The sequence below is a fragment of the Mustela putorius genome, unplaced genomic scaffold (assembly GCF_011764305.1).
Source record: "Mustela putorius furo isolate JIRA1106 unplaced genomic scaffold, ASM1176430v1.1 tig00003909_pilon_pilon_pilon, whole genome shotgun sequence".
In the NCBI taxonomy this organism is placed as follows: domain Eukaryota; kingdom Metazoa; phylum Chordata; class Mammalia; order Carnivora; family Mustelidae; genus Mustela; species Mustela putorius.
The window spans coordinates 39,952,225-40,023,711 of record NW_025422057.1 but is presented as its reverse complement, the minus strand read 5'-3'; the positions used below and the strand labels follow the sequence as shown (position 1 = coordinate 40,023,711).

Genomic DNA, 71,487 nt, shown 5'->3' with positions numbered 1-71,487 from the left:
CGTCTCCCTTTGGAAAAAAACAAAAATGATGCTACCTCATTCACGGGTACGAGCTGCCTGATGGGACCCTGAGATGCTGAGGAACCCCCTTGTCGTCCCTTACCTGGATCCCAGGCTACACTACCATCTCATCTCTGCCAAGATTGCCCCAAAGGCCATCCTCTTTATTCTGACTCCCTCAGGGTCTGCAGGAGAGCTGCTGCCCTTCCACAAGCGTACCGGGGCTCAGCATGCACATGCCCGTGCATGGGCTGAAGTTCAACCCCAAGTTCTGAGCTGGCCCATCCCACTGTGCTTTGAAGAGCAGGCGTTTATGACCAGGGAACTGGCCCAATGATCCATGCAAAGATAGAGTGGGGAGATATTTCAGTGTTAGAGAAAGGACAGGGGTCTGGGCCTTCTGCACCTCCCTCCTCCCCCCGCAGCCTGTGGTGCTAACCAGCGTGGCCATGGCCAACTTGCAGCTGCCATCAGCAGCTCCTCTGGATGGCTAGTGACTGGGGTGGCCTGGGTGCATCTGCATGGAGCCACCCAAATGAGAGCCCTGCTGTGGCGCAGAAACTTCCAGACAGTCTCAGAGATCAGACTCCCTGGGGTCAGGGAGCTCAGACCTTTCTGTGGGCCCCTTCAGCAGGGTGGCCCAGCCCCGTGAAAGGTCCAAGGCAGCCCTTCCCCCTCCACCCTCTCCAGGGTAAGGCTCATCTGCTGTTGAAGGGACAGAGAGTGGGGACTGTTCAGTTAGTCCTCAACAAACTTTTAAGAGAAATTACAAACCTCTGTTTGGAGAAGGCAAATGTCAGCTTCTCAAGTGCAGATCCCTTGGCCATGGCTATGAACGAAGCTCCCTCTGATTACCAGAACCGATGGCTCAAGGAGCTTCTGATAGCTACTGCTGAGACCAGTTTTCTAGAGGAGCCAAGATGCCTGGGCAACTGCCAGGGGACCAGAGCTAGTTATTCGCATAACTATAGTACCTCTCTCCTAGGATCGCTGTGATTAATAAAATGAGTCAATACGTGGCTATCGCTCAGTCACAGAGACGTGGTCACCACCTGTTAGCCGTGGATAGTGGCCCGTGGCACGGTGGTTTCCCCAAACACCCACAAACCATAAGTGGTAGACAGAGAATAAGTGCTCAGTACTTGGCTCTCTTCACCCTCATCCCCCACACCCAAGACCCCACTTCCAAATTCTATCCCAAATGACCTCCTCCTTGCTCTCCTTGAGTCTCTGGGCCACCATCTCTCTCAACAGGATCCCTACCCATCTCTCTGACTTGAGCCCTGCCCCCATCTTGTCCTACAACATTCTGTATTCCATTTAGTACCCAGAGAAGTCTTTTGGAAATGCACCTTGAAGTCCACTGGCCCTCTGATTAAACCTACCTTTGGCTTCCTGTAACACACAGTAAAATGCAAACCCTGTACCCTTGACCTCAAGCTTCCACACTCTCATCCCGAATCCCCCATCCCAAGCCCCAAACTTGGGCTTCATGAAATCAGGGACCCTGTCCATCTTCTTCACTGCTGTATCCCCATTGCCTGGCCCACAGTGGTTACAAAACAAATGCTTTTAGAATAAAGGAAGCTTCCAAATCCAGGCAAACTCCCTACACCACATTGTACCACTAAACAGGGGAATAGACACTCATAAAAACAAATCACTTCAACTAAGCTAAGTTCAATCCCTCCTTCTAACCTGGGAGTCTGTGGGGCTCAAGGGGAGGAGGGAAGAGTGGACACAGCCAACTAGATCTCTAAGGGGCCAAGGCAGCCTGGAAGGGAAATGGCCCTTGAGGGGCCACCATGTTCAACTGCACAGGCTGTGGACTACACAAATCCAGAGATACAGCTGATATAGAATGATGCTCCTAGAGTTTTCAGATGGGACATACAGCAGCCCTGGCCACCACAACCTGCTCCATTGAGAGTGAGTCCCCTCTGAGCCCTCTCCCTCAGCCCTGTCCAGACCCTTGCGTATACCTCTCCCCTCAGTTGGTTTCCTCCTTAAGAATTCTCAGAGAAAAGTGCAATGATCATCACCTGGGGAGGAGGGAAGAGGGAGGGAAGAGGGAGGAAAGAGCACTGGACAGGGATCGTGGACACTGGAACCATCGAACCCAGCTTTCTGTCCTGTCTCTGTGGCTCACTGTCTGTGTGCTCTTGAGCCCAGCGTTTTTCCAAGCCCTGGGCTGCCAGTGCATGAAAATGCTCAGAACATGTTAGCTGGGCTGAACTGGGTATCTGGATGGCAGGACTGGTGGAGAGATGGCAAAGCCCGAGCCTCATGGCAGACTCCATACATAGCAATTCCACCAGCGTGAGGAGCTTGGCTTCCCAAGAGAGTCAGCACACCCTTATTCACTGTAATGGCAAGCATGAAGTTCATCATCCCTTCTCGTACATGAAGCCATTGTGGCTCAGAGGGTCAATGGCTGCCCACATTCCATACTGCTGGTGGTAAGACAGTAACTTACTCTGGCCCTACCGGTGAGCCTTACAACTCCTGTGAGGCAGCAGTGTTCCCACGGTCATGGGGCATAGGACTCAAAGACCTCAATCTTGAAGACTCAGTCCGCTGGGTCTTCAGGGCCAGGCTCCCTCCAGCCCCACCCCACTCCACACCCGGGGTCCACCCCAGTTCCTAAAATCGGAGTGGGGAAGAGGGTGGGCCTCCTGAAAACAAAATCCCTAGCCCATAACTGAGCTTGGCTGTCAAGTCACAGCCTGATGCTAAGTCTGAAACCTGGGACATCACTGACAGTGCTGATGACAGCCCAGCAGGGAGGGAGGCTATATTTAGCCACATGCTTGACCTAAGATGTTATCGGGAGCAGAACCTCAAGGTTGGGGGGAGTAGGAGGGAGGTGGTAGAGAGAGCCCCGCTCCAGCTGGGCAGCCTTGATTAACTGTTCTGGTAAGTTTCCACTTCTGAACAATATTTGTTTCCAATGTGAGGGAGGCTTTGTGATTCCCAAGTGCTTTTGGCCTGGAAGGAGAAGCTGAAACCAATCGGCTCCATTTACAGCAGGCAGAATTCAGCACAAGGGAGTTAAGAAGGGTGTTGGCCATGGGTCACAAAACCGAGTTTTGCTTCTGTGGCCCTGGGTGTGGGCACCAGGGGGAGAGTCTCTGGGCAGGGCATCGGTGCCGGGAGGGGCCTTGCACTGTGCGGCAGGATGGATCCAAACCCCAGATAGTGATGCTCTCAGCCTCATACAGTTTTTGAAAATATCAAATGAAATAGAACAAGAAGTATGCAGCACAGTCAACGCTGTGACTCTCTCCCTGCTTCTCTCTCCTACCGGTCCATTGTACAGATGAAAAAAAAACAAAATACAACACTCAGAGACAGCGATTTCCTAAGATCTCAACCAGGATCTCAGCAATATCTGTGTTGCAGACGTGTCGATATTGCCCATCTCTGGGTTTGACCTGTGTTAAATGGTCCAAGAATATCGAGGTTGGGGGCAGAGGTGGTGGTGCTAATTTCCCAGAAGCAATCTTACCTCTGCCCTTTGAAGTGTCACAAAATTGGCTGGAGACTGCTCCCGTCAGCAGCACGGCACAAGGCTGCTGAAAACACTTTTAGCACCTGATTAAAAAGGAGCCTTTTTTCCTGAGCAATTACCAGCCTGCACCTCATGATCTCATCCCAAAGACAAGGAAGAAGAATGATGGAAGGCTGGCCTCCAGATGCCTACCCTGCAAAATGCTGAATGACCCTGGCCATGCCCACTGTGGGGGTATGCCAGGCACAGCTCAGGTGGAAGAGGTCGGAGCTGCTGGACAGCAAGCAGGGTTTGCCATGGGGGTCACTGGTGTCCTTTCGAGCTCTGACAGGGTCCCCTCACCTGGACTGTAGCAGCCATGGTCACAGTCATACCCAGGGATACTTCTGTGCAGGGGAGGCCCTGTTTCCTACAGCTCATAGTAGCAAACACCTGTAAAAAGAAAATACTCAAAGCTGCCAGAGATGTGGTCAAATAGGCAGGCTTTCCCATTGCTGGAGGCCGTCAAAAACAATCTGGCAAGACATGGGCATACAGGTCTTAATAACGTGAATCCTTGGTCCAATAATTACACATGTGCAAATACATCTTAAGACAATACATCTAAATAAGATTAAGTCTTACCTGTGAACATCTTTACTGTGGCATTCTCTAAAGAGCCAAGTACATTGAAATCTCAGAGTATAGAATATGAAGCCATTAGAAATAATGCTTCAGAAGAAATCAAAGTAGCATGGAGATCCTTTTATTATAATGCCGGATGACAAAAAAATATTACAAAATCGTCCAGATGAACTCATTCACCATTGTATTAAAAAGTTAGGGGAGCGCCTGGGTGGCTCAGTCAGTTAAGCATCTGACTCTTGGATTCGGCTCAGGTCGTGATCTCATGGGTCATGGGATCGAGCCTCCACGTAGCACTCTGGGCTCAGCAGGGAGTCTGCTTGAAAGATTCTTTTCCTCTTCCCCTCCCCCCATTCTCCCTCACGCTCTCTCAAAATAAATAAATAAATCTTTAAAAAGAAATTAGAGCACTTAGGGGTAGAGGTTTTTTTTAATTAGCAGACATTATTTGGGCTTCACAGCAAAATTGAGCCGAAGTATAGGGAGTTCCCAGGCACCCTGTACTCCATCCAAGCATAGACTCCCCTACTGTTTACATCTTGGGTGGGGTTTCTCTTCCTATTTTTTCCTGCATCCCCCAAAATTGTCAAATTGTCTATCATGAGAAAATACATTTTGTTAAGAAGGAAGTAGAGAAGGAGGAAAAAAAAAAACAAGAAAAGGAAAGCCTCATCCCAAATGGAGAACACAGATAAGTTCATCGCATTTCATTTTCCAATACACCTTTTTATTGCACCAGTCGTTGGAATTCCTCAACATTTTGATCGGTGACCTCATTTCCCCTGTTCACATACTTTCTACCAGGGAGGGGAGACTGTGTTCGGTAATGCTTTCTTACCACTGCAACCCTCCTAAAAACTCCAAGTTCCATCAGGTCTCCAAGGGAAGCCTCCTTAGCTCACCCTCCCACTTTACACCGTGGGCCCCACTCCGATATGCAACCTTGCAACCCTGTAGCTTTGCACCTGGACAGAGATTCTCTAACTTGTACCTACATACATACACACGCGCACGCACACACACACACGCACGCACGCACGCACACGCCAACGTTCCATAGCCTTGGGAGATCACGACCTGCAATGTCCACGGCCCGCCAGTACGGGGCCGAGCCCTCTGGCTGGGTTGGGGGCCGGGACTGCTTCTCTATCTCAGAGTCCCCAGTCCCCAGAACCAGGGACACAGGAACATTAAATGAATGAGTGGATGCATGAGTAGGCCCATTTTTGTCCCTCTTTGCAGCATTAGATTGGGAACTGGGATTTTCTGGTCAGTGATAATGGAGTTTGTGCATTAGATCCTGACCGAGGAAGGACGGCAAATAATTAGCCTGCTTTGGTCTCTGGTAGGACATTCTAAGGGCCAGTTCCATCCAACTGTGCCACAGAAGAGAGAAGCCAGGACTGGGGTTTACCACCCACACACTACATAACCTTGGAGCAGGCTCCTTCTCTCTCAGTGTCTGGCTTTCCCAGATGTTGGATAAGGAGGTAGGACAATCTCTTTCCAGGATACTACAATCCCATTAGGATCACCTGAATATATAATGATTTCTCAGCATGGAAGCACTTCCAAAATAAGAGACATTTTATTTCTTACATGGAACATAATAATATGTACAAAGAATTCCAGGTAAGATCCCTAGAAAATTTGCTAATTAGAAAATAAGATCCTTAGGGGCACCTGGGTGTCTCAGTGATTTAAGCATCTGCCTTCAACCCAGGTCATGATCTCAGGGTCCTGGAATCGAGGCCCACATCAGGCTCCCTGCTCAGTGGGGAGCCTGCTTCCCCCCTCTCTCTCTCTCTGCCTGCCTCTCTGCCTACTTGTGATCTCTCTCTGTCAAAGAAATAAATAAAACCTTCAAAAAAAAAAAAAAGAAAGAAAAGAAGAAAAGAAGATCCCTAGAAAGCCCTTAGAGCTAAAGAGTGAGCTAACAGTAGAAATTGGCTTTCTGTCATCTTTTTGATAAGATAATAATGCAAAGCCTTACCCCCAGGCCTGCCTGTGCCCACCCTAACACACACTTCATATATGCGCGGGCACACACACACACACAGGCTCATATGCATTTCCATCACCACCTTCACTCCCCTCCCAAATAACTGTAAAGTAAGTGCACATGGAAAATGTTTAGGAAAGAGACCACCCAGCGGAAATTAAAAAGAAAAAGATAAAACATGGGTCTGAATGACGAGGACCGATACCTGGGAAATGGAGGCAACCAATTCCCTGTGAGATTTTAAAATAGATCAAAGACTGGGCTATTTTCATCTTTCTGGGGAAGGACGCATTGGTTGGGGGGTGGGGTGACTGTCCTGACTTTTTGCCCAGAACACTTACTAAAGGCAAAGAGGAGTCCTGGCACTGCTTCCTGTTGCCTGAGCTGGTGGTCCCAACCTGGCAGGGTCTGTCCAGAGAGACTTCTCTCAAGGACCACAAGTAACACACCACTCTTCTAATCGGAGCTGCTTTGCACGGAGTGCCAACCTCAGGTGAAACATGGAACCAAAAATTGAATACAGATTGTTTATTTAATCTGTACAAAAACAGCCAAGTCAATATTATTATACCCACTTCATGGATAAGACCACTGAGGCAGAAAGTGGATTAACAATGCGCTCATACTCATATGGCTAGTAAGAGACCAAGCTGGGCTGTACAGTGAGGTGCCAGCCCCTTTCTCTTGTCTGACTGCCTCACAATCCCCTTTCATGCAGAAGGGTTGGGAGGGGTGTTGGAAGGGTGGCCAACATTCCTCAGAGGAGGTGGAAAACGTTCCCTGAGTTGAGGTCACGGCTCTGCCTTTAAGTCTTACTCCTCTTTCAAGTCCAGCCGGCCTGGAGGTTTCCTCTCCACTCTGGGATGACCTGGCATTTTGACAGCAATCTCTTCTAATAGTTCCTGAAGGGTGTGGCCTGGGTCCGGTGGTTTGATCTTGCTCCAAATTAGAACTATGGTCAATGGCAGTCCCATTTTCTGGTGGCCACAGTTCTCACTGATGCCACGGGTGGTGACATCATATTTGTGTCTGATGTGTCTAGTTACGCAATCCTTTGTTTTAAAAAGTTCTTCTCCTTTAGTGTAATCTGGAATCCTAGACGCTAAGAGTAGAGCTTTGTTTGGGGTTGGGGTGTAGGGGAAGGGTTGTCTTAGATGGGGGTTGTTTATGTGTTTACTGATGAAATACACTCTAATGTTCGTAAAAGGCATCTATTTCATCCCTTCCATCCCTGGATCTCCACGTCCCTGCCAGTGAAGTTGGATTCGGGGTTAAGGGGCCCCGAACATCTGGGCTCCATGCCCATAATTACAGACCCTCATGTTCTCCGGAGAAGGAGTTCACGGGAGTTCTTGGATCCAGAGTCAGGAACCACGGCTTTGAGTTCCAGCTCTGTGCCCCCCCTCTCCATTGTCAGAGTTGGGACAAGTCATGCTGCTCTCTGGGCTTCAGTTTCCCACCTATGAAACATAAAGGATAAAGGAGGTAATGTGTGAAAATGCTTTGTTAAGACCAGTGGTTACAGGAGAATCTTCCAGAGGGTTTGAAAAACAGACATGTCTGGGGCCACTCACAGAGTCCTGTCCAGTGGAGCCTGAGAATCTGCGTTTCTAATAAGCCCCAAGACACAGATGCTGCTGGTCCTGGGTCCATGCATGGTGAACGTCTGGTTGAGAGTGAAGGGACACACACAAACGGTGCGTTATTGTGACAGACGGCAGGATCCACACCAAAGGGAAGCTGCTTGCCCCACCATCACCCCCTTACCACCACCCCCCCCCATGCATCTGTGGTGCTCTGCCAAAACAAAACCGATTCTTCGGCCCTGACCCAGCCGTAACAAATCCAAGGCTCCAAGGGGGGGGGCTGGTAATCTGTGTTGGAACAAGCCTCCTGGCCAATCTTACCACCAAGATGGAAGGGAAATACTATAGCTTAACCATTTGTTCCAGATGGCAAAGATTTCCTGTGAAAGCAAAGAGTCCATGTCCCCTCTGAGTGGGGACATGGTAATAAGCGACAGCCTCTTTTCCACAAGGAAGAGGCATCCCCTAGCCTCTCAGCAAATACCTCGTAAGGCCTGCAAGGCAGACTTCAGCCTCGGGACAAGTGTCAGAGATGGAAGGAGACCTGAGTGGATTTCAGTGTGGTCCTCAGCCCTGGCCCCAGCACCAGGAGACACCTGCCCAAAGAAATGCACTCAGTCACTTTTACACAGGCACCTGTGTCCCATCTCTGGCCCCAAAAGATCCCCACACCACGGAACCTTAGCACCGCTTGAAGAGATAGTTCCCATCCTGGCTGCGCATCAGATTTGCCCTCCCGGGTATGTGTGGCTGAACGTGGCTCCAGATCGATTAAATCAGGCACGTTAGAGGAGATGCAGCATCACAACATAGAAAGCCCCGCAGGTGATCACATCTGCAGCTGGCCTTGCGCTCAAGGGAAGAGGAAACACAGCTGACACCGCGGCAGCTTCACACTTGCACAGTCTCTTGCCCTTGGTCACCCAGCATGCCCATCAAATGCCACGGTTACAAACCATATGGCATGGTCCACATGAAGACTCTTGTTTCAAATAAAACCTCATTAAGGGACGTTTGCTTCTTTAAAAACTGACTTTTTTGTTTGGTTGTTTTTTTTAAGATTTTATTTATTTATTTGATGCAGAGAGAGAGAGAGAACAAGCAGGGGGAGTAGAAGAGGGAGAAGCAGTCTCCCCGCCGAGCAGGGAGCCCGATGCAGGGCTCCATTCCAGGACCCTGGGATCATGACCTGAGCCGAAGGCAGATGCTTAACCAACTGAGCCAACCAGGCACCCAAAACTGGTATTCCTGAAAAAATGCTCACCATCACTAATCATTAGGGAAATGCAAATCTAAACCACAATGAGATACCACCTCACAGCCATGAGGAGGGCTGCTCTGAACATTTTTTTAAAAGAAAGAAAATAACACCTGTTGGTGAGAATGTGGGGAAGCCGGGGCTCCTGTCTGCTGTTGCTGGGAACGTCAAGTGATGCGGCCACTATGAAAAACCACATGGCAGCCCCTCAAAAAGCTATCGATACAACTACCCTCAGGAGCAGACCACCCCACTTCTGAGTATACACCCAAAAGAAATGGAAACAAGATCTTGAACAGGTGTCTGCACACCCACGTTCATAGCAGCACTATTCGTTAATAGCCAAAAGGCAGAAACAACCCAAATGTCCGTGAATGGGTGGATGGACCCACACAATATGATATATACACACAGTGGAATATCAGTCAGCTTTAAAAAGGAAGGAAATCCTGACACATTGTTGCAACATGGGAGAAACGTGAGGACGTTATGTTAAGTGCAATGAGCCAATCATTGAAGAAAAATACTGCATGGTTCCGCTTATCTGAGGTACCTAGAGTAGTCATATTCGTAGAGACAGAAAGTGGAATGGTGGGTGCCAGGGGAGGGAGGATGGGGAGTTACTGTTTCACGGGGACAGAATTCCAGTTTGGGATGCTGTAAAAGCTCTGGAGATGGATGGCAGGGAAGTTTGTCCAACAGGATGAACATACTTAAATCCACAGAATTGTACACATAAAAAATGCTCTATGACAAATTTTATGTTCAATGTGTTTATCCACAGTTTGGGGGGGGCTATTTATTTAAAAATAAAACCCTGAGGGAGCACATGGATGGCTCAGTTGGTTAAGTGACTGCCTTCAGCTCAGGTCATGATCCCGGAGTCCTGGGATTAAGTCCTGCATCAGGCTCCCTGCTCAGCAGGGGGTCGGCTTCTCCCTCTGACCCTCCCCCTTCTCATGCTCTCTCTCTCTCATGGTCTCTCTCTCTCTCCCTCTCAAATAAATAAAATCTAAAATAAACAAGTAAATAAATAAAAATTAAAATTAAAAAACCCTGAGATTTTGTCAAGTGACTAGGGTCTCCTCCACGGTGAGGTGGCTTTTATTTGAACCTAGTAAAAGAAGTCCAGACTAATACTAAGGGAACCCTGGCAGGGGTGTGTCAATCTCAATCATACCTCCTACCAAAGGCACCAGAGAGCCTGGAAGACATCCCACCATCTTCCCAAACAGAAAAACAATCTGCTAGGGAAAAAACTAACTCTAAGTGACGAAAGCTGGTCGCAGAAGATCAGGTATCAATGAACAGCACACACTTACAATCGTGTTTTGCTCACTGACCCCTTTGCGCTTTCATTCATTCATTTCCTCTGTCACTGGACCAAGAATTGTCAGGCACTGGGGCAGGAAAAAGCAAGAGGAGCCCAGAGCATAGGCTCTACCTTGATGAGCTCATGGCCCAGCAGGTTCTTTTGAGGAAAAGTGGCCCGATGGGGAGGAAGAAGGAAAAGGACGACTGAGGGACAACCAGAAAAAGAGAGGCCGCAGAAGCTCTCACGGGCTGCTTCGAAGCACCTGGAGGGAAACAGAGGAGGAACCTCCCTGCGGGACCTTGTCCAGGGACAAGGTTTCCAGGTGGTCTGAGGCTTTGTCTCGTGCCCTCTATAGCCCCCGCCCCACAGGAGGGACCCAGGGAATGTTGACTTGTGACCATGTCATGAGAAGTACCAAGGTGCCACCAAATCTGGGCCTGGGAATGAATTTAAAAAGCAGATCAAGCTGCTCATGCCTCTTGGCCTGGGTTTGGGGGTTGTGGAGAGAGACAAGGGAGGCCCCAGTCCCGCCCACTCCTGCGTGCTGGGCGGCCTCGCTGCTCATCCGAGACCTTTCAGAGGGCAGCCCCTCTGTGCGCCTCTCTCATTCCTAAGCCAGCGATAGATTGTTCTCATTTCATTCAGAATGAACAGCAAGACTGAACTGGATCCAATTTCTGATCAGTGTCATTTCTCAGGCTTGCTCAGAAAAGACAAAATCCATTAAACCACCCCCCTGCTCCCCGATGAGAAGCACTGAGCTCCCCGTGGCAGCGCGATGGGAGCTCTTGAGGGTAAAGACTCATTTTCTGTGGATCAGTGGCTGGCTTATTGTAGGTGCTTAATAAATATTCAATCATAACAATCTTAATTACTGGATTACATCATGTCTGTCTCAGGGTGGGATATAAATAAATAATGCCATAATAATAATGAGGTTCTAACAGAGGGCTGCTCGGTTTGAGCTCCCACTACTTCGCAGGCGGTTTTAATAAATTTGGGTGGATTTCATATTTCATGAAGACATATCTGCTCACAGCAGGTAAATGCTTTTGAAGATAAGCCTTATTTAGTATTAATGCCAGTAGAACACGTCCTGGTTTATGTCCTGTTCAAGATGTAATTCAACTCAGTGTGTCGCCTAGTTCTCCAAGGGTTTGACTGTGTCCAGTGGCGAGGTGGGTAGCAGGGCTGGGTGTTCAGGGTCTGACCCCCAACGCTGGCTTGAGGGAAGATGCTGAGACAGGATGTCATGATCAGCTATCGCTCTCCAACACCGTCTAGACCATCCTGTGCTTAGAAAGCAATTGCACACACCAAAGTCTTCATCCTGACAACTTATGTGAATGAGTGAAGTTCTCAGACGTCTAGCAGAGGAGTGCAGGCCCTACTGGAAGGGGAATCCCCTCCCCCTGGGGGCATGAGCGCCCCCCAGTGGTTCCCAATCTTCCATTAAATAGAGCCAGACATGCTACTAAAGCCACAAATCTCCTGGTCTTCAAATGCTGCTAACCAATCCAAATTCTTTGAAAATAAAACCATCCTGCAGCCTTCTGGGTCACATCTGGCCATCAGCTGCTTTAGGCGAATCTGGGGCTTGGAGCTGTACGCCAGGGATGTGTGAGCAAAGGTATGGGCTGGTCCCTCCACAAAGACCAGGAAAGAGCCCATAAGCCCCTACCCTAATTGTCGGCTACCTGAGCTCTGCACTCGCTCTATTATCTGCTGGACTCACCATGTGACTTCCATAAATCCCCAAGACCCTGCCCCTTCTGCTGCAAAGTGAAGGCTGACAAGGTTGCTGAGCCTCCCTCGGAAGCCTGCACTAAGAACCAATGTCCCGTAATGTGATGGGGAGCCCTCTGCACACCAGACAGCACTATCTGCGCCAGCAGAAAGGTGACTAGTGGATGCCCAGGAAGTTGTGCAACAGCTCCCTGAAGTCTGGCCTCTGGAAGCCTCTGGAAGCTTCTGGAAGCTTCTGGAAGCAGGGCTCATCTTGGGGAGTTGGAATCTGAATCAGATAGGGAACCTGGAGGGGAAACGGTGACCTGCCAAGCTGCTCATCTGAGAGTGCAGACTGGCTCTGTCCTCACCTCGCAGGTTGCTTGAGCTAGTTCCAGTCCTACTATAGCTGTCCACTTCCTGCTCTGTGCCCTAAACCTGGACAGGGGATTGCAAATGATACCCCCCCCCCGACCCTTGCTGGAGCTGTGGTGTCCTGAGGGCCATCTCGGCATCTTCTCTTCGACAACAGGAAACTGGACTAAAGGTACATGAGCTGGGCAGCCCATCTGTGGTTGTGAGAACCTTCCACCTGCTTCCCGGACTACTCTGAAGCAAAGGCAACGCCTTAGGGACTTTGCGATCTACAGGGGTCCAAGAAGCAGTATTTGCCTTCAACAGGGTCATCACGTCCCAGCACTGGCCAAAGACGACTGACGTCCCCAGCCCTTGGGAGAAAGTAGACAGCTACGGGCTTTCTAGAGAAACTCCTCTTGCACTGGGTTATTTTTAGCCCCACCATCCCATATAGCCATTCCAGGGGTGTTAACGTCATGGGTGAAATTAGCCACACACCTTTACCAGGCGAAGGTGCCTCCAGTGGGGCTAGCGGAGCTGGGGAACTGACAGGGCCCCACCAGAAGTCTGCACTCAGGTTTCCTGCAAGCTGGTCCAACTATAAGCTTTTGTCAAAAGTAGGAACAGGTTTTCTTCACCCTGCTATAAATCATCTCAGTGGAAAGTCATAGTTATTTTTAAAAAGGAAAAATCAACACGCACATATTCTGCTTATAAAACAGTATCTGTTGGTTTTAGGTGTCTTTTTACCTTGTTACTGGAGAACTTTTCTTTACATAATCCTATTGTTACAGGGTTTTATTCTTTCCACGAATAGGCACATTTTTACTTGGTTACTTAATAATCTATCATAAATATTTTCTTATATTTTAAGTCTTTTAATTGTTAAGCATAGCCTTAGCCAACCAGACTCTAAAATTGGACATTTAATTGTTTCTGATGTTTTGTGTACCTGCCAACATTTGTAGAGACGCTGGCCTCCTTGAAGCCACTTAATATCAAATAACCCTAAGTGAGGTTACCAGACAGGCTGGAGTCTACGGGATGGGCCAGGCAGACCCAGGTGCCACCTCCTCTGCCATGTGGCCCGAGGAACAGTCTCAGATCTCACCCTGGCTCTCGCAGAGCCGCCTGACTGCAGAGTTCTCAGACTCCCTGCTGTGTCTCTCTCCTTCCCCAGAGCTCCCACCTCCCCCTCAGCTCACCCTGACCCTCTCTTTCTCTCCTCTCTGCCCCAGGGAATTTTCTAGTTTGTTGGGTTTGTTTGTTTGTTTTTAATTACTAAACTTTTCAAATGTATACAAAAGTTGAGAAGATTATATAGCAAATGCCCAAGGCCAAAAATCCTGTTTCATGCACCTCAACCCATGTCCCCATATACTGTATGACTTAGAAGGAAACCCCAGATATCATCTCATTTTATTCATAAGTATGAGTGTAGGTCTTGCTAAATAATAAAGATTCTTTCTTGAACATACCATTACCATACCTAAAAACAGGAGCCATGATCCCTGAGTATCGTCAAATACCCAGGCTGTGCTCAAGTTTTTCAAGTTGTCTCACAAGTGTTTGCTACGTTTGTTGAAATCAGGATCCAAACAGAATCTATCGGTGGTGTTTGGTGGTGTTTAATTGGTGTCTTTTTTTTTTTTTTAAGATTTTATTTATTTATTTGTCAGAGAGAGAGCACAGGCAGAGTGGCAGGCAGAGGCAGAGGGAGAAGCAGGCTCCCTGCGGGGCAAGGAGCCCGATGTGGGACTCGATCCCAGGACTCTGGGATCATGACCTGAGCCGAAGGCAGCTGCTTAACCAACTGAGCCACCCAGGCGTCCCTTAATTGGTGTCTTTAATCATGTGATCCCACTTGCCTCAACCTCAATGGTTTATGTGAAAAGACATCAGTCACTTGTCCCATAAGTTGTCCATACCCCAGTTTTGCTCCTTCCTTCCTCAAGGTGTCATTCCATTGATTTTTTTTTTTATCCCTGTTATTCTTTTAATCTGGTAGTGAAATCCAGGGTCAGGAATTTGTTCTGATTTAGGCTTGGTTTTTTGACAAGAATACTTCATGGGTAATGTGTATTTTCATCGGGGGCCCGTTGGTGATTGTCATCTGGACCCACTGTTTCGCCAGGGGTTTGGAATTGATAATATTCTTGTTCTACCCTTCCATCTGTATCAGAGAAACTTTCCTTCATCTATCACTTGACTCCTCTAAACTTGACTCCTTTGTACGGTTCACACAGGAAAGTCAGGTGAGGTACTCAACCCTGTTCCCCTTTTCAAAAGAAAGAGGCTGCTTTTTACATCATGCCACAGAGAGAGGCTTGAGCTGTTATTTATTTATTTATTTTTTTTCAGTATCATTGTGTACTCATGGGCTCAAGCAGATTCAATGTGTCTCAGCCCACGTGGTGTTTTCACACACTGTATCATCCCACTTTTAGCTGTGGGGAAGTTCTTCAAGTTGACCCCTGTTCTTTTGATATCGTCCCCAGGGGTTTCCACTGCCTGCTTACCCTTCAGTGTGACAATGGGTTCCAGACTCTTTCTTATATGTTTTCTCCTCCAGCTCAGGGAATGCTTGCTTTTTTTAATGAGAAATCCTGTTTAAAGACAAAATCTTGGTCTAAAGAAGATTCATTGCTATTGTATTAGTTATTACGCTAGTTATTGCCTTTTTATTAGGAAATGTTTTCCTTTTTTAGAGAAAGTATATTTGGTTATGCTTTCTCTTTATATTAATTGTACTGATTGCATGTTTGATTTTATATAATCTTTATATTGATACTCAATATAAATATGCAAGTACTGATTTTTACTTACCATTTGATTTTATATTTGCATCTGTTGTCCCTAACACTAAAAAAAAAAAAAAGAACACCCTTTTTTAAAAGATTTTATTTATTTATTTGTTTGACAGAAAGAGAGAGAGTACAAACAGGAGAATGGTAGAGGGAGAGGGAGAAGCAGGCTCCCCGCTGAGCAGAGAGCCCCTCTCGGGGCTCGATCCCAAGACCCTGGAATCATGACCCGAGCGGAGGGCAGCTGCTTAACCCACTGAGCCACCCAGGTGCCCCTGCTTTCTAATGACATTAACATCCTTACTCATTTGCTTTATGTCTATCTAGCTATATTTCTGAGAACAGTGTCCCATTTCACTTGAGAGTTAAATTTGTGTGAGGCTACATCCTGACCGCACATATTAAGCCAAATTAATGTATTTTCAAATCATTTGAAATAATTCCCCTCTGTAAAATTAGGCCCTCTACACATTAAGTTCATTTGTTTCATTTTGCTCTAATTTTCAGGGGCGGGTTTTTTTAAAGTTTTAGTTTAATCTAGTTTTATAAGCTGGCAGGTATGTACATGGTCCCACACCCAATCTGCTAACCGAAGTAGACTCCGAGGAGCCTGGCTCTTTTTCCTTTACTTCCTATACCTTTTCCGTTTCCTTTTCCTTTACCTCCTTTAGCTCCACACACCTGTGCCCTCCCTTCCCCGTAGAGAACCATTTCTGGGTTTTTATTTGTCCTATTGGCTTCCTATAATATGAGCAAATATATATATAAATACCCACATATTTGCACGCTCTTCTTTTGAAGTGAATGGTAGCACAAGATCCCGCGGGTCTCCCCCTTGCCCTGGGAACAGCGGAGAGATGCTGTCTACAGCTGTGCGGTGCTGCACCGTGAGGTGGAGCCCAGCTCGTGGACCTCTGCTCCCCACCTGCTCGCCGAGCCCCTGGGTTTCCCAATCACTGTGAACTGCTGTGTCTCTCCTGCCCAGCCCCAATCCAGCCCAAGGGATCAGAATCCTACCACGAGCGCTTCCTCAGCCTGTCAAACCTTCTGTGAGCCTCGACCTGTGCCAAGCGCTTGTGTCCTCTCGTTCACTGTTTGCAACGGTCATGTGAGGGAATGACCACACTGATGTTTGGAGAAGTCAGATCATGTGCCGGAGGTCACACAGCCAGTCTTGGTAATCTGGGAACGGAACCTATACCTCTCTGAGGCCAAAATCTACAGTCTTAGACGCTCAGCTACACGGACTCTCCTGGCCGTGCCTCCCAAAGTTCCGTCGAGATCTGCCAAGCATCACCAAGGTTACAAGTGGAAAGAGGTGGCTGGGTCCGCCTGGCACCTGTGACCTACATCCAAAGGTTTCTGGGAGGTTAGGCCGCAGCAAGGCAGCGAGCAGGTGGGAGTCTAACAAGGCTGAGGGCCAGAACCCCTGAATTCAAGCTCCGGCCTCATCTTCTGGTTATTTAGCTCGTGCCTCAGCTCTTATCTGTAAATCTACCTCAGAGGACAGGGAGGACAAAGCTTCACCTTGAGTGAGAAGCTTCTCTGAAGCAGCAGCTCCCAGTGAGCCACCTGTCCCAGCTTGGCATTGGCCTCTTCTCCAGGGGGTGGTCTTTGGGCCAGCAGGGTAAGTACCACCTGGGAACTTGCTAGACATATACACTTTGAGGGAGGGCCAAGGCAATCTGTGTTTTCACCAGCCCCTCAGCTGACTTGAGAACTATGGTCCTGAGATAAGGCCAACGCTCTGAATTCATAATGGCGGGAGGGAAATGCAAAGCAGTAAGGAGCCCCCTCACCACAGTGCTTTGCCACTCACCCACTAGCACACATTCGGGGCAGGGGACAAGAAGGCAGACAAAGTGAAAGTCCTCTTGGAGCTTGCATTCTGGAGAGGGCATCGACAGAGGATAAGCCCATGACCGAAGAAGGAGTTGGTATGAAGGATAAAAACAGAATGGAGGATGACTGGGGCTGAGAGCGAGAGTCTTTAGATGGGATGGTCCCTGAGGAAGTGACCCTCAAGCTGATGCTTGAATGGGAAGAAAGAAGCAGCCTTATAAAGATCAAGAGCAGAAAGCTCCAAGCAGAGGATCAGCAGGGGCAAAGGCCCTGAGGCATGTTGGAGCTACATATATGAAGAGGAGCAAGAAGGCAGTATGGCTGGAGCCAGGGCGAGAGAAGTGATTCTTATATCGGTCCATCTCTGAGGTCAAAGCAGTCGTACTACTCCTGGGTCAGAGGGGCATATAGAACAGTTAAATAGTGACCTTCCTCTGCAGCCGCTGCTGGGGGACAGAGCAGGCAATGCCTGGGGGTGCAGAGAAACAAGAGAACACATTTTGGCTTTGCACCCCAGCCCTGCCTTGGGATGCTCTTCCTCCACAGCCAGGTGGCTCTCTGTCTTCCCTCTGCCACCTCTCTGCACTGTAAGGAGAAACAATTCCTCTGGGAGGCCCTGTTTCTACCGGCCCTTTAGTGATGATGGCACCAGGATAAATACTCAGTCTGGAGACACAGGGCAACCTGACTTTAAGACCAGCTCTGCTGTCAATTACACAATTTAGGGCAAAGGATTTTACCTCTCTGACTTCGTTCTCCATTTAGGAATTGGAGATGGGAATGGTCCCCTCACTCCCCTGGGAGGTTGTGAAAATTAAAACATACACTGGGCATGAGACTGTTAACCCGGGATCCAGTAGGTATTCGGAAAATGGTAACTATCCCCGTCTTTCTTCATCGGCATAAAGTTTAACTACTTAAGGTTCACTATTTTGCAGATAATGGAAGAACCAAATAGAAATAGTAACAGAAGTGATCTAGGAATACACAGTTCCTGCTTAACTTCCAAACTCGGAGCAGTTGAAAATGGAGAAGTTGAGACATTTTCACCGTGACCACATCAGCCCTGATCCCAGGAACAGACTGGCCTCAGAGAAGCCGTGGGCGATGAGGGGCAGGGTCACAGCCGGGTGAAGAGCAGCCCCGCCCCGCCCACTAGAAATACACGGCATGAGCCACGTGTATCATTTTAAATTTGCCAGTAGCCACATTAGAAGAGTAAAAAGAAATATGTGAAAATAATCTTAATGATATATTTTATTAAAGCCATAATATGCAAAGTATCATCATATCCACACAAGACCCAATAAAATATTCTATACAGTAAACTTTTACATTCTGTTTTAGTTTGGGGGGCATTTTGAGGGAGCACTATCTTAAAAATCCAGTGTGCATTTCCCCCCCCTTACAGCATGTCTCAGTTCAAACTAGGCGGGTTTCAGGTGCCCACAAGCCCACATGCTTGGCAGTGGCTGTGGCAGAGAGAATGGGTCAGTACTCAGCACTTACGGTCCAGGAACCAACCCATGCTGCCACTGCTTTTGTGTAGTCTCATAAGCTAAAAGTGCTTTTGACGTATTTAGAAAGAAAAACCAAAACGGGAATATTTTTGCGATATGGGAAAATTATATAAAATTCAAACCTGTATTTCCACAAATAAAGTTTTATTGTCACTCAGCCACGCCCCTTTGTTTACAGATCAGCTCTGACCATCTTCCACAGCCAAGCTGCGCAGCTGTGACAAAGACCATCTGGCCCACAAAGCTGAAAACATTTTCTTTAGCCTCTTACAGAACAAGTTTGTGGGCCCCTACATGAGAGAGGAAAGCACACCTCTCCACTCCCCCTGCTTCTCCTGGCTCTCAACTTCCGGATCCCTCTAGGTGGAGAGATGGATTTCGTAGACTCCACATGCCCTGAGGACTGACCTCTCTGCTGGCCACCATGACCTTGTTGGTGTTTGATGGCATTTTACCTCGTTTCCTAGCGCAGGTTCTATTTCTTGCACTGAAATCTTTCACTGGAGAGTCCTAAGCAAAGAATTCCGAAGCCCTTGGCCCAGGTGACTCTCAGCTGACTATGGCGCCAGGCCAGTGAGGCTCGGAGAGCAGCAGCCCTAGGGAAGAGGTACCAGCAACCTCAGCCAGTGGGGCGTTTTCCAGCTGAAGCTGCAAGCAGGGTGTCCCCACTCCACCTCGATAAATCCGGCCCCTCTGAGCTAGGCACCAGACACGCATTACCATGTAAAGTCCCTTCACAAAGGAGCCAACTCAGAGTTCCTGGTGAGAAAGTCCATTGGAAGGGAGGGGTCTGATTGCTCCGGCCCCTCAGGAGGTGAGCAGCCCTGCGAGGCCGAGCTCCAGCAGTGTCCCCTACAGTGACGTCCCATCCTGCCATCAGCCCCGAGGATATGCTTTCACTGTGCAGACACTGAGGTACAGAATCCCCTCAGTTCCCATAACAAATCAGTAGCTAAGGAGGTGCCCTGGCCAGACTTTACTCTCTTGCCAGGGAGAGGCAGGGAAAACAGGTGGATGGAAGGAAGCCATGTTCCCTGGACTTGGGCTGGGAGCACGCTTTTGTTGGGGGGGCGGGGGTGCAACAGAGATATACAGACTGGACAGGCAGACAGTCAAACCTTCATCAGCATCCTCAGGACCACTGTCAGCTGAATGACATCCAGGACCTCTGCAGGCCTCAGTCTGCTCATCTGTAAAAGGGGAATGTGAACAGACATCACACTGGGTTATCACGAGGATTCAGTAGAAGAACCCGCAGGCAGTGCCCGGCACGTAACGCATGCTCAGGAAATACTGGTTTCCTTATCATGTCTTTGCTTAGCTCCCTGACAGGTGGCAATTTGTGGGGCCAGAACAAAACGGTGCCAGGCCCTAAGATAAAGAGGGTACAGCATCGAGGTTAATTTAGGTAAAGACTCAGGACAGCGCAGGGCACCGAGTAAAGGTTGATAAGTGTGAGCTAGCATATATTATTTTGTTGTTATTATTAAGCCCAGGAAATGCTCCACTGTCCTGTAGTTTATCCAAACAGCTTGTGAAGAAAAATGAACACTAGTGAAGAAAAGTCTGCTGAGCCCTCCTAACAAGAGGTCTCGTGTTGCCCCCATTATCAGCTTTTGAACATTTCTGATAATCCAGCTGCAGACCAGAGCCAACTTGCTTCAGAAGGAGGTTAGGGAGAACCATGCACATCCGGGCAAGAGCGAGGCCATTTTCACCCATGTCCTCAGGTTGCCGGGCCTCTCCCGCCATGTTCCAGGGGTTGTGCTGCGAGCTGGGACCCTGGAAGTCACTGCGAGGATGGGCTGCCGTCGCCCGCTGCCTAAGGACAGCTTTATTTATGCTCTTGCAGAATGTACACGCAGGCCTTGTTTTTCTGGATGATTAGAGAGCCAGCTCACATAGCGTCCGCGGTTCTACATTTAGAATTGTGTCTTCACTCACATTCTTTCCACGCAGCTCACAGCTCCTGGACTGGTAGAGTGTGGTCACTGCCTGGGTCCGGCCCCTGGAAAGAAGCCAGCTCACCTCGAGCTCCTGGTCTGGAGCGGGGGCTGAGTTCTCTGGCTGTGCTCTAGGCGGGGGTGGTCCGTACCCGTGTGCCCACCATGACGGAGCCAGATGTGGAGTCCATGGCTCCGGGGACAGGCAAGGCACATTCTGGGGCAGACATCGGATTCTACAGCGGTCAGCTGTGGTCAGGCCAGCCGGACACCCCCATCCCCCTCCACCTCCCGCCAAGCTTCTGCTGCGAGGCCAGACTCTTGACGGGTCAACTGTGCTTTCTTGTTCTCTCCCGACCCCTCCTACTGAGGCTGAAAAGTTCCCTGGGTCACCCCCATGTTTTTCTTTTCTCAAGCAGCCACTTCAAGCAAACACCACCAGCTCCTGCCGCACAGCAAAGCTCACCGCCTCTGGGACCCCAAACCAGGCATGCCGTCGGGCTCTCCACCTGGAAAGAATTATAAGTAAGCTGGGCAAGGAACATGCCGAGGAGCGGGAGGAAAGCAAATGAGGAAGACCCGGGCCCTGTGAATGGGTTCAGATCCTGTTACTCACATCCCAAGCAAACTGCCCCTGTAAAATGAGATTCAGTGATGCAGCCTTCCTTAAAGTCTGGAACAGAATGATTTAGGTGGTGCTCAGATCACATGCAAACTGGCAATGGATTTGTTTCAAGGTGTAATGGGGAGGAACATGAACTAGAACATCCAACCTATGATTTTGCAGGTATTACTAATTACCACAAAGTTCTGTCTTTTAAAAAGTTGATTTAAATTTTACTTACAAAAATATAGTAAGTGATGGTAGGGATGGTTGAAGGTGTGGGAAAATCATTTAAAAAAAAAAGTTAACATTTGAGAAGCTTTGCCATATACAAGCATACCCATGAACATTAATTCATTTGATTTTTAACCCAGCAGAGCTAAGCAGTTTGTCCCTCTTAAAGATGAGTAAAATGAGCCACGGAGAGGTTAAGTGATTCGACTGGTGTCGGATACCTAGGAAATACAAGGGGCCGGGGCTCTGAGTTTTTTGTGTTGTTGTGTTGTTTTTATGCTGGCTCACATCTCAAGTTGATTCTTTTCATTGGTCAGGTTGGCTAGTTTTGGTTTTGACAAGCAGGGGTGCTGGTAAGGTTGGCTAAATCAAAGGGATCACTTGGAGCCTCCCTCAACCTGTCTCTGAGTGCTGATCAGGGAGCAAGTGTCCCTGCAGTCAGGTCCCAAGTTCTTGGGCAAAAGGCATGTTTTGAGGCTCCAGGAGGAAGAGGGGCTGGGTAATCCTGGGGTTGGGGGTCTGACCCCTCCAACTGCAAGGCAACAAGCAACTGTTCTTTCTGACTTGGTTCAAACTGAAGCGCATAGACCCGCGTCCCTGTGACCCTGGCCACCAGCAGATTCAAGGCTAGAGGCGGTGCCAGGCCCCAAGTTAGCACTGGGACACAGGTTGCTGGCCATGAGGAGCCCACGAGGGGCTGGGGCAAGGGAAGGGGGAGGCCATCCACAAATAGATACAGAGATACAATGCAGTGCAGACTTTCAGGGACTCTGAGCACCTCGTAGAGCAGGGCACCTGGTGGGGACCAGCACCTCTGCTTTCCCAGGCAACAGGCCAAAGGAACATGAGAAAGGGCTCTTGGAAACAATGACAAAAACTTTCACTTTAACTCCTTGCAGTGAACGGACTGTGTCGCAGGACCAATGTAGGGACCGGGAAGGGGGTTCTGGGACAGCATGAGCAAAGGCACAGGGCCTGGGGGTCTGCAGGCAGTTTGGAGAGCAGGCCAAGACAAAGAGTGGCCGTTGGGCTAGCCCCTCCCAGAGCCAGAGAGGGGAGCACTCAGCTGGCAGGACGAGCCACTGCTGTCCACCAGCACTTGGACCTCGCACACAACGGGGCCTGCCACGACCCGGCTCACCACGCTGGGCACTTACCTTGCCTCTTCCCTGATTATTTCCCATCCTTCTGAAACTCTCCCCCTGAAATCCCAGCCTGGCCTTCCCCCAGCCTGCAGCTGGACCTGCTATTTTGCTCCAGAAGCACAGCACAGCGCGGCTCCTTACTCGAGGAATGCAGGCCGCGGTCCTCCGAGGGGATGATGAAACAGGCTATTTCTGCCCCGGGACATCAGCAGGCCTCGGGCGGGCGCCCGCTCCAAGGCACCCACTACCGTGTTTTTTAACGTTTCCCTAAACAAAGGTTTTCCTTCACACCTTGGGGGGTACCTGTCTTTGAATCTCGGTGCTGAAGTAGCTTTAAGAAATCATTCTGGATGAAAGCCGGATTCATGGTTAGGGTCCAGCTCAGCGGCAAGCAATTTCTCACTCCCCAAGTTATCTATTACCAGCGGCCGGTCTGGAGGTAAAAATAGCCGCTGGGGCTGTTTGTTTAATCTGACTGTTACTTGACACCACGCGGGTGTTGCGGTGGGGACTGTTTGCCTCTTCCCCACCAAGAACACCATTTGGTTTCCCCCGGCTGGGTCTCTATTTAGGTACGTTTCACAAACGTCCGGCGTCTGGACGACTTCTGGGCACTGATTTTCCCCAGGTGGGCAGGTCTGTGAGAACGGAGAGGTGTGGGTCTTGCCTCCCACTGCAGCTGAACTCTGGGCAGCCCGGAGAAGGAGGGAAGAAGTTTCGGCAGCCAGGCAGAGCCTGGCTGCTGGAGGCGTCAGGGTTCTCTCCGGTTCCCAGGGAGGCCTGCAGAGCCAGCAGCTGGGCCACGCGGAGAGCGGAAGGTAGGCTACGGACGGACGCTTGGCTGGTTTCTGAGCGGAGGCAGGGAGGCTGGAGCTCCCCTCAGCAGGGACCTTTGCTGGGGGACCGCTGGTGGGATGGAGCTCTGAGCCCCGGGGGGCGGTGCAGGGTGGTGTGAGCTGCAAGGGACACACTGGGGGCTGGGGTTCTTGATGGGCTGGGAGTGCTGGGGAGCCGGATTTCTGTGGGGAGCGGGAGGAGTACGCCGTATGGAGAGCACAGTACAGATGTGTGTGACTTTGTCCTTATGTGTGCGTGTCGGGGCACTTTGCTCTCACCCGGCGGGGCAGATGCGAGCATGTGGGTGGGCCTAGGTCATGCGTTCCCAAACGGGAGCAACCCCACAGTGACAGGTTCTCAGGCAGGGGACTGTCGATCTTAGGACTCCAGTGTGAGGCTCGGCAGGATCTGGGCAGCTATAACAAAAAGGACGATTGGTCATTGGAACGTTCTAGCCCGTGGACTCTGAGAGTACGTGTGTCCTGAGCATGGAGCCCCCCCACAGTGTTCTCCTACACCATGGGGGTCCTAAACCAGACTCAACGCTTGGCCAAATCTAAAATCTATCTTTCATTTCTCGTGGAGAATGGGTCACTGAGGAGAATACTAAATACGTGTAGAAAACTAGATAGCCGCAAAAAATCATTATTTAGGACTTTAAACCCTTCCTATGGGTGCTGATCATGGAGGAGGCCATGCATGGGGCAGGGGGTGCCAAGGAGTACAGGGGAAATTTCTGTACCTTTCACTAAATTGCTCAGTTTTACTGCAAACCTGAACTGTGCTAGAAAATCAAAACTATTTTTTAAACTAAATTATAGACAATTTCTTTCAACACATCTACCCAATTATAATGAGCTCTTTTTGAGGTAATATTCTTAAAAACCCATAAGTATAGGATTCCTGGAGAGTAAACTAAATAAATGTTTGTGTTAAATCAGGTCCAATTCGCCAGCATTTGCGTTCCCTCTGCAACAGTGGTCAGTAGACCACAGCTGTGAGCTGGGCACCTGGTTTTGTAAATAAAGTTTTATTGGCACACAGCCACACTTGGTCATTTACATTTTGCCCAGGGCTACAAAGGCTGAGGCCATTTGGCCAGCAAAAGCTAAAACATTTACTACGCTGCCCTTTACAGAAAAAGTTTGCTGACCCCAGCTGTACAAGAACACTCCTTGAGATGGGTCAGTCTGATACCCACACCAAAAAAAGCAGGAAATTTTCCAGCTGTTAAATCAGCCTGTAAGCTGGACCCCTCAGGATCAGTACCCGTCTCCAGAGCCCCGCCCCTCCCTGGGGCTGATTTTTCCAGTCTGGCTAGTACAGGAAATGTTCCGTTTGCCACTGGGAGGTTAGCTTTGCTGTGGAGTGTGGCCTGGGCTGAGCAGGGCAGATTGCGCTTATCAGTTTATAAATAGACGTCTCCGGGTGACCCAAGTCCAGCATGCTTCTGCCCCTGGGTCTTTGAGAGAACAATTGTGTCTGCTATTTGGTGACTAGAAGCTGGTTGGGATGGAAGCAACCGTGACTCCTGGGAAGAAAGGGGGCTGGTGGGAGACTGGGTCCTAGAAACAAGGGCTTGGGTCTCCTGAGGACCTGGGGAGACAGGTGTGTGTAGAGGAAACCGGGAAGACTACAGAGGGCCCCCAGTGTTCAGAAGATAAATGCCTCCCTCCTGGAGTCTTTTCACCAGTATGCAGGCAAGTGTCTTGGCATCTTCTGTGTCCTCACTCCTGACCCTAAGAAGCTCTAGAGACCCTTACAGGAAGGGGAAGCCCCACGTCTGGAAATAGCCCTTTTCCTCCAGGCTCTGCCAGAAATCTCAGTAGCTGACACCTGCCAGCCAGTGGAGATAGCGCTGGGCCACCTTCTTCCTTGTCTCTTGGGATTTCATTCCATCTGCCGAGGGTTACTGGACAGATGCAAAGGGCTTTAAGAGAAGGTGGCCCTTATGGAGACGTCAGAGTTGATGTTTCCCAACAGGCTACAGAGGATCTTGGTTTTATTTCCATTTGAGGGTTTAAACCATGTTTCACCAAATCCAGCTAATCTGTAACCCTACAACTAAATCATACATTTCATTGAAAAAACTGCTTGTCCAAATACCTCTTAATCTCTACTTGGTCCCCAGGGGTTGCATGATACAAGCTGGTGAGGACGACAGGGGGTGGGGATGACAAGGGATTAGTCAAGGCACACAGATCAAGACCCAAAAATGAAAACCATGGAGCACTGCTGAGATCTGTCACCCCCAATGAAAGTCACTGGCATCACTGTGGAGCATTCCCTGGAGGGGGCTGCGTGCATGAGTACCACGTGTCTCTTGTTCAAGGTGGAGGCAGAGCAGGTTCTCAGCTGACCTTGGTCCCCAGATGGAAGACTGAGGACCCCTTGGTGCCCAGCGCATTCCTTCCCAAGCCTGCTCGGCCAGCCCTGGAGAGCCTGACCACAGAGTCGGAGTGTCTGGGAATCGGACCGCAAGAGGGTCCGAGGAGCCAATCCACCAACAGCAGCTTTCTTCCCAGGGCTTGACAGACAGACCTGCCTTTCCTAGTAGGAAAGAGCAAGGGACCCTCTGAACCACAGCATGTGCAAGTGGGGAGTTGCTGAGTCCTCCATTCTCCACGTGGTCGTTCCTCAGGGCTCTGGCCCAGAGAAGATGAGCACAGCACAGGTGCCCGAGGCCTAGCAGGGCTTCCAAATGCCCCGGAGAAGCCTGCACGAGGTGCCAGCAGGAGCCCAGGGCTCTGTCCCTGGATGCTCTTTCTTGCCTCAGTTGGTCCCTCCTGTCCCTGAGGAGCACCCTCCAGGGTGGGCTTGAGCTTCTGAGGGACGGCAGGGCTGAGCTAACAGAGGAATTTCATGTCAGCCCGGCCTTTGCCTGGAGCTTAAGGAAGGCAGGGCGGGGGCGGAGACTCCGAGATCTGCTCGAGTGACCCAGTGCTTTCTCCACTCCCTGCTGACTCCAGACACCAGTTTCAGGCCTTGTGCCTCGGCGCCCTGCCTGCGACAGCGGGGTCCCGCTGGAGCTACCCCTGGGTCTGCCCTCTGCAGGGGCAGCCTGGCCACAGGCAGCACCCGCTGCTGGTCCCCTGTCAGCCCCTCTCTGAAGCAGGTCAAGGCTAATAGCTGCAAAGTTCAAGAGACCAGAATTTCAAACCCGCTGGACTAAAGCCACAGGCCCAGAGCCACTTCTGTCCCTGTGTGTTCGCCATTTTCCTCAGGGCCATCCCTGGCTGCCTGCCTCCCACGTGCAGAGGAATCTAAATTGTAACTGAACATGGAAGGTTTCCCCGAATTGCTTCGGGTGACTGCCTAGTGGCCGCAGACCCGTCGTTTAAGGGGAACCCCCAACAAGCACCAGCGCTGAGAAGGCTCAGCCGAGATCCCATCTAAGAGTGAGGGAGCAGTGGTTTGCCGAGGCAGAGAAACCAGACGGAGGGGGCACTCACAAGGGCGGATCCTAACACAGGGACGCCCTCTCCAGCGTGCTGGCCAGTCACTGCCTCGCTTATGGTGGCAAAAGGCAAGGTCGTCCTAGCAACCCTCGTGCCCCCAACCCTAAATGAGGCAAGATGCGTGGTGGGAAGGAGAGTGGCATTTACATACAGCTGCTAGGGGAAAGACAAATTCATTAGGCCCTCACAGTGACCCCATGAGGCAATACGACTGTCGGTCTCACTTTACCGATGAAGAAATCGAGGCACAAATAAGGTTTATGATTTGCAGAGGGCCACTGACAGCTAGCAGAACCAGGAGCCGTGCGGAAGGCGGTCTGGTGTCAGTCCGTGCCCTTCCTGCTCTCCTACACTTTCCTGCCCTGGGGATGAGAAACAATACCAGGGGGCATTTAGTGAGCACCTACTATGTGTTTTACACACGCGCACTCATTTACCACACTCAGCAGTCCTGTTGGCGAGTGTTAGTACTGCCGTGGTAGATATGGGATTCCTTCCCTGCACTGTCTGCTTCAAAAACCCCAGGTCTCTGGAGTGCTGGAAGCTTACATTCATTGAGTCCTTATGCTGTGTAACTCTACTCTGGACTCTTGATAGTTTTTTTTAACCTCCACCTTCACAACCTCTCCTCAGGGAGGAGAGGTAACGTGTCAAGGTCATACGGGGTTAGGTAATGGGAGCCCTAGTCTGACTCTAAACCTCATGTTATGATGAGCACTGGGTATTACATGAAACTAATGAATCATTGAACCCCACGCCAAAAACTAATGATGTACTATACAGTAGCTAACTAAACATAATTAAGAAAAAAAAACTCATCTCATGCTCCTTCCACCACCCTCCACTTGGTGCGCCGGCAGGACCAGGTGGGGGCTGGCAGGCAAAGCAGCCTTGGAACAAGCCTGGCCCCATGAGAACTCTCTCCTTCCACCTTCTGGACCCACAGCTTGCACTTACCTCGGCCTCTCCTAGGCGATGGTTCCTTGAAGAGAGCAGCTTTCTGATTCACCTCTGCACTCCCCATAGGCACAGCCTACCCAGACCAGCCCTGAGCAAGGCAGACACAGCCCAAACCACAGTGGCAGACAACCGTGGGGCCCAAGTGGCCCCAGAGCCTATGTGGCACAACCTCCCAAAGAGGGATACAGTCTCCAACTTACGGCAGCAGGGCTGCAAGTGTGGTCCCAGGACGGGCAGCAACAGCATCCCCTGTGCCCCAGCCCAATCTCCTGAGTGGGCATCTCTGCGGTGGGACTCAGTCCTCTAACAAGGCCGCTGGGGCCTTCAAGAAGGACCACTGGATGAGAGAAGGAAAGGCAACAAGGTCCCCACATTGTCCTCAAACATAGTAGAAGATGCTCCAAGAAGCTGATCTTTTCATATCAACTCAAGTTGTAGTTTTAAATAACTTTGCCTGTTGGAAAAGCATTTCTCAGTGTTCATTTTTTAAAGGATAACCTGGATGGTCACATCTGAATTCTTTTTCTTGCTGCTATAAAGCATCCCGTGAGGAATTCCATGAAGAAGGCTGGATGGTTATCAGTACCCTGTCATGGAAGTTGTCTCTCTTGCTCTGGAAGAGATGGGCTTTCTGCTGCCACACCCCCTCGGAGAAAGGACAGCTGTCACCTAGCAAACAGACCTCTCCCATCCACTTCCAACCTCCAGCGGGAAATGAGAAAGCCAGGGATAGCCGGGTTCTAATGAGTGTGTGTATAGGTGTGCCCTCGTGGGGTTTAGGAATTCCTGGGCTTAGGACTTCCCTGACTCTCCACGTGAGACCCCTCCCCAATCCCAGAAAGTCATGCACTCTTGGCTATGCAGGGACGAGGAAGCTGGCACCCTCCAATATGCTTCCCGAAGGACAGTCAGGTACAACAGATGTCATCTCTAGCTTTGCCAAAGCAAATGCTCCATGAAGGGAAGAGGAGAGCCACTGAAGGTAGAAGAGAAGGTGTTAAGACAGAAGTTACTGCTCCCGACCCTGGCCACCATGCATGGGCATCACGGCAGATGAAGATACCCCCAGAAACCCAAAGCCTTGCTCTGCCTTGGCTGAACAGGAAGGGCAGAGCCATGTAGCACAGACACACCTAAGCATGAATCCCAGTGCTGGTGCTCTCTGGCTGTGTGACCTCGAGTGAGCTCCTCAACCTCTCTGACCTTCCATTTTCCCACCTCAAATTCCCTTGGCACCAGCCCTACCTAGCTGGCCTCTGGTTGTGACCGCTGAGCAAGATCACAGATAGCAAGTGTGTGGCATGTAGCAGAGCTAGATAAATGGGATGGACGCCGGAAGTGCCCAGCAGGGCTGGGGCTCAGCAATGGCTCCTCTAGCTGTGCTTCTCCGCCTTTGCCACCCATTCCCACGGCGCCAGTTTACAGAGGGGGAAATGGGGCACAGACGGTGAGAATGCTGTAGCACCCCTGACCCTGTGGTCCCGGCGCCGTGCCCAAGCCCAGGACACTCCAGAGCTGCTTTCGGGGGAGGGACCCATGCACCGGACCTTGGGTGTGTTGGGGTATGGGTATGTGTTGGGGACTGAGAGTCTTAAGATGAGCTCCAAGGAGACTATGAGAGGAGAACCAGGAGTGTGGGGCTGCGAGTGGCCAGGGGTGGGGTGGTCCTGAGCAGAGGTTCTCAGCCTGCAGGACACATTTCAGGAGCTCCTGGAGGAATCCCCTGAAAACAGGTTGCAGACACCCTCTCCCTCTCAGCAGCCCCGGGTTCAAACCCCACACCCTCAGGCAGTGAACTTCTCTGGACTCCAGGTTCCTTGTCTGTAAAGAACAAGAGCAATGTCCACCTCGCAGGGCTGTTGCAAATATTAATTACATAATAAAAAACATGAATCAATGATATTGGAGTATGCAAAGTGCTGGTCTTATGCGAAGTACTCTGTACATGGGGATTTCTCTTATTCATTCATTCATTTGTTCCTTTGACAAAAGCGCAGGCACTGTGCAGGGACTGAAGCAAAGGGAAGGCCTGGCCTGTAAACCCGAGGTGGTCTCTTCCCCTGCCCCACAGGAATCTGGTCAGACCCTGTTGGTCACAGAGGTTGGGCCTCAGGTCCCCAATACTCCACCCAAATGAAAATCCAGCATTGCTGCTACACACAGGACAGCAGCAACGGAGCCTAATCAGAAGTGCTACTAACCAGGAAATTCTAACCAGGAAAGCTACTGGTCCAGAGTAGTTTAGAACAAACACTGCAGATCAGAACTCATTATTGGGTCCGAAATCACTTACCAAATTGCAAATAGTTTTTTTTTTTTTTAGTGAAAGAATAGAATGGAATAGAACAGAAGAGTTGTACCAATAACCAGGGTGAATTTTGCATCATATATTTTCCTTGATCTACAGTTGACCTTTAAACAATGAGGGAGTTAAGGGTGCCAACACCCACCCCATGTAGTCAAAAATCTGTTTATTTTGACTCCCCCAAAAACTAACTACTGATACATAAACAGTCAATGAACACACCGCTTGCATGTTACATGTATTATATGCTGCATTCTTTTTTTTTTTTAAAGATTTTATTTATTTATTTGTTAGAGACAGAGGGAGAGAGAGCAAGCGAGCACAGGCATACAAAGAGACAGGCAGAGGCAGAGGGAGAAGCAGGCTCCTGCCGAGCAAGGAGCCTGATGTGGGACTTGATCCCAGGACCCTGGGGTCATGACCTGAGCCGAAGGCAGCTGCTTAACCAACTGAGCCACCCAGGCATCCCTATATGCTGCATTCTTACCATCAAGTAAGCTAGAGAAAAGAAAAGGTAAGTAAGGAAACCATAAGGAACAGGGAGCACATTTGCAGTACCGTACTGGATTATTGGAAAAGTCTGTGTATAATTGGACCCGTGCAGTTCAAAGCCATGTTGTTCAAAGGTCACCTCTCTGCACAGTTTCTGTGCTGGGATGTAAATATTTCCTGCTGTGTGCTGAGGGAGAAACAAGCAAGGAGGAAACTGCTCCTGGGACATGTGTAGTGAGGGGCATGCACATGATTCCCTTGGTGCCCGATGGCCAAAGGTAAAACACAGGTCTGTGGCCTCCAGGGCTCCCTGGGCCTCCTTCCGGGGCAGGCATCCCCTGGCCAGGGGAGAACAGAAGACCTGGTGACTCAGGCTGTGGTGACCGCAGGGACAATTCCTTTCTTCGGCTCTCTGCAGCGTGGGGAGCTGCCCTCAGGGGGCGGGCAAAGCCAGGGTTGCTCTTTATTGTCCCTATTCTACAGGGATAGATGGAAGTGAAGTGACTTGCCCAAGATGACCCTGACTTGGTACCGGGTCTCCAGCACTTTCTACTGCCTAGAAATGCCCATTTGATGGCTGTCTCATTTCGGTTACTACTGTTTCCAGAATTCAGGGAAAGACGTTCTTAGGAAATATGGAAGGGGTGACGAATTGGCTGAAAGTATGAGTGAATGAATGAACAAACGAACGGGTGAATGAATGAAGTTCCAGTGACAGAGCTATCCTTTCTCCTTGATTCCATATCAACAGTTCTCCACCAGGTGTGATTTTGCCCCAGGGAACTTCAGCGAAGTCAATAGTGCCAAAGTGGAGAACCCCTGTTTTTTACACACAGGTGCATGGCATTCACTCCATTTTACAGATGAGGAAGCTAAGGCTTGCAGACTTGCTATCGTTTAGCCAAGGTCATACCCAGTGAATGTAGAGGAACACCAACCAGGACCTGGCTCAGACCCAGGAGGACCCACCCTTTTGGGTGTTTCTGAAAGAGCTGTGTGTCCCTGATCTGTGTGCCCTGATCTGGGAGTAGATACAGCCCCTGGAGTTTGAGTCAGGTCTGGCCACTGAGGCTGGGACCCTCAGCCTCTGCAGATAGCCCCTCCTGGAGTGGGGCTGAGAAGCTCGGGGTACCAGGTCGGAGCTCCTTCCTGGTGGAAGGGAGCATCCAAAGACACCTCTGGTCCCATCCAGCCCATCTGGCCACCAGGAGCTCCAAGGAGTGATCTCCGACAGCACCTGGCCTGCGGAGATGGTCAGAAACAGTGCCGCAGAATGACTTTGCAGAGTGAGACCACTGCCCAAGTATCCTGATCCAAGCACCGGAGGATTCAGGGCTCCCAGAGCCACTGCACCACATGGCGGCTCACGGGCAGCAGGATGTCAGCCGGGGCTACAAGGCAGGAACTTTGCCCCAGACAGCCAGCTGTTAAACTTCGCTCAGTCCCAGAGGGGCAGCTTGCTGGGTCTTTGAAATCAGCCCATCTCTCCACCTCTCTCACCTCCCCTTGCCTCTGTATCTTGCTCTTCCCCTTTCCCCCTGCGAGAGGGCCCCCCACTGGGTGTGTGATGCCAGGTGCCATCACCCTCATGGTGAGCTTGCTGAGACTGGGCCTGGCCTTCCCTCTGTCAGGCTCCCTGACCTCTCACTGCAGACGAGGGTCATGCTTGGAAGCTCCCAAGGAAATGTCCCATCCAGACACGGCAGACTGGGCACCCAGGCGGGAAGGGGAAGCAAGCCGGGCTGAGTTCCAGGGAGAAAGCCTCTTTCCTCCTGGGCTCTCTCCCACGGGCAGCAGAATGCCCACAGTAGCTGTGATTGCCTGTCCACAAGTGGCTCTGTGAGCCCGGTTAGTCCAGACTAACCGGGCTGCTTACTTCAGCCACATTCCCAGGGACTCCTGGTCTCCTACATGCAACGGGGCTTTGAAGCCCCTTGTATGTGATGATATTCAGGGAGGGTTCCGACACATGCCAGCCCAGCGCTGCCATCGGGATGCCAGGTACCAACCACACTGCGTTCCTGGGGCTGAAGGAAGCCGGCCTTGTCCTTTCCTAGGGCACAGGAGCCCGGGGGTCAGAGAGCCTGTGGCTTTCCCGGTCTAGCCTCTAGGTTGGAACTGTTCAGCCAGGCCAGGATGGAGACCAACCTTCCCACCCTGCTCACAAGTTCCAGGCCTGTGGAGCCAAAATGGCCCAAGAAGATGCACTATGACCCAGGTACAGATCAAAGCTGGATTTTCCATGCATGAGAGACGCTGCCAGTGGAAGCCCATCAGAGGCAGTCAGAGGTAAATGTGGCCCAGTACCATCGGCAACTTGCAGCAGCTCCCTGAGGCAGGGCCCAGGTCAGCCCCACCGTAGCCCGCACCTCCAGCCTTGGAGCAGGGCAGCACACGGTAATGCTCTGGGGAGCTCACCAAGTGAAAGGGTGCATGACAGACCTTCCAGCCTGCCTTGCAAGAGCCCCTGTGTTCTTCCAGGAGAAGAACAAGGTCTTCCCATGACCTTGAGACTTCCAATTTCCAAGGGTTAAAAGGGGTTAACTGGATAGAGCCATCATCACATTGGGGATAGCAAGGAAGTCATCACGGGGCCAGGAAGCAGGGCCCTGGAGCTGAAGACAGCAATCCCAGCGCCAGCACTTGGCCAGACAGAGTGGGTAACCCGGGGGGTAGCCTCAGTCCCCACCTCTGTAAGGTGGGGACAGGGGCCAACCCTGATGGGTTTCCATGAGGAATGAGTGAACGCAGACACACGCAGAATCGGGCCTGAGGCCTGAGACCCTTGACACGCACCTGCTTTCCCCACCCCGCTGAACGACCCCAGCTAAGGAAGTCGATGTGGCCATCACCGTTCACCTCTTAAAATATGGGTATAGACAAGGACATTCATTCTGAAACTACCAGCTGAGAGGGCTGTTGGCAATTGCACAGAGAGGTCAAGAGCTTGGCCCAAGACTGACCAGCAGGGCAGGGGTCTGGAGCAAGGCGCCTGCCTGGGCTAAGGTGGGGTGGTGAAGGCTGCATATGGGACATCTGTGCCTTCACGAGCTGGAACAGGGCCCATCGACACACAGGCAGGGGACTGTCCTGATTCTCTACACTTAACCACTTTTCAAGGCAAGCCCACCTCCACAGCTCAAAAACCCACCCAGAAAGAAGACCAAAAGGAATCAATTCTAATTTGTTAGGGCCTTCTGGGTGTGATAAAACCAACCCCTGTCGTCTCCACCAGCTTCCTGCCTCCCCTTTACTGAGAAGTGAAAACACCATTCAATTAAGGTAATTAAATCCACCCAAAGAGCTCAGGCTCAAAAACCACACCACAGCCAAGTGGTCAAACCCAGCAGCAAAGCAAACCCCAATGGCTTCCTGTGCAAAGACGGGCAGGGACCAGAGGGGAGTGAAATGGGCTCCGGAGCAGCTCGAGGGCCTCCCTCCCGGCTCTGCGAGGCCCACCGGAACCTTCCTGCCATCTGCCGCCCCCGACAGGAGGCCCCTCTGCTCACCAGCTGAACCATCACCTCCATTCCCTTGGCTGTCACGGAAACTTGAGCTGAGCAGATCCGCGGGAGGTGATTAGAACCAAAAACCCTCCTTTTCTCCATCACTGCCCTCAATTTCCCCCCTTGAACTGCAGCCCAACAGCCCAAAACACACCCATCGGGGCCGAAGCCCAAGATCGAGGGTCAGGGTTGCCTCCCGGAGGAAGTATGGGGGGACCGAGTGGTGAGACTGAGCTGAATCCTGGCCTGCGATCTCTTCTCTCCATGCTGTGTGACCCCGAACGACATTCTGCCCCTCTCTGTGTCCTTCTGTCTCCTGGAAAATGGGGACAATAAGGCCTGCTGGCCCCATCTCATAAGGGTTAGGGAGCAAACAAGATAATGGCCGCCAAGTGTGTCCTGAACTACAGGGTGACACAGACGTGAGTCACCCCGTACTGACTCACTACACTGGCCTCCTCCGATGGCAGTCCACTTTGAGTTCCAAAAGTTAGTGAGGACCTCTGGTTGCCAGATTTTAAAAAAACAGGATGTCCAGTGAAATTTGAATTTCAGATAAACAATGACTACCTATTTTTAGTGTTTGTGGTGATTAATTTTAGGGAGAAAGAACTCTGACTAATACGAAGCCTATCCCACTATTACATGGGACACGCTCATCCTCATGGTTGTTTATCTGCAATCTCACTGGATGTCCTGTATTTTTCATTTGCTCCATCTGGCACCCCAGCCACGACAAGCCACCGATGGCCCCCTCCCTTGCTGTGTCCTTTTCCAGGACCACACAGGCCTGGGTCCCAAGCCCAGCTCTGTCACTCACCAGCTGCGTGACACGTAATAGTTGCTTCCCCTCTCTGAGGGTCCACTGTCTCATCCCAGAAAGGAAGCAGAGAGAGCACAGCTGTGCAAGTGATCACGATGCTGGACCCAGGGGCCTCCCGAGTGAGGATCTGGTTCTGCAGACCCGTCACACTTCTTCAGCTCTAGGACTTGGAGGAGTGGCTGTACGTGGAGCAACTGGAGAAGGAGTCACCTCCTCCAGCCACTTGCTGTCCTCACTGACTGGGACAGACCAGCAGAAGTTGAGCTGCCTGCCCTCTCGGGCCTGGGCCAGCTCCCACCAGGAGCCCTGTGGGAGGCAAGGAGAACAGGGGGTGCCAGGGCTTTCAGCTGCCCCCCTTCACACCACACACTCGCAGCAAAGCTCCGTCTTCATAGCCCTGCAGGCCAGGAAGCGTACCAAGCAACAGCAGCAGGGAACGGGGAGCGATCACCCTATACTAGCAATCTTGTCAGTCAAAGACAAACCAGGTCCAGGTCGAGGCTCTCACTCCAAGGAGGCCAAAGCCTTGTTGGAAAGACGGATTTGCAGCAGATAAACTGGAATAAAGCGATGCCAGTGGTTGAAAACCCTACAAGGAAGAGGAGAGCTGAGGATAAGCACTCCACAGTCGGTGGCCCAGGGAAGATAGAGACACAGCAGGCGGCAAGGGTAGCGTTCCCAGGAGCCCAGCCAGGACCCACCTGGGCCCACAGCTCCTTCTCCAGTGCCCCACAGGCATGGAGCGAGGGGGTGTGGACAGAGCTGGGGCTGCATAAGGGTCATGCGGAGGTATTTGTAAGGGACCAAGAGAGAGAAAATTGATCTGCAAAGAGCAATGGATTCCAGGCCGCGATCGTTCAACAGCATCCTGCAGCAGGGGAAGAGCATCATGGGAGAAAACTTTTCAGAAGAGTTAGAATTTAGTGATGACTTTGTGAAGGATATTTTATTGCTCATCAGAAGAAAAAACTGACCAATGAGGATGCACACTTGCATTTGGTTTGTTTGATATACTCTGATTCAAAAAGCTGACCCTGGCTGGGACGCCTGTTAAGCATCTGCCTTCAGCTCAGGTCATGATCTCAGGGCCCTGGGATGGAGCCTTGGGCTCCCTGCTCAGCTGGGAGTCTACTTGTCCCTCTCCTCCCTGCTTGTACTCTCTCTCTCTCTCATAAATAAATAAAACCTTTTTTTTTAAAATGGCCCTGGCAATAAGGAAAAACAAAATACGTCCTCAAGTGTCATTCTTCCAGTCTTAAGACCACGGGACTGCATACAGGCCCTCAGATCCCCCGCCATCTATAGGATGGGTGTGTCACCAGACCCTGTACCCCTCCCTGGTGGCTGAACTGGAAAGTCCAGCCCATTGACGCCTGCCTTTTGCTGCTGTGCAGAATCTGCTCTACCTGAAGCAAGCTTGACCAGCGTCTGGTATCCATGGATGGGGCACTGGGGGACCCGCTAACTGAGCACCGTGGGTCCAAGCTTGCCTGTACCACACAGGGCAGATGCCAGCATGTCATCTGCTGACACCCATAATTTAGAAAAGGTATTGGTTCGTGACCATTTGTACGTGGCCAGAAACAACAACCCAGTTAGTGAACTCAGCAAATACTTGCTGGAAGATGGCCCTCCAGAAGGAATCGGAGTCATCCCCAAGCTGAGTGCAATTCAAAAAACAAACAGGAAAATGAAGAAGTCATGAAGCTGCTCCTTATTTCTTCCCGGTAACCCTGAAACTCAGTCCCAACTTAAAAGGTATATGCCATGGTGAAAATGGACATCCTCCTCTGTGCCAACCTGGGAACCATCTCTAGGACTGATCTATTCCGCCTGCTTCCACCTCTGACCACAGACAGATTTTATAGGTCAGGGCTTGGAATCAAAAAGTAAGTTAAATCCACTTGACTCCAAATTCACTAATGTGAAATTTGTGATCATTCTGCAATTATCCAGTTATAATCGACTTTCAATAAAATAAGCCCTGCTAAGCTAGTCGATAGTGTGAATAATATGACAGAGGTGGAATGATTTGCCTACTCGTTTAACATATTTTTCTTGTGTTGTGCACTCTGCTCCCCGGGGACAGCCTGGAGAGCCAGACGGGCATGGACACAGCCACCTTGAAGCACCCAGGTTATCGGGAAAGATAAACATTAAACAATGATTGCCCAGTTAACCACTGAAGTCAATTATTACCAGTGCTACAAAGGAGTGGGCATAGCCAGCTACAAAAGCATGTAACGTGGAGACTTATGATGGCCTGAAGAAGCAGGCTCATTGAAAGGTCATGTGAAGTGGGTTCTGTAGCATAGGTAGGAGTTAAGCAGTTAATAGGGGAAAGGTGAAAGTAAAGAATCCCAGGCAGAGGCAACAGTGTATGCAAAGGCTCTGAGCCACACTCTGGAGAGCCAACCATGGGAGGGAAGGTAGTCCAAGAGGAAGATGGAAAGGAAGGCTCTTTGTTAAGGAGGTTGATTTTCATTCTTTAAAACTGGAAAGTCATTGAGGGACTCTAAGCCAGAGCCAGGCATGGACAGTGGGAGTCTTACAAGCAGTTCCTGAATGCAATGCTGAGAATGAAAAAGGAATAGCCCAGGGGACTAGCCCAAAGCGGCGCGCAGGACATATCTGCGCTAGGCTCTAAGAAGTGTGTTTCAGCAGCAATGACAGTGAGCCATGAAGCCAAGCACAGAGTGATAGTTTCCACAAATGTTCACAAGATAAATGCCACCACATCCTTCGGCACCCATGTTTTGACCGTGGGCGACTAGAATTGATTTCATCCTTAGCCCCGAGCTCCACCTCCATGGGGACACAGGCCCCCTATTTAGTGACAGGAAAAGATCAGCCTGAATTTCTCAGATGGTCTTAATCCCCATGATGCTTCTCAATAGAGTTGCTTCTCAACAGAATTTCTCCTTTTCTCTGCCTCAGTTTGCCCTCCACAAAAATGGAGCATAAAGAAACCCAATTCAGAGCATTCCCACATTTATTTGGTTTCTGTGTTGGTGAGTTAACTCTACAAAGGCAAATAAGACTTCTTTTCAGGGTCAAGGAATTTTCTTTCTAGTTGAGGAGAAAATGAAGCAACCACCAATTCCCAAGACATATGGATTTTGACAGGTGACTGTGACAATACGGCATGAGCTCTGGAAAAGGGAAACCCAGGGTGGTGTGAGGACAAGGGACAGCCTGGGAGTCAGGGACAAGGCCAGCCCAATGGTGGTAGACACAAAGCCCTCCGTGGGTCTCCAAAGAAATGTACTCCACAAATCTGAGTTTGTATTATTATTAATATTAGTAATAAACTACCATGAACTAGATTAATATCGAGGCGCTGTGAGATGAGGAAGGTCTTGAGGAAGCCCCAATGGTCGGCATTTAAAATTTGCATAATGGATTTATTTTAATTAGTTTACACTTCATTCTGAATACTCTTAAAATTCTCCTGGTCAGCTTTTTGGTTCTTTTAGCTGTCAAAATAGATACTCAATCTTCCTGCCAACAATAAATCAAACATCGGGCTACCTCATGCTGAGTGGATTCAAGTTCTGCCCATTCTCTTTACTGCAAAACTTGAGTTATTAATCCATGTGGCAATGGGCCTTTGGTTGGATTTGACTAGTAAAAACTAATTCACAATGGGGCCAACCATATTAGAAATCCCAAAGTCTTAATACAGGTTCCTAAAGATTTCTAGAACCAGAGGAGAATTAGCAAATATTACAAGGAATAGATATTGGCTCCATATTGGTTTTCACCAAAAATGCCTATGCCTGGAATTTTGTTGAGTTCAAGTGCAGATTTAAAAGAAATATATCGTGGCGCCTGGGTGGCTCAGAGATTTAAGACTCTGCCTTCGGCTCAGGTCGTGGTCTCACGGTCCTGGGATCAAGCCCCACATCAGGCTCTCTGCTCAGCAGGGAGCCTACTTCCCCTTCTCTCTCTGCCTATTTGTGATCTCTCTCTCTCTGTGTCAAATAAATAAATAAAATCTTTAAAACAAAACAAAACAAAAAAAGAAATATATCTTAAAGCCTGCTATATTATTGACATTCAAAGACGTCTTCTGTTCCTGGTGCGTGCTTGACCAGTTGGCCCGTTGGGTCCTCTGATACTATTTTTCCTCTTCTCTCTAGATGGGCAGTGATGATAGCAAATATAAACATGAGAAGAAGTTTTTAAACTACGGACTCTAAAATCCAGCAAGGCAGGCACCTGCAGCCCCCACTGCTGTAACAGGTATGGAACCAACCCAAGGAAACACCTTCCATTGTCATCTACTGTGCTGAAGAGCTCCACTGGGCATGGGGGGTCTAGGGTGTGGGACCAGATGTGGGGCCAACTTCTGTGGACTGCTCCATCCGAACATAGGAAAATCAAATCAGAGTTGAAGAAGCCATCTAAATAAAGGTCTCTTTCCCGGGGCACAGAAATGTGGTTCAAGTATTTCCCCCTTATCCTTGGTTTTGCTTTTTGCAGTTTTAGTTACCAACGGTCAGCCGTGGTCCAGAAACCCATGCTCCTCCCTCTGATGTATGGTCAGAAGTCAGTAGTAACCTAACGCTCCATCGCTGTGCCCACGTCATTCATCCCACATCATCTCATCACACAGACATTCTATCATCTCACATCAGCACAAGAAGGGTGAGTACAGTACAATAAGATTTTGAAAGAGAGAGACCACAGACACATAACCTTTATTATAGTATACTGTTATTGTTGTTCTATTTACTATTGGGTATTGGTCATCTCTTACTGGGTCTAACTCATAAATTGACCTCTATCATAGGTGAAACACAGTATGTATACGATTCAATACTACTGTCTGTGGTGTCAGCCATCCACTAGGGGTACCCCCTAGAATAAGGGGGGACTACTATATTTTCTGAATATCCAATATGGTGAACATCTTTTATGACTATCAGGAATTATGACACAAACCTCAGATCAGTTAGGGTTCTTTGGCCATGCACAAAAGAAACAGAAACTGGACGAATTTAACTGAAATAGGTAAGTATTAAAAGGAAATTGGAGCCCTTGCAGACTCAAGGTGAAGGTTGAAGTTCCAGGCTGGGAAAGGGTAAGCAGACAGCCCTGCCCCTGGAAAGAACATCCAAGCACGTTTCCATCCTAACATCCTCCCAGAAGAAACAGTACAAAGGGCCTGGCCTGGGTCTCACAACTGCACTTGGCCCAGGGAGGTCTCGGCAGGCACTGTGACTTTCAGCCCCACCAAGACTAAACACAGAAGGGAGAAGAAATTGTCCCAAAGTTCTCAGGTGTTCAAAGCTGAGTGTTCCAGAAAATGACAAGTATCTGCTAACAGTGGGAGGGATTTAATCGGCTGGCGGTCATTTACTTAACTCTAAGATTCTAAATTTAAATCTCCAATTATGCTATTTTCATCTAAATGTGGAAGTATAGAAACCCCCGTTTTACCATTACCAAGTACAATCATTGCCAAGATCAAGAACCCAGCACTCAGGACACCAGAAATCTCCCCGACTGTATCTGTAAGACCTCAAGATTCAGAAAACTTGACTCAGTGGTCGAAGTCACTAAGGTGACCCCAATGACACAAATTCCAGGACTGGGAACTCAGGCACAGGCTCAGAGCTCAGCAATATCATCAAGGACCCAGGGCTATTCTGCCCACGAGGCCATCCTCAGCAAATGGATTTCCAACTGTCATTGCTTGTTCTCCAAGACTGCAGAGTAAATGCCTTGGTGTTATGAGTTGAGTTGTATCCCCCAATTTTTTGTATGTTGAAGTCTTAACCCCCAGGACCTCAGAATGTGATTTTCTTTGGAAATAGAGTCATTGCAGATGTAATCAATTAAGGGGAGCTCATTAGGGTGGGCTCTAATCCAAGAGGACTGGCTCTCTTCTAAAAAGGGGAAATTTGGACACAAAGACACGATGCAAGAGAGACAATATGAAGACACAAGAGAAGGTGGCGGTCTCCCAACCAATGACAATGGCCTGGAACAGACCCTTCTCTCACAGCCTGAAGAAGGAACTAACCCCTCTGACACCCGATTTGGGACTTCCAGCCTACAGGACCGTGAGATACTAAATGTCCATTATGTAAGCCGGCACCCTGTGGCACTTCGCTAGCCTGAGCAAAGCACACACTCCGTCTCAGGCTTTGTGTCTGCCTTCGAAGCAGGAAGAAACAGCACCAACAGAGTGGAGACAACAGGGATCACTCCTTTGATCAGAAAGGCCAGGACTTTCCCCAACATCTGAACGCTTCCGTCCCTGTGACTGGCCCTGTGCCACACGAAAAGAAAAACCTGTGGGGAAGGGCATGTGGCTTGCTGGCCAGCCAGCAGGGTCAGAGAGCTGAGGCAGATGCCCTCAGCCTTCTAAAAAGGCTGCTCAGTGCTCTCTGGGGAGATGCAGCCTTGCTATTCAAGGCAGGGCTGAGGAGCACGTAAGTAGAGACTTTCACGGAACAAGCTTATCCAGTTCCTAGAACTCGGGGTCCCTCCTTTCCCCAGCTTATCCTGCTCAGTTCTCCCATTCATAAAATCAGGTCGGCCTGCCAACGAGTCAGCACTGGAAACTCCTTGTCGGGCTGTGGTCAAGACACAGGAAACAAACAACCCCAAAGAAGGCTGGCTTCCAGGACCCAAACACAACGCTACTAACCCAACAGCAGCCAACCTAGGCAGGACACCTCCTGCACCATCCCTGGTGCGGGGCCAGGATAGGACCTGGGACATCTGATGTGCAGACCCTACTCCCTGATGGGAGCCTCTTTGTCCTCCATCCCCTAAAGCTCCAGCCTTGTTATTGCACTGGCCAGCCAGGCAAGGAGGGAAGAATGCAGTCTTGATGGCTTCTGCTGCTGCCGTGACTGGGGTCACTGGGTGACAACGTCCTTTATCAACTAAGGACCCAGAGCACTTGCCAGATATTCACTGTCCCAAATGTCCACCACTCGGGCCCATTCAGGGGTCTATAGTTGCTATTTTATCTAATTTTTCATGCACTCGTGGACCTATCCTCTGTCTGTGCCCAGCACGTTCTAGGCAGGGGAAGTATGTACCCCAGCAGTAGTGGTCAAGGTCCCAGCAGAAACAGCAGCCTACAGACAGGACCCAGAAAGAAAGGCAGTGCCCCACCTCACACCCATTCGAATGGCTACCATTAAAAAAACAAAAAACAAAAAACAAAGAAACACGTAAAATAACAAGTGCCAGCAGGGATATGGAGAGATGAACCCCGTGCACTACTGGTGGGAATATAAAATGATACAACCACCATGAAAAACAGGATGGTGTTTCCCAAAGAAATTTGGAATTATTATATGTGGAATTATTATATGATCAGCAAGTCTCCCTCTAGGTATATGCCCAAAAGAACACAGCAGGATCTTGAACAGATATTTGTAGACCCATGTTCATATAAGAGCATTAGTCACAGTAGCCAAAAGTGGAAGCAGTCTAAATGTTCATTGATAGAAAAATGGATAAATAAGATGTAGAATAAACACGTAGTGGACTATTATTCAGTCTTAAATAGGAAAGAAACTGGATGGAAATGGATGATCCTTGAAGACATCATGTTAAGTGAACCAGCCAGTCACAAAAAGACATATGCTGCGTGATTCCACTTATATGAGGGACCTAGAATAATCCAATTCACAGAGACAGAAAGTACACAGTGGCTGCTGGGCCTGGGGTTGGCAGGGGGCTGGAGGAGTGGAGCTGATATCTGATAGATACAGAGTTTCGGTCTGGGATGCTGTAAAAGTTCTGGAGATGGATGGCAGCCACAGTTGCACCAATATGAATACACTTTAGGCTCCTGAACTGCACACTTACAAGGTTCAGCTGGCAAATTTTATTTCAGGTCAATTTCACCACAATTTAAAAGAAAGAAGAAAGAAAGAGAGAGAGAAAGAAAGGAAGAAAGAAATGAAATGAAATGAAATGAAATGAAATGAAATGAAATGAAATGAAATGAAATGAAGGGACCGTAACAGGAGTATAAGCATTAGGGAGACCCCTGCAAGTGGAGCCACTCAGGAAAAGTGGGAGCCATCCTGCCCACAGTCCCAGGGGACAAGGGGAGCTGTGAGAGCCTAAGCCCAGGGGAGGGGCCGTCGTTAGAGAGGACTACAGCATTGCCAAGGCCCCACACCACACCAGGAGCAGGGGTGGGGGAGAAATGCCAGGGAATCCGGCTCCCTCCAGGCTCCCCCCCGGCATATCCCACTGGTCACACCCAAGGGCAAGACAGAGAGTTCAGGACCCCCAGACACTGCAGGCTCTGGGGGACTATGCTCTCTTGAGTTGGCTCTGGGACGAGCTCAAGCAGCGGACAGACAGCCTTGTGGCTCCTGAGCTCATGGCTCTTAACAGTCTCGTGACGGAATGGGCAACAAAGAAGTCACCTTAATTTTAGAGTATGCTCCATACCACAAAGAAAGTAAACCAAACACAGTGAGAAAAGGCAGGGAGGGGACACCCCCTGAAATGTCAGGGAAGACCTCTCTGCAAAAACAGTACATCAGAACCTTAAACCCTATTATCAGGCAGCGTTCTCCAGCAGACCAGAGCCAGCAGGATGTGTAGATACAGAAAGAGACTGATCTTAAGGAACTGGCTCATGCAGTTATGGGGGCTGGCGTGTCTGACATCTGCCGAGCAGACGGCACTCCCAGAGGGACCTAGGCAGAATTCTCCCTTCCTCTGGGGAGCTCAGTCTCTGAGATTCGGCCCATCCACATTACGGGGGGGGGGGGGCAATCTGCTTTACTCAAAGTCCATTGATTTGAATGTTAATCACATCTAAAAAATACTTTCATAGCCACAGCTAGGTGTGTTTGAGCAAACACTGGCCACTAGGGCCCAGCCAGGCTGACACATAAAATCAACCATCACAGACACCATTACCCATCTGGACCAGCGTGTTGTTCTCACATGGAGCCACTAAGTTGGATATCCCATTCATATCCTGCACGTGTTTCTTTTGCAGAGAAAAAAAAAATCCCACTTTGCAATTGCATCTGGTCAACAGGAAGCTCTAGTTTTGTGGGAAGAGGACTGCTCTTCCAGAATCGTCCCACGGAGGCACCCACCGGCCAACCAGGAACAGCCCTCCCAGCTGGCAGATAATGCAGGGCAATAAGAAGTGCACAGACGGGTTCAGCGACTCCTCGAGCATCGGCAGCGTGCTGGACGATGCCGACAGGGAGGTTAGCAGCCTCACAGACCGGGCCTTCCGGAGCTTGTGCATCTCAGAGGACACATCCTTCAACGACTCTGACCTGACCCTGTCCCCAGACGTCACCCGCCAGGTGTTGGGGACTTTTCACCAGGGAACGGTAAGCCACACCCACAGGAAAAACAGCATCTGGAGCCAGTTACCGTCGCAAGGCACCGAGCATGCGGGCTGGGCGGCCACGTTCCAACAGCTACCCAAGTACGTTCAAGGGGAGGAGAAGTACCCCAAGAGCAGCCCCCCACTGACACCAGCCCAGAGAAGACTGGAAGTGCCCCTTTCCGGTCTGAGGAGCAGCAGTAAGCCGGCTTCGAAAGTGTCATCACTAATTAAATCTTTTGACAGGACTGAGAGCCAATGTTGTGACAGCAGGCCTCCGACCAGTAAGCCCCCAGCTCTCAAAAATCCCCCTAAATTTGCTCCTCTTCCAGAAAGTGGTGTCAACTTCTGCTTTGATTCTGCATTTCTGACCGTCAGGAGGGTGCCTGCTGAAGTCTCTAGCGCCCATCAGATTAGCCACCAGTCTGGAAGGAAGCATGGAGAGCAGGAGTCCCCCAAGAATCCTGAAATGGCCTGTCACGGCTCCAGCAGCTTCCTCCCAACACCGGATAATGCAGCCAGCTCGTTTGAGTCCAAGTTCCCGTCCCCGCCCCACAAGCCAGCCCAGGGTGATCCTGGAAGAAGTAAGGAGTGGCCCCGCAAGGGAACCTTTCTTCATAGCGAACACAGTGCTTTTGAGTCGTGGAACGCCCACCAACCGAGGCTGCCCGAGAGAAAGGAGGTCGCTGACCCTGTCCCAGAAAGCAAAACTCCCAAGCATTACGAGGATGCACCCATGTTAAGAGAGCCCCCCGCCCCTGAACACAGAGTCTCCCCCTGCCAAGCCCGGGCCAGCTGCAGCCAGGAGGAGAAGAGGTTGGCCACAGGGGCTCTCACCACGTCTGGACCCTGGGGAGCTAGGGATCCAGGAGCCCAGGCATTCGCTGTGGAGGGAAAAGCTTCAAGCTCACAGCCTGACCCTCAGATGAAGCCAACCCAGGTCCCATGGAGGAAACCAAAGCCTGGCAAAGGAAGGAAAGAAAGTCTACCAGATGCCTCGGAAGAGAAGAAGCAGGCCACCAGAAGGGGCCCAGCCTTGTATACAAAGCACAATCCCCAGGATCAATTTCCAGAAAACGAGGCTCTTGACCTGCCCATGGACCCCAACGAGCATTATAGTCCTCCTTTTAACATCAGTAAGCTTCTGACTCCCATCATCCCCACCAAGCATGTCCTGGAGCCATCCGAAAGCCAGCCAGTGGAGATGACCCCATCACCCCCAGGACAGCTGAATGGGTACCAAGAGAAGGATCCCAGTGAAGGTCAGTCTCGGGACAGCTACAGATCCAAAGCCCCCAGCCTGCTGTTCAACCTCAAGGACGTGCGGAAGCATGTGAAGAGCACATACAGCCCCTCACCTCTCCTGAAGGGCCTTGAGGAGAAAACCAGAGGCAAGCAAGAACCAGTGAGCAATGGTGTCCTCCTTCCCAATGGGCTGGAGGAGAGCCCTTCAAATGAGCTTCCTAAGGAGAGACCAGCTGATGGCTCTTCTGGGTCGCACATGAGTACCCAGAAGGACCCTGACGCTGACCCTGGTTCACCCTCTTCAGAGACCTGTCTAACTCTTAGCTCACCCCCAGCTACCACCCAAGCCCCTTTCTGCATCAACGGGGAGGGAGCTGACAGAAACAGCTACGAGAAAGACGATGGAGACCCAGAGATGGGCATCATCAGGTCAGGCAAGAGTCCAGACGCCAGCAAACCCTGCCCCAGGAAGCGTCTGTCCCTGAGGCTTTGCAGCAGAGAGCCTGAGGCAGGGAAGGCTGCAGAGAAACCTAAGACCCCCAGCCTTGAGAAGGGGTTCCTGAGATCTGTGTCTCAAGAGACAGAACCCGAGAGAGATGCAGGACTGCAGAATCCCAACTTGAACCAGAAATTCTCCCCGGGGCCCCTCTCTCCCGAAGAGGAAGATGTGTTTTACAGTGACACCCAATCAGATTTCATGCCAGGCTTCAAAAGTAAGGCCAAGTTCAGCACCAGCTCTTCAGACCAGTCCTTTGCCTCATTTGAGGATCAGCAGAAAACGTGGTTCACCGAGAGCCAGCAGGAAGACAGGAGGAATGACGGAAGTGCAGGAGACAGTCGGAAGGACGAGAAGGAGAAAGTGATGGGGAGCAATGAGCTCCAGCACGGTGCCCTGAGTAATGGGCCCGCGTGCGTGCAGGAGCACAGCAAGGGGGAACCATTGCAAGGAGAAGGGGAAGGTTTGTCTGGATGTAGACCCAGGGAGGCATTGGGAGAGGAGGCTAACTTCAGAGGCACTTGGGCAGGGGGAAGTAAGGATGCAGTCAAAGAATTTACCGCCTCACCATCTTCCACTTCAAACAAGCACATACTGTTTGCGATTAAAGACAACACCCTCAGGGCCACCCCCGTGATAAAACCCATCATGCTGCCCCTCCTGAGGACCATGTCATCAGAGGACCCACTGGGTGGCAGCCACAAAGAGGACGACTTGCCAAAGCCAGGCTGGGGAGAAGAGGCCAGTCTTGGTGGCTCTGAGAGCAAGGAAATGGCCAACATCCCAACCCCCGCTAGCATGCAGGACACACACTCGAAGCACACAGCCTGGGAGGGCATGGAGCACCACGGGCGAGTGCCCGGCATGGCCCGGAAGGAGATTTCCCAGCCAGTCCTAACCAGAATTGGCCCATCTCCTCCACTCATGGGAGAGGGCGAAGGGCTGAAGCCACCCCCAGAGGATGCACGTCACCTTGTTGCAAACAAAGGCAAGAACAGTTCCACGGACCAGGGGATGCTGGATGTTCCAAGGGGTATCCCCACCATCGCTTTGCCCCAAGGCGAGGCAGAAGACCAGCCACCCCCACGGCAGCTGGGAATGTGTTGGGAAGAACACACACAAGATTTCAAAAGTCACTTATTGTCTACACCCAGAGCAGGGCCCCCAGGGAGAAGACTGGTGCCCGGAGAGATGGCTGTTTCTCCTAATGCCAGCTCCCTGGATGAGAGCAGCGCGTGCTCTCCTGCCGCCAGCAGCATCTGGGACGATGCTTCCCAGGCCCCCACTGAGCCGGGCCTGCTGCCAGGGTTGTCTCCTCACCCCAGTCCCTGGGCCGGCCTCTACCCGGCCAGGGTCGCCCGGCGGGAGGACCTGACACACGCCCTCACGTGGGAGGCTGGCTCGGACCCCCAACTTGAGCCATCCGCGGAAGACCTCAGGACCCTTTCTCCAAGAGGTTCAGTGCTGGACATGGCCAGCAGCTCCGCAGGCCTCCCTGAGAAACCAGAGCCCCCTGCTCCACTCGAGAGGGCGGTCGGCAAACCACCGGCGGTCCCACCCAAAACAGAGAAGGCCCTGCGGCGGGCAAAAAAGCTGGCAAGCAAGAGGAGAAAGACTGACCAACTGCAAGAGAAGCATGGCGAACCCGATGAAGAAAAGCCCTTCCTGGAGGACTGGGAGCGCAGGCCACCATCGCCTGGAGAGAGGTCCCGACCCAGGTTCCCCGAGGTCCGTTCCCTGCCCCCTCCCACCCACCGCCACTCAGTGTCTGCCTTCTCAGAGCCACTCAGGAGGCAGCCCGGGGGGTCCCAGTCCCTTATGCCTCTGGTCCCTTACCCTGCCACCCAGAAGGTCCTCCAAGACCCCCAGTCTGGAGAGTACTTTGTCTTCGACCTGCCACTCCAGGTGAAAATCAAGACCTTCTATGACCCAGAGACAGGCAAATATGTCAAGGTCCCCATCCCATCCTCTGAGGGGGGTTCCCCTGAGCCGCCCCCGCCAAACACACCTGCTTCTCCCTACATGCTGTATCCCCACTTCCGGGCCCTGCCGCTGATGCCGCTGCGCTGCTCCTCTCAGCTCTCCACCCCCACCTTCTTCAGGCAGGGCCCACACACCCCCGAGGTGGCCGGCCCGGGGTCCCAGAGGGCCCGTGAGGCTGGCATGCCAATGGCACCTCCCCGGCGCCCAGGGGAGGAGGGGGGAGATGCTCCACGCCTGGGCATCATCTCCACCAATGACCTAGAGGACTTCGCCACAGAAGGCATTTCTTGAGAATTACAGCAGAATAACTCCCCCTCAAATAAGCCCAGAAGAACTTATTTCCCCTTTCCCCCAAATGATCAGTCACTTACACACACACACACACACACACACACACACACGCACGCACACACAGACATCAACATGTACTTAGCCATGTGGGATCCCTAAGGTCTCAAAGGAAGTGGGGATTGAGAAAACCTCACCTGAGGGGCTTCCTGGGGCTCTCCTCCCTGGGAGAGCGCTGTTTGCATAACCCTCCCTGGATCCTGGATCTGCTCCCCTTCCCCCTTTCTTCTCCCCTCCCTTCCTCCCTGTCCTCCTCTGGCCATGCCCTGGGAGTGAGTCCCGCCTGATTCCTAATGGCCGCTCTGCTTAGGCACCCCACCTACTTCTTCTCAAGGGCCAACTCCTGCAGTGAGCCTATTCCCAAGCCCCCAGAAATGCTGCACTGCACTGAGCCCAGCCCTGCCGGGCAATCAGACCACCAGGCACAGCCCCTCCAGGTCCAGCATGGCACAGAGAAGCACCTCCACCCTTGCTCCCATGCTCTAACCATTTCCGGCTCACTTCAGGCAGAAATGGCTAAGGACTGCCCCAAGGCAACTCTGCAGAAAGGCTGATTTGGATAGAATGGGTTTTCTTTACTGAGGAAGCTTTCCTCTGAAGGCTATTTTCTGATAAAGAAAAGGCTACCTTTTAAAAAGTGAAACAAGCTTGCAGACGTGGTTCTGTCCTGGACAGGTCGTCCATCAGTGGGCAGTGGCGGGTCTTCACAGGTGAGTAAAGGGCCTTGCGCTGTCCAGACCTTCCATCACCACCGACCACACAGAAGCATCACTCTGAACAGAGCAGCCTCGACACCTGCCGCTGTCCCGGCGCTCCTCCCGGCGCTCCTCCTGGAGCCTTCGGCACTGTCCCTGCCTTGGCGGGTTGGGGCTCTCCATTCACATCAGGGAACAAAGAGGAGGGAGACCCAAGCTCACCATTGTGGCTGGCCCAGAGAACTGAGTCAGGCCCCAGGGGTCCCAATTTCATGACTGTTAACCTATGCCCCGTGCTCAAAGGGAAATTGTATTTTCCCAACTCCCAGGCCTTCGGGGATATAGAGGGAATATCTAATTCAGGTCAAGGGAGCAAAATGCAATAACCATCTCTGCACCTCTAAGAACAGAGGAGTCCATGAGCACATGCACACTGTGGGCAACTGTGCTAGGAAGGAAAGCAGGCTGCTTTCATGGGCTTCCACCCAGGGCACCCACTGAAGCAACTTAATTCTTGTGCTATGGGAAAGACGGGGGCAAACACATCTCCCTACTTGTTTAGAAAGGGCAGCTGTCACAGCAGCTGCCGGGACTGTGCTGTCCACATGCCCAGGGACCCCCCAATCTGCATCATCCTTGTTCTTTTGGCAAAGATGCTATTTCCAGGCTGGAAAGATGGGAAGGCACAGAACTCACCAAGTCCCAGATTCGCACCAATAAGAGGGCTCTAACTTAGTCTTGGTCATGATTTGGATTCAGGATTTTCTACCTATTCATTTTCTTAACAAGCACAGCCACACCTTAATTTCTTTATGACAATACTCCACAAATCCTCTGGCTGGATGCCATGGTGAGACAACCAGACAAAGAGCCAGGAACACAGGCCAGCAACCATTCTAAGAGTCCGGTTCCCACGAGTCACGCATTAGGCTGCCAGTGGGAAGAATGATCTGTGATCTTGGCTCTCCCACCATAGCTAAGCAGCTTCTCACCTTGCTTTCATCTTACTAAAGATGAAGTGAAACAGTTAGGAGAAACAGATAGGAAAAGGGATAACTCATTGAAAATTCTCAGGTCCCAGGAAAAGATTTGCCTAACAAAAATAGAAACCCTCTGTTAAATGAAAGTAATAGTAATAGTAATAATAACAATGTCCCTGCAAAGAGAAATATATTTTCCTTAAGGGGAGCTTATATATAGGAAGCAGTCATCTTCTGCCTTAGAAACAATATACGCTGAACTATTGATCGAGCTAAAAGCATTAAGGTAGATATTTGGAGATCAAGGTCAACTTCTTTGTGAATGCACAAAAGAAAGAGGGCAGCTGGCAGCATGCAGCTTGCACCCAGAGAGCAGGGATTCCTGGGACACCTGGCTCCCCAGCGGGTCAGCCTGAAGGAAGGCCCCCATCAGTTACAGCAAGGTGCCTATGCTCCTAGGAAGCAGAAAATGCTTCCAGGGGACAAAACCAATGAAGACTAACTTACCTGCAAATAATGTTCTCCTCTTTCCTTCCTCCCTTCCCCCCTCTTTTCCTCTCTCTTTTCCTCTCTTCCTCCTTTTCTCTCTTTTTCCCTATCTCTTTCTGTTTTCCTCTGTTCCTCCTATTACAAACATTTTCAGAGTTCCCATTCTGCACTGGGCACCTCACTGGGTACTAAAGATATGCCATGATAATTAGATCTGGTCTCCACACCCAAAGAATTAAAATCTAACAGAGAAGAAAAACAATTATAGTCCCGTGTGGTAAGTAATTTAGTAGCATTATCTAAGGAGCCCCTGACTCAGCCCAGGAAGAAAAGGGGCTTCCTACAGGAGATGGCACCTAAACTGAGTCAGGAAACACCATGTAGTACATCAGCTTATGAAGGAACCAGAAATTCCCCAGCTTTAATCTAGCTATCAAACAAAGATGACATTTGTGAAATACTAATAGATTGGTCTTACCACGTCAAAGTATAATGGCTTAACTAATTTTTAATTACCATTTTTAATCAGCACCAGAATGAAACCAGTGTAGCCTCAAAGGATAGACCTTTATTGATATGTCCCTTCAGCTTCTGAATTAATATTTCACTCCTCCAAGTTACACCCCACCACCGAAAAAAAAAAAAAAAAACATTATTTCTACTGTTGTGTTTAATAGGATAGTGGTGAGAACTGTGAAAACATATTATTTGTGGAAATTGTGGGTCGAAGCCATGCCTGTATCTTCTATTGAGTGCACTAGCCCTTCTATGAGTTATGGCCCTTCTAAGTGTTTCCTGGGGAAAGTACATAAATGTACCTCAAGGGTACAACCAAAGGTCCTGGTGCTACTTGGTGGAAAGTGACCAAGAGCTCATGGCAATCCACAAGCTATGTTCCAGCCTGGGAACCAGGAGGTCTGAGACTGGCCTCCACCCTCACAGCAAACCTCTCAGAGGTATCCTCGTTTGCAAAGGCACTGAGATGTTGAGTAACTTCTCACAGTCACACAGTCACTGAGTGAGAGGGCCACGCCAAGGCAGCTCTCACTCTCACTCGGTGGACACCCTCAATGCCGCCCTCATGCTTCTCGAAGTGTGGTCAGTGGATCAGCCTCCACATCACCAGGGAGCTTGTTAGAAACCTAGACTCTCATCTGCATTTTCACCAGATCTCCCATTCAGTCACATGTGCAGTAAACTTGGAGAAGGGCTGAGAGCCTCTGGCCTGGAAGTGAGAAGATTCCAGGAGCCAAACCCACAGGAAGAGAGGCTTACATGTGGGGCTGGGAGAGAGGCAGGGAGGCTGAGTCACACCCACTACGAGAAGGACATGCCTAATTACTGCCCAGCTGTGTCCACCTGGATAATGCGGCCTGGGGAGCACTAAGCATTACTGGAAACGCCCAAGAAACTAGTGACTCCTTTTCTTTCTTCTTTTTTTTTTTTTAAAGATTTTATTTATTTATTTATTTATTTATTTATTTGACAGAGAAAGAGATCACTAGTAGGCAGGGGGGGGGGGCAGGTTTCTTGCTGAGCAGAGAGCCCGATGTGGGCCTCGATCCCAGGACCCCAAGATCATGACCTGAGCCAAAGGCAGAGGCTTAACCCACTGAGCCACCCAGGCGCCCTAGTGACCCCTTTTCTAAGACAGGGATGGATTCAACGTGTCCTAACTACCTCTCTGAGACCCCAGGCTGCACGTGAGGTCCTGTGTAACAATGCTGTGGGTCCAAAGTCTAAACAGGCAGGGCCACAGGAGTGAAATATATGAATGAAACATTTGCAATTGAAAGTGGAGCGGAAGGCAAAACCCAAATTGTATGCAGGTGGAAAGCATTTGGGCCCAGATAACAATGTGACGTTATGCGCAATTGTCTTATGTGAGCCTTCTATATTATTCAGATATAAAGTCCAAGGTAAGCAGATTGGGCTCCAGACCATGTCTCCAGAGCCTGTCACCACCTGCTTATGTGTCCTTAGTGTTACCCCAGCAGGACATCTGAGCAGATGGCTCCACCTTTGAATGGGACTCTGTGTGGATCCAGAACTGCAGCTGATTCTGGAGGATTCTCTCCCTCACCCGCTGGCTCTCAGACAGGAAGCCCACGCCTGCCTGGGCTTGGCCATCACCTGCACTCTTGGTAACAGGACAACCCTGGCTCCACTTCCCGTTTACCTCATCAGCCTCCCCAAGTGTGGGAAAAGGACAACTATAAATGGAAAAGCTCCCCGGGGAACTCGGGGACACCCAGATGCATTAATACCATCCTAAGCAAGTTCCCATTCAAATGGCCCAGCACTGCCTGGGCCCCGAGTTCCCACCAGCAGAGTCACTTCAGTAGAGGGAAATGAGGAGGAAAGGCCCATCTGGGTTTGCCCATGGGCAGGCACTCCTTCTCCAGGTGGGAAGCTGTGGACAGGCAAAGGCATAGCCAGGTTCTAGAACAGTCCAGCACAGCCACTAGACCTGCCAGAGCCAGGCCCAGGCATTCCCTGAAACTCTGAAAGGAGCTCATGGATGGATTTCCTCAGAAGAGAGGAACTAGGGCTCCCTTCCAAGGGTGCAGAGCCAGTGCTCCCAACACACAAGAAGATAACGGGGGATTAAGGAGCTATGCACATCATCATCACCAAGCAAAGCCAGTCTTGGCTGTGTTCATCATTCATCCAAATGCAGTTTTGTTTTTAAGTCTTCTCACTGTCCTAGCACTGTTCTCCAGTTCCCTGACACCATTTTCCAAGTCCTTCCACGCCATCAGTTCTCCTCCTGGGTCCCCGCCCTGACCTCCGTCTCTCAGTCTCATCCTTCCCAAGCTCAGCAGTATGCCTTGTTCTCTTTAGAGCCCTCTTGTCCCCCTTCATCAAAATGTACTGAGTGACATTGTGGGTGCCTGCCATCCTGTCTTCTGTGGTCAGTCATATGTTTTCCTCTGAATTTGGAAAATTTGAGGCTGATGTGCTCTTCTTTCACATTTACAAACTCTAGATGACATGGTCAGTCTCACTTGACATTCCTATGCTTTCAGCAGCCCATTCTTCCCTGCTGATTAAGATGGAAACTGCCAGCAAGCCAGGTGAAGAACTGACCAAATGGTCTGTTTCTAGCAGGGATTCTCAGCCAACACTGCCATAGTGGGACCCATCCCTGCTCTTCCTTGCACCAGTCGCCTATTGGCGTACCTGTGTAAGGACTATGTGGAGGGCTGATCCACCGCCCCAGGCAAAGTGATTTCAATGGCTTCCCCATCAGTTCTGACACACACACGTTTACCATATCTCATCTGCCAAGTTTGCTGACTTCCCAGAAGGTAGATACCTTCTGACGGAAACCTTTGGACCCATTGTTCAACATCACTATTCATAAAGAAAATGCAAATCAAAACTACAAAGATATATCACAATATAGCCATTAGGATGGCTAGTATTTAAAAAAAAGAAAGAAGGAAGGAAAAAGGAAAATGAGTGTTGGCAAGGATGTGGAGAACTTGGAACCCTTGTGCACTGCTCTTAGGAATAGAAAATGGCGCAACCACTATAAAAAACAGTATGGCGGTTACTTAAAAAGCTAAACATAGAATTACCATAGGGGCTAGAAATTCCATGCCTGCGTAGATACACAAAAGAACTGAAAACAGAAACTCAAGCAGATATTTGCACACCGCTTTTCATAGCAGCATTATTCGTAAAATAGCCAAAAGCTAGAAGCAACCCAAATGTCATCAACAGATGAATGGACAAAGAAAATGTCATCTATCCATACAATGGAATATTATTCAGCCTTAAAAAGGAATCAAATTCAGACACAGGCTGCAAGGGTGAACCTTGAGGACACTATGCTGTGCGCAATAAACCAGTCACAGAAAGACAAATATTGTGCGATTCCACTTTAACGAGGTACCCGAGTAGTCAAATTCACAGAGACAGAAAGTAAAATGGCAGTTGCCCGAGCCAGGGAGAGGGAGGATGAGGAGTTGATACTTCATGCCTGCAGAGTTCTAGCTGGAGAAGATCAGAAAAGTCTAGAGGTGGCTGGTGGTGAATGTACTTACATGTACACTTGAGGATGGTTAAAATGGCCAGTTTTTTTTTTTTTAAGATTTTATTTATTTATTTGACAGAGAGAAATCACAAGTAGACGGAGAGGCAGGCAGAGAGAGAGGAGGAAGCAGGCTCCCTGCTGAGCAGAGAGCCCGATGTGGGACTCAATCCCAGGACCCTGAGATCATGACCTGAGCCGAAGGCAGCGGCTTAACCCACTGAGCCACCCAGGCGCCCAAAATGGCCAGTTTTATAGTGTGTATATTTTGTCACAATTTAAAGAAAAGAAAAGAAACACAAAGCCTTCAACCAGTACAAACAGCCCATTCATGTCAAGGCCCCAGAGAAGCATTGGAGTTCAAAGGAAACAGTGTCCCTCCTGGGGAACAAGAACAGACTGGGCTCCATCTTCTCCTGGAGACAAAGGCACAGGATTTGGGACTGTGGGCCAAATCGAGGGGTGGGGACCCTCTCAGACCCACACTCTGGTGATGGCAGAGCAGCTATACCTGACTCCAGAGAGAAACACAGAGGAGGGAGCAGCTCTCCTTTCAAGCCAGCTCCTCTGCTTCTGGCCTTCCCAGCTCAGCACCACAATGCCCGAGCCACAGTCCCCATTCCCACTGCTCCCAGTCTCTTGTCCCCAATTCAATCAGACCCCGAACCTGTGGATTTTACCTCCAGACATCAGTCAATACACATTCTTCATCTGCACTCCACCACCACCCGACCCTGACTGCTGTTAGAGCCCCCGCCCCCACTGTTCCCACCCCTCGTATGATCCCCTTCCACTCTCCTTACATGGAACCCAAAGCCCTGAATAATGCTGCACCCTGATCCAGAATGTTCTAGCACTTTCTGCTCACCTCAGCAGAGTCTGCTCCAGAGGAAGAAAATGCATGGCTGCCACATCCTGGGACCTCCGTTCTCAGTGGTCTCATCACCTGCCTCCTTGGACTCCAGTCATCCTGGGATTCTCTGAGTTGACCAAATGGCCCATTTCCAGCCCTTTGCATATTCTCTGACCCCTCCACAGGAGGTCAGGTCTGCGCCTTCTTGCCCATTAGTTTGTGCCCAACAGGATAGAGTTGGTGTGCAATGAATGCCAAGGCCAGGTCAAAAAACACCATGCCACATTCCCCAGTCCCCTGGAACATGCAGTCCTCAAGTCTCCAGCACCCATGGAGTCCACATCCCCTGGCTCATTCTGCTGTAAGGAAGCCATTGCTGACCATGTGGAGATGGTCCAGAGAGGCCTTGAGGCTATATGGAGAGAGAGGGAGAGACTCCGGCCCTCTTATTCCAGCTCCTGCCTTGTCTGCCTGAGCCCCAACCAAGGTGTTTCCAGATTCCTGACCCATAAAACCATGAGAGATAATGAATTAACTGCTGTTATTTTAAGCCACTAAGCTTCAGAGTGGTTTGTGACCCAGTAAGAAGTGCCGGAAACTCTCTCTTTCTGCCAGCCTCCATTCCCTGTCCACTCTCACCGTGTCCCTGCCAGCCTCCTCTTAGCTAACTCCTGTGTGCCCTAAGTCTCCCCAGCTTAGCCCGTGTCCTCTTGGAGGCCGTTCCCAATGCCCTTGCTCTTGACCGTGCACCTCACTCTCCCCATCTGCAGGCCCAGGTGCTTCCCCCATCACAGCACAGATTGTAACTATTTAACTGTCTTCCTCACCTATCCAATGGTCGGTTCTGGAGGGAGGAATCTCGCCTGTCCACATCATCACTGCATCCCCGGTGCCTAGCATGGTGTGAGGTCCAAGGTAGGCAACGGGTAAACAACAAGGAACTCAGCAGGATTCTCCTTTAATTTTGTTTTGTTTTAATACTTTATTTATTTAAGTAATCTCTACACCCAGTGTGGGGCTTGAACTCAAGACCCTGAGATGAAGAGTCACATGCTCCTCCAACCAAGCCAGCCAGGCATGCCACCCCAGGGATTCTTACTTTATACTGGAAGAGTGGAATCGAATAAGAAGGAACTTTTGGGAAAACAAACCATGCCATTTTTATCTTTTTTCCTGACTTTCCCACCTTTGTTGACACCATGTAGAGGAGTCAACCCAATCCCAAACCAGAGCAGTCACTCTGCTCTCCTGACCCTGTATGAGGGGCAGCCAGGCAGGCCGTGGCTCCACAGATGGGGTCTCAGTGACCTGAGGTCCAAGAACAGATGTCCCACAATGGACCCCAAGAGTCAGCGTTCACATTTAACTAATGTTCTTTGATGAGAAATTCACACCTGCCAACAAAAGGAGGCCAAGGCTTGCCCCGGGCTCACAACAACATCCAAAACCCAAATTAGAAACCAACTCTTATTTGGTTTGGTGATGACGAAATGAGGAGGACATTAAACAAATCGCATTACGTGAAAGCAGTGAGTGGACCTGAGCTCTGTGTTTACTGCCACGGGAAGACTCCGCGGCACACCCTGGTCTTCTGAAGTCTTTCACATTGTTTGGCTGCCAAGTGGGAAGGCCAGGCTGGTTTAGATGGAGTTTAACTCTTAAGTCCCCTAAGGAAGATCGAGGTTGTCCTCCTTCAGGACAAGGAGGGTAAATTCAGCTGGTTGTGCTCTTCTCACTTCCTCCTCAATCCAATGAAATCATCTAGTTTCAGTTCCATAGAGGGAGTAATAAATATTATGACAGGGAAAAAAAATGGCTCTAAAAGTTAAATAGCATCATGACCTAAGGTGCCCACACATCCACTTTAACTCTGTCACTAGGATTTGAATATAATCAAGCATGGAAAAGCATGGAGAAGCTGAAAGAGCATCCCTGGGAACTCCATGCCTCAAGAGATACTTTTTAAAACCAAGATCTTTAGGGAAATTTTTCCAGGAAGGAAAAGAAAGAAAAAAGAAGCCAGATGGACATCTAGGAATCTGGGTTTACACTAAACAATTATAAGCCCTATAACTGATTAATATGTGGGTAAATTTAAAAGACTTTTGTCTTATATTTAATATATTTAAGGGGAACTTGGGTGGCTCCATCGGTTCAGTGGCCGACTCTTCATTCTGGCTCAGGTCATGAACTCAGGGTCCTGAGATCAGACTCCCCACTGAGTGCAGGGCTCTGTGCTCAGTGAGGAGTCTGCTTGAGATTCTCTCTCTCCCTCTGCCCCTCCCCTCACTTGTGCTTGCTCGCTCTCTCTTTCAAATAAATAAATAAAATCTTTTTTTTGAAAAAGATAACGTTTATAGCAAAGATAATGTCAGTGTTGTGTGGAGTGCACAGCATAAGCAGAAGTAAAATACATGTCCACAATAACACAAAGCTTGAAAGAAGGTAAAAGGAAGAATGTTGTCACGTTCTTATGTTATAGAAGAAGCAGGGTAATCATTTTTTGAGAGAGAGAGAGAGAGAGAGAAAGAGAGAGAAAGATAGATAGTACCCATGAGCAGGAGGAAGGCAGAGGGAGAGGGAGAACCTTAGGCTCAGGTCATGATCTCCAGGTCCTGGGATCAAGCCCCTTGTCCGGCTCCCAGCTCAGCAGGGAGTCTGCTTCTCCCTCTCGTTCTGCCTCTCCCCTGTAAGACGGGACCGGGCAGGGAGACAAACCATAAGAGATTCCTAATCTCAGGAAACAAACAGAGGGTTGCTGGAGTGAGGAGGGTGGGAGGGAGAGGGTGGTTGGGTGATGGACACTGGGGAGGGTATGTGCTACGGTGAGTGCCGTGAAGTGTGTAAGACTGATGATTCACAGACCTGTACCCCTGAAACAAATAACACATTGTATGTTAATAAAAATTTTAAAAGAGTCAGACGCTTAACCAACTGAGCCACCCAGGCGCCCCGGAATAACCTTATTATTATGAGTTAAAGATTGAATTGCAAGGCTTCAAGCAGCCACTAAAAAATAAAATGAGAAGAGTTAATAAGCCAATACAAGAGTAAAATGAATGAATATTGTAGGGCAAGAAGCATGAATAAACTTAAGTTACACATAGAAACACAGATGACTTACTGATTTAATGTTCACAGGAATAAAATCAAGTGGCAGAAGAATAAAAAATGAAAAAGAAAACTGAAGTGGCCATATTCATCTTAATTAAAGTAGATTTTAGAATAAGGAATAAATAGGGATCTTTCATAGTAATAAAGGGGACAATTAATCAAGAAGACATAACAATCCCAAATGTGTATGCCTCTAATAAAAGAACTCTAAGTAAATGAAGCAAATTAAAGTCACAGTGAAATAGCATGACCTACCCACCAGATTGGCATAAGAAGAAATTCCAACAATCCCAGGCGTTGGCTAGGACACAGAGCAATGGGAATTCTCATGTGCAGCTTGTGAGAAGACAAATCCTTACAAACACAGTATTAGTTATCTGTTGATGTTTAACAAAACACCACAAGACTTAGTGGCTTAAAACAACAAATGTTTATTTTCTCACTGAGATCATGGGTCACAAATGCAGGAGTTAAGTCATGGCTTAGTGGCATTTCTCTCATGAAATTGAGCAAGATGTCCATTAGGGCTACACTCCTCTGACCTTCCTCAGTCAAGGAGTCTAAGAGAAGGTAGAGGCCCCTCCCCACGACCCCAGAGGGAACTCCTGAAGACCTTCCATGAAAGCACGTCAGTGTAGCAAAACACTACCTACCCCCAACCCATAGAGACACATCAAAGGCATTACTGAGAAGAGTCCCCCCAACCCATGAGGAGCTCAGGCAGGGCCAGGAATCAGGCTGCCTGAATTCACATCCCCATGGGACTACTTATTCAGTGATTGAGCAGGTCACTCTGACCCTCAGTATCTTCATCTATAGGATGGAGATCATTCTAATCCCAGCCTCATACAATGGTAGTAAGGATTAGGTGAGTTAGTACCTCTAAAGCACTTAGCCTATTGACCAGCCCCTACTACGTGCTCACATTCCAGTTCCCTCTGTCACAACCCCTCACTGCTAAGCAGAGGCTGGGGTGGCCTGGCAGCAAGCATCCCCCTGTGATCCTGGCTGGGCCGACCAGGCTGGGCCAGGGACTAGCTCCCCTTCCTAGATGCTGAGGCCATTCGTTGACTGGCTTCCTCCCATCAAGCAGGCGTGAAAAAGCTGTGATAGGAAAACCTCCAGGAGTGCAGGGCCACACAGCACCAGAGGGACCGCTCCCGATTCTGCTGCAGCTGCAGTTCGAGCCTTGCACACGCAGGAACAGCTCAAGTTTAATAAAGGATAATTCCTAGATTGTGAGACTGAAGGGGAATTGGATTCAGATGACAAAGCGAATGCAGCTTAATTGGAACAAAGTTACTCCCTCCTTCCTTGCACCAACCCCAAGACCAGAATCAGAGAAGCCGGCATAGCAGGGGTGGCCATGACCTCCCAGTGCGGCCTTGCTCCCAACGCAGAACTGTGGATGCTGCGGGATCCGCCATCCGGCTAGAGCTCTTCTCCTGAGATGGTGTCCCAGCCTCGAGCTCGGGCCCCAGGCAGAGAACTTTCTTAAGCTCCCTGTGAGAAGCAGTCACTGAGGAAGCAGACCCATGCTGTATCTAAAGCTCCTCGCACAGGCCCTGGACTTTGCAGTGGCTGGTGTGAAAAAAGCCAGATGCCAGGAGGATTCAGTCTCCCCCCCAAACCCCATCCCCCCATCAGGGCTCCTCAGCCCTTGATGTCACTCTCTGACTTTGTCTCCTTCCACTCCTCCATCCTCCCCAGCAATAGTGACCTCTTGCTGCTCCTCTAATGCTGCAGCCCCAGGGCCTTTGCACTGGCTACACTGGCAATGTCCTTTGCTATGACTGTTCTTCCTCAGAAGGTCATCTGGCTTCTTCATTCCCTTCCCTCAAGGCTTCACCTTCTGGATCAGACCTCCTCTGATGACCCTGCTGACCGCCAAAATCTACCCAGTGCCCCCCCCCCATGCCAGGGCTCCTCCCTTATTCCTCTTTGTTACTTTTTCCTCATGCATCTCACCTGCTAACATACCATGTACTTTAGGTTTAAATCGTGTTTATTATTTATTGTCTCTTTCCCCTCTCTGATAATATAAGCCACAGAACAGGGATCTCTATTTTGTTCTTGGCTGTTTCCAAAGCACCTAGAACATAGCAGTTGTGTGGATGTACACTGATGGGAATATGTGTTGAAGAGAGAAAGGAGGGAGGCAAGAAGAAAGGAATAGAGATGAGGGAAAGGCGGAATATCTGCGACTGGGTTAGAGACACATCCCTGGGAGGCAGCATGGAGGAGGTGACTGGTCAGTTCCAGAGCAGCAGGGGAAATCTCACGGAGCAGGTCTTAAAGCGCTAAGTTCTGGCCAGCCACCTATCCTTCCCTTGAAGAGCGGGGCTCACTCTTTAAGAGCCTGATGAACCCTTTACATGTAAGTTCTTATTCTCTCCATTGTGATGAAGAAAAATCTAAGGTCCAAACCTCTCAGTGCATGCACAGAGTGGAGCTGGGACCCAAACGCCAGACTGGTCCAGCTCCGAGGCCAGAGCCACTCCATCAACACTGCGGGTCTGCAAGGAAGAGCCCAGCCCCGGTGGACCGGCTGCACCAGCCCCAGAAGCGACAGGGAGGAACCCAGAAAGGCATCCGGATGCCTTGGGGAACCGGCCTTGGCAAGGTCAGTGCACTGCCCAGCAGTGGGAACCCCTCCACTTTCCCCGCAAGCAGACATAACTACATTCACCCACAGAAATGTGCTTCTCCCTACAGACTCCTCACTTTCAAGCTGCTTCGCACCTGCAGCTCTCCCCCTCCTCCAGAAAAGCAGAAGAGGTTCGCTTCATAACTCATTCAGCTCTCAGAAATCCGACGGGGAACAAGGGCGTCGGGAAAGATGCACCATGCCCAGGCAGGTCATGCCAGGGAGGAGAAGCCCACCTTGGACCCTGGCTTTGAGCCCTGCAGGTTTGGGCCCATGCCTGGAGGCACGGTTGTCATCAAGGGCACTGCACCAGAAGGTCACCTTAACTGAAAGTTAGAAAGCACGCTCCCTGGGACATGGGATGGTCAGGCAGCAATTGTGGGTGAGAGGCAACAAGGAATCTCACACTGTGTGTTGGGACACCAGCAAATGGCCCACAATCCTGGTCTGCGACAGGGATATCTCCCCAGCTTGGAAAGTCTCCTAAGAATGTGATGTTACAAGATGGTGCTGGGAGAAGGGGAGGAAAGTTAGCCCAGGGGTGTTATGACTCTAAGTTCTCCTAAATGGAGGCAGGGATAGAGACAAGCCTCCTCATTCCAGATTCATCCCATTAGTAAACAGAGATGAATCTTTCCCATAAAGAAGGACTCCAACTGCTGCCATTACTAATCACTGGCAATAAAACTACCAAATAAAGAAAAGATGGAATGATAAATCTACAGGAGGGATGCCCGACAGAACAATTAGACGTGGGAGAAAAACATTCATTCATAGACATCACCACTAGGCATGTATTATTAATAAAATAGACATTGAGCTCCGTCAATAATAAAAGGAAAGGGACCCCAGCCTCCCCCAGCCCAATAAAGTCATCCACCATCCCTCAGCCTTGGCATTTAGCTCTAGCTGGTATCAGCTCCGAGACAGGGGAGGCTGTCAGATGATGCCACAGCCATGGAGAGAGACACATGGCTCCCTTGTCCCCCTCCTGAAGGCAGGCAGGACTCCTGCTATCCTGCTGCTAACGCACTCCCAGGTCCTCCTTTCCTTGCCTTAATGGGCCTCCCCAACTATTGCTGTGTAATAGATTACCCCAAAACTTAGCAGCTAAAAACAACATTTATTGTCTCACAGTTCTGTATGGCAGGAATTGGGCATGGCTTGGCTGGTGTCTGCCTCAAGGTGTCCCATGAGGTTGCCATCAAACTGTTAACCTGGGCTGTGGTCTCATCTGAAGGCTCCTGGGGAAGGGTTTTTGCAAGGTGACTAGAGGGGCCTCTGAACCTCGTACTTGTTGCCCTGGGGCCTCCCTCAGTTCCTCACCATGCGGCCTCTCCACAGGATGGCTTCATGATTCATCAGCTGGCTTCCTCACACACCCCCCACACCCTAAGTGAGCAGTTCCCAAGATGGAAGACACCATCTTTTCATAGCCTAATCTGACAAGCCACATCCCAGCCCAAGTGTCCATCAATAGCCGAATGGATAAAGATGTGATACACACACACAGGCTTATTATTGAGCCATAAGTAAGAATGAAATCTTCCCATTTGCACCACCACGGATGGATAGAGGGTATTACGCTAAGTGAAATAAGCCAGTCAGAGAAAGACAAATAACATGTGATTTCAATCATATGTGGAATTTAAGAAACAAAACAAATGAACAATGGGAAAAAAAATAGACAAACCAAAACACATGCATAACTTCTATCCATTAGAAATGAGTTACAAAATCCAGACGACACTCCAGGGAAGAGGATTAAATGGGAGGTGGGGATCCCTGGGGGTCTATTTAGAAGCTGCTTGCTATACCCCCTACATGTGGGTGAGGTGGGTAACAAGACAGGGCTGCCAGGCAGAGGATCCTGCTGACTGAGAGGAAGCCAGAGAGCCAAGAAGGTAAAGGAAAAAGGAGAGAGGAAGGAAGGGAGCTAGGGGGGAAGAAAGAGAGGTTGAGAGGGGGATGGAAGAAGTTCATTTACAAGATGCAGTATTTTCTCCCAAGATGTGTTCTATTTCCCCCAGCCATACAAAATGCTCAGAAAGTAACAAGGAATTCAGGAATTTGGGTCAACCCCACATAATTCTCCTATAAACATGGAAATGTAGATTCCAAAAAAAAACAGTGAAGATCCTTGGAGAAAATGGGGCAATGGATGTGGCTAGCAGCCCTGTCCTCTGTTATCGTCCCCTGATCTTCTTCTCTCCCAGGATTCCTCCAGCCATGTCCCCATCCCTGCATGCACAAGAGGGGTTGGCCCGAGGAGACAGAGTAACAGAGAAAAAGACCACATTTTTCAGGACGAGAATGAGCCAGCCCAACTTGGATGGCAGTTGGGGTCCCTCTCTGTCTTCAGGGCTCCCCCTCCCTACCCAGGCTCATCCCAGAGCAATTGTTGCTCTAACTGGTTCCTGGGAGGAAGGAGCTCAGAAGGAACGTGGTCCTCTGGCCCAGGACTAACAATGGGGAGTCAGTTCTGAAGAGACATCTGGAGAAAGAGATAGACATTAATGAAAGCAAGAGAATAGTCATGCCATCCATTTCCATGAGTAATTGATGACCACTTAAACTGCAAGGGAAGGACAGGGCGAGCTGGAGGTCTGGAAAGCAACAAAGTCAGGGTGCTGGACAGCCTTGGTGTGCCCCCAAGATAGGACAGAAGGGCCCCCAGTGGCCCTTTTTACTCTGCTCAGGACCTCCCAGAAATCTCACCTCTCTTCCACATCTTGTCCTCATTTTGCTACATACATATGCCTCCCAGGAAGTCAGGAAATGGCTGGCTAGGGTCAAGTTTTCCTCCCTGTGGCAGTGAAAACAACAGGTGGCCCAGCCGGGACAGTGGAAGACGGAATCAGACCCACATGTCAAGGGCACCAGAGGGATGGTGGGCAGCCTGGTCTCCCGCTGCCCTCCAACATCCTTCCACCGCTACATCGAGGAGCTCCTTTGCCCTCTGACTTCTGCTTGAGTGATGGAGAACCAGCAGGGATGGGGAGCAGAAGGAAAGTAGGCCAGGAATATTTATTCCCCTGGCTCTCTCGCTGGGAGACTGAGGGATGACAGCGTCTGGACCCCTCTCCCCAGGCCCAGTGCTCCTATCCAGCTGCACTCTCCAAGTGACAGGACCCACTGGTTCCAGTGTCCTCCCATCCCACCAGGCCCAGGGGCAGGACCAGTCCCTGCAGGCTTCACCACCTCTTATTGGCTTCCCTTTACACTGCCTACATGCTTGAAAACAGTCCCTCTCTTCGGCTCTCCCCATCACCTATGGCAGGGTACCTGCTGGACGCTGACTCTGACAGGGGCTGGAGTCTGCCAAGAGCCAGGAGCTCGTGGCCATGGGGCAAGAGCGATAACTGGACGGAGGAGAGGAAGGCCCTGATGACCATGGGCTGAGGCAGCCAGGCATACGCGATGGCTGTGCAGATGTGTCCTGTGACCTCACAGGCTGGGGCCAATGCAGTGCCCACACTCTGGGAAGCCCCTCAGATCCATGCTTCAGACACCCATCCTGCTCCCAGGGAGGGGCATGATCCCCGCAGTAGCCTCGGAGGGATGGAAAGTGGGGTGCCTTTTCCCCCCATCAGCTGACAGGGAATCAAGCTGCCTGCCTTGGAGTGGGCAGGGCTCAAGGCCCACCTTTGCCTGGAAAGGGCACTGTCCAATCCACTGACCAGCTCTGCAGCCAGCAGGATGCTCTCCTTCCCCAACCTCCTTGTTTTTTTCAAATGTCATGTAAGAAAAACAAACAAACCTTGACAAGATTTGTCAATCCATGTGAGCATTAGAAATAATATATGGGCCGCATCTGGTAGACTTCCTGGCTCATCGACGGTATCCACCAGTGATCATTATTTTTATAATAACAGACAACGTCAACCCAGCAAACTTTCAGATGCCAAGACTTCCCTGCCCAGGGTAAAGTTGACCTTGGCTCACATGTCCCTCCCGTCCGCTCTCAGCCTGTGTTCCCCACTCCTCTCCCAACACTCTAGTCCTCTCGGCTTTGCTCTTCTTTGCATTGGCTCTTGACATGAAGACATCAACACTCCGGTGAGCAGAATTTTCACACATTATACTGAAAACCTCCTAAATCAACTTTTTTGTGCCCAAGGTAGGACCTTGGAACATCAGCTGATGAGTGGATATTTTAATCTAAATAGTCGATTTCATAACATATATTTAGCAATATAGCAATATTTGTGTTATACTGGAGCACTAGACCTTATCATCTTCCAAAAACAAGGTGTGGGGGGGGGGAATCAAGTTTCTAACTGGAATTAAAACAGGAGAAGATCAAAACCAGGCACACTGCTACCAACAAACCTCACCTTTCATACTGGTTTTCCTTGGGCCAGTCAAAGCATGGGATATCCATCTGTGCAAGGAATAAACTAGTAACAAAGCATTGGTCAGGTGCTGAAAGGAGGGAATACAGACGTAAGGATTGACTTCAGAAGCACATTCCAGAAGCTGAACTATACACACTAATATATGATTCTCCCCAAAATATGTATTTAAGAAAAAAAAAGTGCAGACTAAACAGTGTGTAGGATACATGACTATTTATGTGAAAAGAGGTTTGCATATCTCTGTACATCTCTGGGTGGAGACACAGAACCAGGTAGCAATGGGCACATCTACAGAGAGAAACTATAGAGGAAAAGTCAGCAAGAGGGAGAAATACAACGTACCACGCTTCCTTTTTTTCTTACCATGTGATTGTAAGTTGTAGCATAATGATCCAAATGCAGAGAAAATTTATGCACCCATAGCTTGCCACAGACAAACAGACTGGTGTTCCATCTCCTCTTGACAACTATTCCAAAAAGTTAATAAAACATCACTGAAGTCAACTTGACATTCACCTGCTCAATCCTTTCCAGAATCCCAATCAGCAAGGCTTTTTCACATCAAAGACAATTTCCTCCAGCAAGCACATGAAAAGATGGTCAAGATCACTAATCATTAGGGAAATGCAAATCAAAACCCCAATGAGCCACCACCTCATACCCATTAGGATGGCCACCATCAATTAACAAGTGATGATGAGGCTATGGAGAAAGTGGAACCCCTGTGCACTGTTGGAGGGAATGTAAAGTGGTGCAGTCACTGTGGTAAACAATATGGTGGCTCTTCAAAAAAATCCAACCTGGAGCTCCCATATGATCCAGAATCCCACTTCTGGACGTATCTCTGAAAGGATTGAAAGCAGAGTCTTGACAAGACATTTGAACACCTGTGTTGGTAGCAGTGTTATTCACATTAGTCAAAAAGCGGAAGCAATCCAAGTACCCATCCATCAATGGATGGACAAACAAAATGTGATGTATGCATACAACAGAATATTATTCAGCCTTAAAAGGAAGGATATTCCAATACAGACCTACGATATGGATGAACTTGTGTCTACATTTACAATATGCATGAACCTTGAGGGAATTATGCTCAGTGAAGTAAGCTGGCCACAGAGGGATACAGACCACATGACTCCACTTACATGAGGTTCCTAGAGTAGTCAGACTCATAGAAACAGAAAGTAGGGTGCCTGGGTGGCTCAGTAAGTTAAGCCTCTGCCTTTGGTTCAGGTCATGATCCCAGGGTCCTGGGATCGAGTCCCATGTCAGGTTCCCCGCTCTGTGGGGAGTCTGCTTCTCCCTCTGCTTCTCCCCCTACTTGTTCTCTCAATCTCTCTCTCCCCCTCAAATAAATAAAATAAAATCTTTAGGGGCGCCTGGGTGGCTCAATGGTTTAAGCCTCTGCCTTCTGCTCATGTCATGATCTCAGGGTCCTGGGATCAAGCCCCACAACTGGGCTCTCTGCTCAGCAGGGATCTTGCTTCCCCCTCTCTCTCTGCCTGCCTCTCTGCCTACTTGTGATCGCTCTCTCTCTCTCTCTCTCTTTGTCAAATAAATAAATAAAATATTTCAAATTAAATAAAATAAAAACTTTAGAAAAGAAGCAGAAAGTAGAACCAGGTTTGCCAGGGGCTGGTGGAAGGGGGAGGCTGTTGTTTAATGGACATAGAACTCCAGCTGTGCGAAATGAAAAACTTCTAGAGATTATTTGCACAGTATATGTCAAAACTGTGGGGATATACCTAAGACGATGGAACTGTGCACTGCAAAATAGTTAAGATGATAAATTTTATGTTACATGTATTTAACCACAATAAAAATAAATTAATAAAAATACATTTCCTCTGTCTCATAAATGTCACTATATGTTATCTGACGGAGCCCCTGAGAGGACACGTTGTATCGAGCTAATGTTTACTCTCTCTGTGTAACGTTTTAAATCATCATGAATAGCACATCGCGTTTAACTCTTGGTTTTTAAAACACATGCAGTCACTCTGTGAATCCATGTATACAGCAGTTTTGAAAGGAGAAAAGTATAGCAATGGCAAACATCAGGGGTTGCAGGGGTTAGGGGTGGGAACCGTCTCCGAGGTGATGGGATAGTTCTGGACTGGACTGTAGTATGTGACAGGAAAATACACAGGTGATGAGATTTCAGTAGCCACCCCCTCAAAAAATACTAGTACATGGAAAAACTGTTGGAATCCAAATCAAGGTCTGTAATTTAGTTAATAATATAGTACCAATATCAACGTCCTGTTTTGATCATTGCACGAGGATCATGTAAACCGTATCTCCAGGGTAAAATGGGCAACAGATAGGTAGGAACACTACTGCTTTTGCAACTTGCATGTAAGTCTAAAATTGGTTTATAACAAAAAGACTTTTTTAAAAGTCTCGAAGTACTCGAAGAAATTGTGCTGTAGTGTAGCTGTCTGGAGACAGAGCCCGTTTTATCAGGTGTAAGTTGCAGTTCGACCTCGGTAGGCAGGACATTCGGGCCTTCCGTGATGCCTCCAGGGAGAAGTCAGGGCGGGTCTGCACAGCACACTTGGTGCCCCAGGCTCCCTGCAGGCGGTCTGGCATCCCTTTCCACCTGCAAGGGCTTTTCCCTCAGACCACAGGGTTCTTCTCCCTCATCAGTCTGAACCTCTTCATTGTCATCACCTAGAAAAGCTTTTTTTTTTTTTTACCCCCTTTGTATCAGTAATCCCCAAGTGCCAGGCACGGTGACTCATCCTGCCTAATCTTCAGTGCCCCCATTTTACAGATGAAGAAACTGAGCCATGTGGAGGGCAAGAGACCAAAGGCCAAGGCCCCACAGCCTGTGGGCACTACAGGGCTCTGGATTCAAGGCCAGGCCCAATGATGCCCCCCAGTTCCCACGCCCCTCCCCCCACGGCCACCTCAGCTGCCACCTGCAGACTGACAAGCGGCAGCAGGTGTGAGGCAAGCCAGTGGGGATGGGGCGCTCATTCAAGGCTGCCAGGGGAGCAGCTGTTCTCTGAGTCCTGGCGGCCTGGGGCCATGCTGCTCTTATGTTCCCCGGTAGATAAAGTGCTCCACTTAGGAGAAGCTCTCTCCAAGCTGCAGGGCCATTAGCTCGCTGACTCTTGGAAAAACCATTTGGCCAGTGCTGACAGATACAACCATTACACCATCACTTAGCCCCTCTCGCTGCCCCATCCAGACCTTGGGCGAGGGAGGGGCCACGAGGCACGCAAAACTCAGGGGAGGATCCTCAGGATTCACTTCCTGGCCACAGGCTTCCTCTCCGCTGTTAGGCTGCATTTGGCCAGGCCCCAGTTGCTGCAACAAAAGGAGGCTTCAGGCGGTATGGTTTCGCTGTGCTGCCAATGACCTTGTTCTCCTGAGAGCTATTCGCAGACGGCCTTCATAAGCATCATCTCCCTTGACCCACACGACAACCCCATGAAGTTGAAATTAGGATTATTATTTCCACAACACAGATAAAGAAATTAGGCACAGAGAGGTTAGGTAGCTTGCCTGATGTCACACAGCTAATAGTGTTGCCTGCCCCACGCTGCTATGACCCCACTGGGGTGTTACCATGTATGGGGCACTGGGCCTCAAAGCAGAGTCTCCACAACCAGGGGGTGGGGTCAGGGCTGCTCCTCTCTGCCGAGTGGAGGCACAAAGCTACCAGAGGATGCGGCCTTGCCCCTTAGGAACACGTGCCCTGTTGGCACTGCCCAGGCAGCCCTTGACCCTGTAGGTTCCCAGCTTGGGTAAATTCATCCTGCACCTCCCACGCTCTCTGAATCCTTTGCTGGAGCTGGAGGACCCCCCAGGCGGGACCTCAGAGCCATTCAACAGCTGGCAAACCTCTTCCCACCAGCAGCACAGGCATCCCAGGATACGGGTTTCCATGGCATCTGGGGCACCCAGCCGACCCAGGCCAGGGTCTGCAGCCACAGCCCCAGCACTGCCATGTGCCCAGGTTGCTGGGCCAGTTCTGGAGCCCAGATGGAGCCAGCAGAGTCGAGGGAACCCACGGCAGGCCGCCAAGACCTAAGGAAGAGGACTAACTAGCAGGAGCCCATCTCCTGCACGGAGCCAGGCTCTGAAGAGAAGGCGTTTGGTCCCTCGGGGGCCAACCTCCCAGCTCCGAAGGCTGAGAGCAGATGGCAGGCAGCAGTAGCAAGAGAAGGTTCCAGTTTGAGTCCCAGCCTCCCCGGCCCTGTCCTACAGAATGCAAAGAGAAGACCCTAGCTGCTTCTAGGATACCTAGATGATGCTGCTTTCCACCAGCATGCCTTGCTTTGTTTTGAGGTGACTCAGAAAAAGGTGGTTTAAAAGTCCATTTACAGGGGCGCCTAGGTGGCTTAGTCATTGAGCATCTGCCTTTGGCTCAGGTCATGACCAAAGGGTCCTGGGATCGAGTCCCATGTCAGGCTCCCTGCTCAGTGGGGAGCCTGCTTCTCCCTCTCCCTCTCCCTCTGCTTGTGTTCCCTTTCTCGCTGTGTCTCTATCAAATAAATAAATAAAATCTTAAAAAAAAAAAAAGTCCATGTACAAGCAAGAACAGGCCCTTTTCTAAAATGTCCTTCCTAGTGGGTTCAGGGATGGATCCTGGTTCTTGCCATGGGACTGAGGGAGCATCTGGGCCTGGCTTGTCCAGGAGAACCGCTTAGACTGGGGGGAAGGAAGCACCTACTCCTCTTGAACACAAAGACTAGAAATGCCTGGGGCCTACCAGACAGCACTCAGCTCGCTGTCCTAGTATAGCACTGCAGGGTGTTAGGGCCCCAGGGCCCAGATTTAGAGTCCAGAGTTTTGATGTCATTGCAGGTGGGGGACGGGGGCAGATTGGAGGGGGCAGGTTAGACCTGGGCAGGTAGCTGGAGATGGCACAAGGGAACACCTGGAATGTTCCACAGCCCTGGGATCCACGAGCTTCTTGGGTATGGGGCCCAGGCATCGCCCCCATCGCCCACCCTCCACCTTGACCCTGCAGTATCTCGTGCTGGACATGAGATCACGACCAGGGTGCTTGGCCAAGTCCCAGAGAGAAAACCAACCCATGCTGGGTACTCTGAGGTCTGGCTGTGTCCAAGAGTGGGGCCAAGAAATGGAGCTGTGTTATCATTTTTAAAACAAATATTATAAGTCTCTGATAGGCCCCATCTCATCCTCGAGTTTGACCTGCCTCCACCGGGCTTGTTTCCGCCATACCCGTGCCCTTGTGTGCCTCCAGCATGGTCTCCCGGGAGCGCACACACTTCGGATCATGCACCTCCCATCTGAAAATGCTGTCCCCGCTTCCAGGGCACAGCCAAGCAGACACAGTTAGCCACACCTGCTAGGACCCGAGGTGGATGCCTGGCCCAAAACCGCAGTGAACCTCTGCCTCAGGGTCAGCCTGAGCCAGGTGCTCTATGAGCCGCAGAGCAGTGAGGGCAGAGCTGCAGGAGAAAGACAGGGAGAAGCAGAAGGGCGGATCTGATGGCCCCTGGTCCCTGGCGCCTGGCCCACTAGAGCCCAGGGCCAGAACCTGAGCTGTCCTGAGCTACATGGCATACCTTGTATCCTCCTCATAAGATCACTTTTTGACTTAAACTGCTTTCAGCGGTTCCTATTACTTGCACTGATAGAGCCCTCACGGAGACGTTCTCTTTCCCTTGACCACCCCCACTCCTACCCCCCAACCCACCGGGCTGCCTACATCTGCCTCCAGGCACCACGGGCTCCCATCCAAGTTCTCAGGACGTAAGACCCAGCCGGCAAGATACACACCCACCTCCTTAGTGAATTCTGTGGGATGTGGGAGAGTAAGACCTCCAGGGGAAGGCGTGTCCTCAGGTAAGTTTCCTTCTTGAGAACATGAGCTTCCTACCTGCCAAAGGCCTTCTAGCCCTTGAGATGCATTGGGCTTGGTGGTACAGGAGCTAGCATTTATACTGCACTTCCTCCGTGCCCGTGACCACTGAGCAATTAACTCATGTCATCGAGTTAACTCATAAGCCTGGTTCCGTTATCATCCTCATTTCCCATAAGGGAGAACCAAAGCACTGAGGGG

General features: G+C 50.1%; 1 protein-coding gene across 2 annotated transcripts; it reads left to right on the top strand.

Moving 5' to 3' along the window:
* The first annotated feature begins 22,828 nt into the window (after positions 1-22,828).
* CUNH10orf71 (chromosome unknown C10orf71 homolog) lies at positions 22,829-51,083 on the top strand. 2 transcript variants are annotated; one of them, XM_004765850.3, is made up of 4 exons: positions 22,829-23,042; positions 38,994-39,096; positions 39,337-39,501; positions 43,847-51,083. In XM_004765850.3, the coding sequence occupies exon 4, from the start codon at positions 43,986-43,988 to the stop codon at positions 48,204-48,206; it is 4,221 nt and encodes a 1,406-aa protein (XP_004765907.1). In that variant the 5' UTR covers positions 22,829-23,042; positions 38,994-39,096; positions 39,337-39,501; positions 43,847-43,985; the 3' UTR covers positions 48,207-51,083. The 2 variants fall into 2 exon arrangements, with proteins under 2 accessions (XP_004765907.1, XP_004765906.1); XM_004765849.3 differs by having other exon boundaries at positions 22,829-23,288.
* Positions 51,084-71,487: the final 20,404 nt, after the last annotated feature.

Excerpts from the sequence above, each read along its gene's own strand:
- CUNH10orf71 (XM_004765850.3), top strand. The coding sequence starts at position 43,986 with ATGCAGGGCAATAAGAAGTGCACAGACGGGTTCAGCGACTCCTCGAGC.